Below are 72089 nucleotides of genomic sequence, written 5' to 3' on the forward strand. Positions count from 1 at the left end.
TTTTTCTTAAAAGAATCACCTATTACCAAGTTATTTTAGTGGTTCTGGTTTCTCAACCCACCGTACAATGCCCTAACCCAAAAATGAGGGTTTTGAAGGGTTTATAGGCCTTCTAACCGGTAGTAACTGGTCAAGTTTGTGTATGGGAATCAAATGGTCTTTTCAAGGCTTCTCCTTGCATTAGAAACTTTTTATGAACTTCATGGACCCCTCCCAAAGGTTTGGTTGTGGTTTTATGCTCACCCCTGTACTTTACACTCTAATTTCACCCTGTCTTCTCTAGCTAGGTTGCTCCTGGACTTGCCTAGAACAAGGTGACAGTCATATTAGTCTTCATCACCAGAAATTTTTCCTGCATATTTACACTATACAATTGGTTGCCTTCCATGTCCAATAGGTCATGATGGTAGCATAGAGGGATGTCATGGGGCAACCATTTTACACAAAAAATGCTATGTACAAGCCAAAACTGGCTGTTTGAAAACAAAACTTGGAAAACACCAACACACCCTAACTACAAAGATTAAAATGAATTAAATGACTCTAAAAAACACCAAGGAAACTCAATCCATTATTAGATCAATGGATTCAATCCATTTGTATTCACATTGCAAGCAAAATAAGTCAAAATAGTGACAAACAACCTGAAAATGAGTCGTTTCAGAATGTTGATCATACAAAAACAAAACTCCAAACCTGGTAATCATGAAAGAGGAGTTTTTTTATAGTATTCCCCATATGTGGAGGCATTCTATGGAATAGTGCTAACCCTAACTCCATCGCTAAGCATTTTAGGACAAAAGTTGTCATGACAACTTTCAAAAGTTATCATGACAACTTTTACAATTTTGCACTTTTTGCTTTTCCAACCTATGAAACCTATTCTAAGTCTTTACTCATGAATTTTTAAGCTTTCCTAAGACTATTATAAACCTCACTCATGCTCATACCAATTTTTACCACTTTTGACTATCAAGAAGGTCAATTTCCTACTCAAACCACTACTTATGCACAAAATGCAAACCTAAGAAGAAACTAACTCAATCTAGGCCTACATTTGACTCATCAAACTCACTCTTTGGACCCTCCTAGATTCCTTATTGAGTACCTAACTTGGCTAAGGTTAGTACAAGCCAAATTTGAGAAAATACCATAAGCCTAAGTCTTAGGTGCTCTTGCACTAGATGTATCTTGAAAATGAGATGTGTGATATTGAACTAAATGTAAAATTTACAATTATGTTTAAAATGATATGCAAGAACTAAATGATATGAAACTAATGATCACTTTAATTCTGTCGTTGTCATTCCTATTTAGTCACTTGTTGGTGCTCTATTTTTGTTTGTCATCATTGAGCTTTTGATATGTTGAAAGTTTATACAAGCATAATGGTATAATTGAACCATAACGACCTGAGTATAACTTACATAGATTTTGATATTGCAAGATGGCACAAGAATCAAGATATAATTCAACCAAGATGACCCGAGTGTTGCTTGTGTAAATAGACAAGAGTTAACCATTTGTATGTGCAAAGTGGAACAATATCTTCCATGATATGTTTCCAATCATGTCTCGAGACAATATTTGCACTGTACGAATGATCGCCTCATAGATAGAAACCCAAAAAAATATCAGATTCCTTTGTTTCCTTCTCTAGCCCGATGCATCCTCGAGAAACTTAGGAGATCTAAAGTGCAAAAAATGTTTAAGATACAAAATAGTCAAAACTTTATGCTAGATGAAAATAAATTATAATTCTGAAAATCATCCATCATGTGTGTGTTAAAGTTTTCAGTTGGATAATGGTCTTGTTTTATAGCCTAATGAGTAGTTGTTGACATTGTTTTCTTAGCATGATGTGATCCTTACTGTTTATTGTTGGAATGGTTAAAGTGAGAGGAATTATACCCCTAGCCACAAATATCTATCGATGTGAATACATATGGTGATCACCAACCCATGGTGGATACGAGGTGGGGAACTATTTCTTAGATAATCAAGGACTGTGGCTACGTTAAGTATGTCTGGGATAAGGCTACATGTACAAGTGTTTGGGAAATGGACATTAGCTGAGACATGGATGGACGGAAAATATGTGAGTACTGATAGATTGAGTTGTACATGCCAATTCTTACCCACATCAATTACTATTTTCTTGAGGATTTTTAGGATTGTTTTATTTGATGCCTCTGCTTGACCATTCCCCTGTGGGTATCAAGGTGTAGAGAAGAGATGTTGGATTTTGAATCTTTCATATAGCTCCCATACGTTTTCATTTTTGAAAGGATGCCCATTGTCTTTGATGATGGAACTTGGAATGTCGTATCTGCAAATTAGATAATTAAGAATAAATGAGGCAATCTATTTTTTAGTTATTGTGGTCATCGGGACTGCTTCAATCCACTTTGTGAAATACTTTGTTGCAGTGATAATGAACTTGTGTCCATTTAAAGAGGAAGGATGGATTTTCCCTACTAAATCAAGTCCCCACTGAAAGAAAGGCCTAGATATTGTAAACAGTTGTAGCTCTTGTGTTGGTGCATGGATAAGATTGCCATGAATTTGGCACTTAGGACATTTCTTTGCAAATTGATAAGTCTTTCTCCATTGTGGGCCAGTAATATCCCATTCTCAAAAGTTTCTTGGTGAGAGTAGGACCAATTGAATTTGTTCCACAGATACCCTCGTGAAGCTCATGTAAGGCAGAGTCAGATTCATTATGATCAAGGAAATGAAGAAGAGTACCATCTAGACCTTGACGGTAAAGTGTGTCAACAATTAAGGTGTAACGAGTGGCTTGCTGGATAAAGCTGCATTTTTGGTTACAAGATAGGTCGACTGGTAGGGTATTGTTTTTAAGATATTCATAGATTGTCTCATATAGAGGGGAGTCTGAACTAGTTAAGCCATAAATGACTTGGGATGTGGAATTCTCGTATACTGGGGAAAACAATTGCTCTACCAGGAACTCATAATGATTCTGTTTCTTTCAAATTTGTAGCAGTGAAATGATAGTGGTCATTGCATCGACCACTCTATTGTCCAACCTTGTCATTTTCTCGAAGGTGATGCCTACAAAGTACTGTTTGAAATCATCCACCATTCTATTATAGGGCATTAGTTTATCATCCTTTCTCTGATATTCATCCTTGATTTGATTGATGACTAATTGAGAATCCCCATAAACTCTATATTTTGTGATTCTCCATTCCACAACCATTTTGATTCCTGTGACCAGGGCTTCATATTCAGTGATGTTGTTGGTGCATGGAAATATTAGTCTATAAGATCATAGAATTTTGTGCCCTTTTGGAGTGATGAACAAGATGTCGACACCCAATCCATGTTGGGCATAGGAACCATCAAATTACAAGGTCCATTGCTTGGGTGTGACAGTAAGGACTTCCCAGCCTGGAAATTCCACCTGTATTGGTTGTTTATCTGGTAGTGGTGCTTCAACCAATTGATTTGCAATTACTTTTCCTTTGATAGCCTGATGCTCTGTGTACTGGATATCCAACTCACTGAGAATCATGACCCATTTAGCCAATCATCCTGTAAGAGTTTCTTTGCTGAGTAAATACTTGAGAGGATCAATTTTGCTACTAGCTTGATTGTGTGAGCTAGCATGTAGTGGTAGAACTTTTGAGAGGCAAATACCACAGCTAAGAAAGCCTTCTCAATGAATGTGTAATTTAGCTCATATCCATTTAATTTTTTGCTAATGTAATATATAGCTCGTTCCTTGCCTTCTTGATCTTCTTGTGCTAGAAATCCCCCCAATGATACTTCTATTATTGAGATGTAGAGAATGAGTGGCTTCCATGCTATTGGTGGTAGCAGAACTGGTGGATTCATTAAATATTGCTTAAGTTGGTAGAATGATTCCGCACACTTGGCTTCCCATCTAAAAGGTATGTTCTTATGTAGAAGATGATTAAATGGTAGGCTTTTATCTTCTAGTTGGGATATGAATCATTGGATAAACTAAAACTGTCCTTGTAGAGATCTGAGTTGGCTAATGTTCTTGGGAGGTGGCATCTCCATGATGGCCTGTACCTTCGCTGGATCTACTACAATTCCCTTTGTAGAAACAATGTAGCCTAATAGTTTTCCTGATGTGACCTCGAAGACACACTTCTTAGGGTTGAGTCTGACCTTGAACTATTCCAATCTTTGAAATATTTTATCTAATATTCCCAGATGTTCTTCCTAGGTGTATTATTTAGCCAGTAAATTATCCACATAGTCCTCCATGAAGGTATGTATCATATCATGGAAGATTGTCATCATGGCTCTTTGATAAGTTGCCCCATCATTCTTTAAGCCAAAAGGCATGACGTTCCAACAATACGTTCCCCATGGATAGGTGAACGTAGTTTTATCTTGATACTCTAGGGTAATTTTGATTTGATAATAGCTAGAGAAACCGTCCATTAATGATAACATTGCATGGTCTGTTGTTAGATCCACAATTATGTCGATGCTAGGTAAAGGAAAGTCATCCTTTGGACAAGCTTTATCGACATCTCTAAAATATGTGCATATTCTGATGCTTCCATCAGGTTTTGAAACTGGTACAATGTTTTAAATCCATTTAACATAGTCTATAGGTCGAATGAATCCGACGTCTAATAACTTCTTTAGTTCAGCTTTGACCAACAATGCCACATGCTGGTTCATCTTTCTTAACTTCTGTTTGACAGGCTTAGCTCCTATAATGATGGATAAATGATGCATGATCAGGTTCGGATCTATTCTAGGCATATCTACATAGGACCAAGTAAAATTGATTTTCTTTTCTTTAAAGAATTTGATAAAGTCTGGTTGCTCTTCTTCTATTAGTGATTCTACTAGGTGTATGGCTTTGACTGTTGTTTCTGTACCGATGTTTACTGATTGAGTGGGCTCGATCAATATGGGTGACCAATCTTGGTAGTGTTCAGGAAGAGTTTCAAGTCTCCCATCTTTAGGTTCCTCAAAAAGGTTTTCACCAGCAGATGCGTCCTTTATTTTTACTTTTTTATGATCTAATACTGCCATTGATTGGTTTTTAGTATTAGACCCTTTTGTTTCTTTCTTTTTTGCGACTGAGAGACTTGGCACTCCCCTGATTGTAGATATTGTTATTTTGTTTGCTGGTAGAGCATGTTTCCAGATTGGCTATACATAGATAATTGTCAAGGTCTTCAATGGTATCATCTTCAATGTAGACTTGTTTGTATTGTTGCTCCTTATTCTCTTTAACCTCATAGATATGTCATGATCTGAATTCAAGTGATCGAGACTTTGTGCCTTGTCCCACCTAAGAAAGGAGTGTGGGTGAATGGAAAATACCTACCTCAATATCTTTAGTATTATATGAACAATTACCCCATTCATGTTCATTAGAATCAGTTTTAGAAGTACTGTCCCAGAGTCTGTCACTACTACTAACAGGTACGTTGTAGGGTGAGAAAAGATCTCTGATAATTGATACTAGTCTTCTAGATTTTTTTTATTCAGAGCCAGAGCCTACTTGCACCCTTTGCATTTGTTTGTACACTATTTCTCCTTGGGGAGTAGTGATTTCTTCGAGTGGTGACTCTGCCTTGTTTTGAATAGGTTCTTGCACATGATGCACTTTCTTATAAGATGCTTCTTCCCTTTGAATGGCCAGTTCCTCTTGTTGTTTCTCTTTTTCCTGGTGTTCTCGCTCTTTCCTTGTTGTTTCACCTGCTTGGTGTAGGGCTTCCTACCATGAGTTGTCATTGTATTTCTTATTTGCTTTCCACTAAGGTTTCTGATACTTATTTTGTTTTTGCCTAGGTGGTATGTTGTGTCCATATCCTAGTCTTGTTTTGTCTTGTTTAAATTGTGAAGGAGGTTCTAGCGGTTTTGTAATGCCTTCTTGATTCTTGCCTATAGGTCCTTTGTCGTTGTATCCCATCTGCTGCATGATTCAAAATCCTTTTCCATATTGTTGTGTTGGTATGGCCACCTCCAGAGTAGCAGCTCTGACCTCTTCCTCATCCTTATATATCTAGCTAAGGATGTCTTTCTCTTTTGATTCATTTTCTAGTGTGTCCAATTGGATACATTTTTCATCAAACTTGGTATGGGCTGGGTTACTTGGCATGTTGATGTAGAAGGTTGTCCATGAGATTTTGGTGATGTTGGGAATTTTGATAGACACATGGGTTCGAAAGAGTATTCTCCCATGCCTTGATCTTTGATTTTCATCTTTTGTTTGAAGTCTGTGGATAAGGACTTGAGTTTTTCTTGATGATGATCGAATGATGAGGAAGCTGGAGCTTCCCTGTTGTGTGGAACCAGGCTATCTTTAGTTGCCTCCATAGAATTGCAATGCTGAAAAGGGTTATTATCGGTAGATATAAAAATTTCCTATCCATTATACATGAACTTGACACATTAATGGTATGTTGAAGGCACTGCTTACATTTCATGTATCCAAGGATGACCCAATAGAATATTGTACATTAAGTCTATGTCCAATACTTGGTACATAGTGTCCTTTTGTATTGGTCATAACTGAATAGGTAGTATTATTGTTCCTTTGGATGACCTTTCTTCATCATCACAAGACTTGATGGTGATCTTTTTGTTTGGATCAATAGACTGCTCGGAGAAGCCTAATGCATTGATAAGTTTTAAAGTATAGATATTGGGACCAACTCCTCCATCTATTAACACTCTTTTAACTTGATATTTATAGACTAAGACTTCGATATGGAGTGAAGTGTTATATGGATGATTCAAGGAGACATCATCATGTTCGGAAAAGGTGAGGTTATGAGGCCCTGTCATATGAGCCACCATGGCTTGGAATCTATCAATGTCTAGATCTTTAGGAACATTTGTTTTGACCAATGCTTTCTCTAAGATGTCCTTGTGTTTTGGTGAGAGTTTGAGTAACTCGAGTATGGATATTTGAGTAGGAATTCTCTGTAGTTGATCAACCAAATTATATTAAGTCTTGGGGATAGTGGTGGATGTTGATGTATGCCCTTTTAAGATGTATTTTTTAGCTCTAGTTGTCACATTGATTGATGCATGATCTTGTTTGTCCTTGATTTTTATGACATTTATTTGGTTGTCATCTGCCGATATGTGATTTATATGAGCTCCTTCAATATCATTTGATGATGAAGCTCATCCCTTGTTGTAATTTGGGAGAGGATTTTTAAAGGCATCATCGTCATTGTTTGTTTTGAGACCATCAACTATTAAATCACCTCTATCGATCATGTCCTCAATGACGTTCTTAAGCCTCATGCAATCATTTGTGTGATGTCCTTTGTTTTGATGAAAATCACAAAAATGAGAGTCATTCAACCAAGGTGGTTTGACCTAGGGTTCAAAGTTGTTTATGGCTGGCAATGTGATAATTTTGTTTGCCAGGAGTTCTCGAAATTTTGATTCTAAAGTTTTCCCTAATGGTGTGTAGGTGTGTCTATTTGGGAAAGTGTTGGTGTTACCTTTTGGTTTTTATTATTCCCTCAGTTAGCGTTGTTGCCTTGGTTATTGTTGTTGCCTTGGGTATTGTTGTTGGTGTTTGAAATTGAAGATCCTTGATTGTTATTTTGTGAATAATTGTTAGTACCTTGATTAACACCTTTTTTATTTTTGTTAGATGGTGGGTTACCTGATAAAGGCAAAACTAGTTGTTTGGACTTCACATCATTAGTATCAACTACTCCATCATTAACAATGTTTTTGTTTCTTGTCCAAAATCTGGATTTGTCTAAAGTGTTGTTTTTTTTTTATTGTTAAAGGGGTGAGTGTTTGATGAGTTAGTTCCTTCCTTAATGAACTTCAATGTTCCTTTCTTGATGCAGGCTTCCTCTACATGAATCTGTTTTCTATCAACTTGGCAAAAGATGGTATGCATTGGAGCTTGAGTTGATAACTCATCTCACTATTTAGATTATTGATAAAGATCTCCATCTTTTCCTTTTCAGGCATGTCTCAAGGATATCTTGAAACCATGCATCTCCAACACTAAAGAAACACCATGAATGTTTCATTGTTCTTTTGTTTGGTGTTACACACATCCAACATGGTGATTGCGTGTTGAATATTATAGGAGTATTGTGTGATAAATTTGTTTACCAATTCATCAAATGATCTGATGGGAGGCGCGAGTTTAGATAACCACTCTATTGTTTGCCCTCCCAAACTGCATGGGAATAACCTCATTAAGTAAGTGTCATCATGAGAAAACTCTAGGCTTGTGGTACAAAATTCCTGAACATGATCACGCGGATCACTTTTACCATCGTACTTATCATAATTTGGTATATCTAAATTTGGGGGAAAAGGTACCATGTTCAATCTCCTGTCAAAAGGATAAGGACATATCTCATCCAATGAGTATCACACCGTGGTCCCTTGTTGCATATCCTGCATTTGGCTTTGCAACATTTGGATTTGTTTTGTAAGAGCGACCATGGATGAATTTGTACATTGAGGGAGAGCTTCCTCCCTTTCATTAAGATTATCCCGATTGCAGGCATGGTTATGTTCGGGGGTGTTATTTTGTTCATGTATGATTTTTCGGTCATGTGTTTCTTCTTCTCTTTATTGGTATTGATAGGCATAATTTCTAGACCTTGTTCTAAAAATTCTTTCATCTACATTCCTTAATTTTTCGGTATCAAAATCCTTAGGAAGTCTAACTCCATTTCTATTTAGCATGAGTATATATTTTTCCTTGTCTATTTCAATAAGTCTTTCCATGAGCCTTTGGAATGATGGGTTTTCTTGACACTCTCAGAGAAGTTCCTTGATGATCTTTGTATCTCACATATTAGCATACTCATCAAAAGGGTTGGATAATCTATGACCCATACTTGATTCAGGTTGTGATTCTCTTTGTTTTTTTATCTAAGATCGAGTGACAATGGACATTTAGTAAATTTCCACTATGATGAGTTCTTCATTTTCTATGGGAGTTTTGGGTGGGGTTGGTGGTTCAGGTCGAGCTTCGTTATGTGATATATAACTATGGGAATAAAGCAGGGTTGATCCTTCCTCCATGATTTAGGCATTGGTTGAATGCCACTTTTTGAATATAAGCTCTACTTCTCAAGGGTTCTTTATCAAACTCGTTTGTTTTGCTTTAGATATACAATTGCATGTGACACAAGAATGCGTGATGTGATGCAAAGGATTGGTGATTGATGGAGAGAAACTTATTCCTTTTTGCAAGTGCCTTAGAACTATGTTGTCTCTTCTTCAACTTAGTTTAGTGATGAAGACTTACTATTCTAAAAAATGAGGAGTGGTCATATACAAATGATCAATGGTTGTTGTTGATGTTGGATTTCAATACTTTGTTTGAATACTCAAGCTTACTTTATCAAGTAGAGGTTTAGATTCACCTCCACGATAAAGTATTTCAAATGATATGGATAAAAGTTTCCTGATATGGAAACTTGATTTGATGACTTAAGGATTAAACTAGGTATGTTGTTTTTGATAGAATCTGTTAGATGGTGGAACTTTGATCAATGTTATGATACTGCTTGATTTTGTTGGATGAAGTCTTATCTCGAGGTAGTTTAAGATTTGAAATTTTCAGTTCTAAGGATGCTTGTTTGATATTGGAATTATTTTCTTTCATAATTTGATTCAAATTTTGACCGTTGACTTTGATAAAAGACCAAAAAGGGTACTCATGACTGTTGATGATTTTTTTTCTAAAAGGTCTGAGTAGCTCTCTATTTTTATAGGTTTTTGAATATGCGCTAAGATAGAGACTAGATGCGCTAATGAATGTTCTACATGCGCCAAAGAAAGTTTTGTATGCGCTAAGTTGCTTCTTATACAAATTGACTCAGATTGTTTGAAATTGACCTATTTGGACAAGCCATGCGCTAATATGTCCTGATTATGTGCTACTATATGAGCTAAAAGTGCTAATATATGACTCCTATGCACTAAGATGATGTGTGAATGCACTAAACTAGTGCTGGAAAAGTGCTAGTGAATGTTTTACCAGTAGGATAGTTGTTATGCACTAATGTGACTGCTTAAAGCGCTATGTTTTGGTTGAAATGCACTATAGAATGGTTGATACGTGCTAGGAAGTTGGTCTTATGCACTAAGCGGCCCTGATTTATTTGCTTCCGCTATTTTTGGGTATTTTTAAATTATGTTTTGGATGGATGATTTTCTGAAAAATAAATTGCAAGCACAGCATGAAAGAGATAACAAATTTTACCTATGCTAGACAATTAGTGTATGTTATGTGAGGATGTGTTCAAATCCCCGATATTTTCACTAGATTAGATATCAAGTAATACAAATTAGGCATACTCTCTATTTAAGGGTCATTAACAACATCATAGCCCACTAGTCTCAATACTCCGTCAACTCAAACAACCATGTCACCCCCTAGAGGGCACCCGTTTTGTTGCCTTTTGCTAGAAATTAACTCAAAGTGAATTGCTTCACAATTGAGTAGCTATCTTGGGAGATATATGGTGAGTTATCTTGGGGGAAAATTCTTCTCCACCCTTGCACTATGATGTTGAAAATGTTTGTATACTCACTCGGCTCAAGGATTCTAGTGCTAAGGATTTTAATTAGGCTTCCATTTGGTCTTCAGTGATAAACTCCCTTGGGAGGCTTCCCAAAATTTAGAACAAAGACTTTACATATCTTAACGATATTGGGGGAAGGCTAATCGCTAAGAAAAACCATTGAAGGGGACTTTCGTCAGCCTCCACATTTAATTTTAGTGGGTTGGAACACTTGGTGATAAAGTTGTTTCCCACTTACGTTGTTCCCCTCTCACCAGCCATTAATGGCGCTCTAAGAGCAACTTGGGAGGGCAGACCTGCTAAAGGTTCTAAATGCTTGAAATAAAGAAAATAAAAGAGTGGTTTGGCTTTTTGGTCACCCAGTTAAGGGGACAGCATATACCTTCCACTTTCAAGACAAAGAAAACAAGTTCTTTTTAGCTTTCAAAGCAATTATTTGCTAACTCCTACTTGGAGATTTTGCTCCAAAAAGCATGGTGTTCTTTTTAACTTTGCATAGCAATGATTTTTCTATCTAAAAATGGAAATCCTGGTCAACAAAAGAAATTGTGATATTGGTCAACAAAAGTAAAGTCGATAATTGAAAAAAATCCTTTTGCCTTGCACAAAAATAAAGAGGAGGTTCTTTTATTTCTTGCAAAGAAAAAGCAAAATGAATCCTTTTATGCACCAAAGGAAGGTGAAGTTATTTTTACCTTTGCAAACTGAAAAGTAAATTTGTTTTGTTCTTTTTAAACCCAAATTGAAGTGTTTTCCCAACTTTTAAGAATGAAAAATTTGCTTTGTTATTCTTTTTATCCATGCAATAAAGAAAAAGATTGAGTTTTGTTTTAAACACCAAAAGGAAATCATGAAGTTCATTTTATGCATCCCAAAGAAATCATGAGGTTCATTTTAAGTTGCAAAGAAGCAAGGTGAGTTCCTTTTACTAACTTTTAAACAAAGTAAAGAAAACTAAACTAACTCCTTATGTTCCTATATAAAAACATTAGCACTTGCACACAGTCAGTTAGCAAGAAAAATTAAAATCATGATGGTGGGCTTTACAAGCCTAAATTCTGATCATGGTTACAATTTTGTCTTTTTCTTTGTCAGAGCTATGCGCTAGCCCACTACAGAGATGCGCTACACTATTGTTCCAATGCACAAAATAAAACCAAAATTTTATGCGCTATCTTAGAGTCTATATATGCTAGGGAATGGGTCTAATGTGCTAAATAGTGCACCAAAAGTGCTAGAGAAAGGTTCAAATGCGCTAATGAAAGGTTTCAATGCACTAAAATAGTTTTTCCACATTCCAGCAATCTTGCTCCTAAATAAAAAATGATGTGATTAATCGGGTTGGGCCCCATGGTGAGTGCCAGAAATGTGTGCGGGAAATGTGGGTGACAAGAATGTAAAAGTCTGATTTCAAAGTTTCTGTTATCACTATTTTGATTATTGGGTGATTTTTGTTCTTTAATCCGCTAAAATCTACAAAATAGTGCTTAGTTTCTTCATTCTTCCTTTGAGGGTTATTGGTCTAAGGGTTTAGGGTTTTTGCATTTTGCCTTTTTCCATCTTGAAATCCCTACTTTCTATTTTCTTGTTACTTTTTCCACTTAGGTGGAAGGGTTGGTCTGTCGTGAGAAGAGGTCCCCCCTTTAAGTTTTGCCTAAGGCAGGTCATTAATAATGTTTTTAATTTTTTGCCTTCTCCTAAGTTTTCATTTCTTTGTCAGGCTTCTTAAAGATTGTGCAAATTCTAGTTGATCCAATGGTTGTCGTTGTCTCTCAAAGGGAAGATGCATGAGGTTTATGCTTCACAAAATAGCGAAAAGGTGGTGGGCCTGAGCAAGGCAGTCACAGGGAAGGCTAAAGGCCGAATATCTTCTGGTTGATCCAATGGTTCGCGTTGTTTCGCGATGAAAAGACGAGAAAAGTTTATCCTTTGCGAAGCAGCGAAAGGATGGCAGGCCCCAAAGGTAAGCGGATCCCTTGGTTAAAGACCAAATTTTTTTGACAAGATCTAGCAGTCAGCGCCATTTTGCATGGTAAAGATGCACAAAGTTTACCTTTCACGAAGCAGCGAAAAGGCAGTGGGCCCAGTGAAAGGGTGTCTTACAAGATAAAGAAAGTGCATCTTTTAGGATCCAATGGTGCACGTTGTTTCACAGCCCAAAGTAACACGAAATTTACTCTTCACGAAGCAGCAAAAATGAGTTGGCAGTTACATGGTGGATGAGGTGGCAATACAACTGGATGTCTGGTTGAGGCAAAAGGTGCTCTGTCAGTAGGACACGTGGCTCTGAATGGATCGTGAGTGGACCGTTTGATTAAGTGGTAATATTGATGAAATACACGGCTAAACAAAACATGTGGCGGTTCAGATGTGGAGTTTAAAATAGTTCTTGAGCGAATGAATGGCCAACATGTGGGGGATATTTGCCAGAAATTAGTAGGACAAGTGGATTCCGCATAGAGGGCCCACTTTGAAGGTGAAAGGAGTTAATGGTTGTGCATCTCAAAATTGATCCAACGATGCACGTTGTTTCACAACGCGAAGCTACATAGTGATTAACGTTCGTGAAACAACAAAAAACCACTAGTGGTGGCGATCACGGTTAGTTGAATAGACAAGTGGTCGCTGTGAAGAATAATGGTCGAGTGGATAGTGGATGATCTAATGCTTAGCGTTGTTTCACATGGAAAAGATGGAAGATTTTTATCCTTCATGAAGCAACGAAAGGAAGGCGGGGCCCATTTCTAAGCAGGATGACTCAGGTAAGATAAAGAACGTGCACATCTTTCAGGATCTGACGGATGGCATTGTTTCACAATGAAAAGATGTGAGGTTTTTATCCTTCGTGAAGTAGCGAAAAGGCAAGACACTTAGAAAATTATTTGTATTATGTTGGAGCCATTTTTTGAATTCAATTACAAATTGATTGTTGAAGCATGTGGCTTAATGTTTCTATTCAATTCTCAGTTGCCCTAATAAACTTCACATCAGCTGAAACTTTGGCATCATTTCGAAGAGTCTTGTAGAGGAACCGATACACAAAGTGAATTTCTTCAAGCAACAAGTAAGTTTCTACATATTGCTTGATAGTTACAGTTGAATTGGTATCATTGGGTGCTTGATTTCTCATAAGTCTGTCTAAGTTTTAATTGAAATAACTGTAATTCCAAGATGGCACCACAAAGAGATTTCACAAGGAAGGTAAATTATCAAGAGAGAGCCATTTGTGATGACTTTTTAGACCAGTTAACTATGTCTACTAATGCAACAACTAAGATGAAAGAATTGGTGCCCAAAGCTCCCCGCCAGAGAATTGGTGATGGTTTGTATGACAAAGGGAATTGGTTAAGGGATTCTCAGATAGGAATATCAATTTTGGGACTTTTCCAAGTGGAATTTGGCCAGAGAAATTCCCCTTCTCCAATGAATAGTATATGGGAGTTAGATGTTGGAAATCTCATAGCCCTTGGGGTTTTCATGGATGTGGACTTGTTAACCCAGATTGCAAATAACTATGACCCTGTTACCAGATGTGTGAGAAATGTAAATGGGGGGTCACTAATTGAAATAAATGATGATGAGTTTAGGAGATTTTTCGGGCTTAGTGAAGTATCAAATTACTTACAGCCCATCAATTTTGAAACATTAGCAAAGGTGTATGAGGCTCAGAGAGATCACCTCAGAAGTGGCCCTCTGAAAGAATTTTTTGTCAAAATAGGAGGACTGACTATTGTAGGCACTAGCACCATAGAACCCTTCTCTCTAAATCTATTTAGTTTGAGGGCTAAATGGACTTATTGGTCCCTATGTCAGATTCTTAAGGAAGATGCTGAAACAACTATGCCAACCCACTATATGCTCATGATAGCACAGATTTTGAATCCATCTCTGGTAGTAACTTTTGATTTTGCACCTTATCTCACTGATGCCATTCATGAGGGATTGATGGAGATAAAAAATGCTAAGTTAGACAAACCTTTTGGGTGGTATTCTCTCCTTATGCACATGTTTCTATTTAAAGGTGCTGAATATTTTGCTAATATAATGGACCTGATCAAGGAAAAGGATGGTGAGGAGATGCCAGTTCGTTTGTGGAGCACAATTTTGTCTTGGGACAGAGAAGATGCAATTTACCTAAAGTTTAATAGATGTTTTTCATCTAGGCTTAGAATCCTTTTGTGCCCACAGAACCCTAGGATTCCTAAAGATCTCTTTGAATTCCTTAGGCCTAAGGAATTCGCTCAAGATATTAAAATTGTGCATAATTGGGGTGACATATATTTGTACCCTGTCTCCACTATGTTTAGAGTGTTCGGTTTCAGAGGAAATCCATATTTGCTCCCCTATCAAGTCCCATTGAAGATAGGAATTGCAGAGGTCCTAACGAAAATTGGAGGTTTGCAAGAAGCAGAATTGACAAATAGGGGGAAGGGAACAATTTTCCCAACTATCACCCTAGCACATCAATTTGTAATCACCAAGGGTGGTTGGACACATTTGTATGATTTCTTTCAACCCTACAGGTTGTCTATTGCAGTGGCTAGATTTGTTGATCTAGAGAATTTTTGTAATGGCATCTTCAAGAAGAGAGCCATATGTAAAGGTAGAGCACACCAGTTCCATTTTCCTGAGGATTTGATCATAAATGAATTCAATCTAGATGAACAGGAATTGAGAAAGGAAAAATGAATAGCATATAAAAGGGCTTTGGATTTTATCCACCAATTTGATAGTGGTTATGATCCTTTGTCTAGTTTTACTCCCTTTGAGGAAAAGGCTAAATTCTTGATACTTTATTTTGAAGATTTAATGCAAACCTTAAATGAGAAGAGGGAAGCTATATTGCAAAATGACCTTGAAAAGGCTAAGTTGGTTCTAGATAAGCCTGCCTTTGCCAAGGCTATCCCTCAAGGTGAATATGTGATGCACAAGAGGCCAAAATACAATGTGCTAGTGTCAGTGAGGGGTGAGCCTTCTACTTCAAAAGGGAAAAGAGCAATAGAAGATGTAGTTGAAATCCAAGATTCCCCTAAAAGGGAAAGGGTGGGAAAAGAGGTACAAATAGGTGAGCCTTTATATTCTCCATCCCAATCCCCAATCCATGTGGGAGATGAACATTCAGTGGCTAAGCAATTGTTGCAGCTAGGAAGTCTTGGGGAGATTGCCTATACTTATGAATAAGTACAAGAAGGAATGCAAGATAAAGAAAGTGCATCTTTTAGGATCCAATAGTGCACATTGTTTCATAGCCCATAGTAACACAAAATTTACTTTTCATGAAGCAATGAAAAGGAGTTGGTGGTTACATGGCAGATGAGGTGGCAATATAGCTGGATGTCTAGCTTAGGCAAAAGATGATCTGTCAGTAGGACACGTGGCTCCGAATGGCCTGTTTGATTAAGCGGTAATATTGATGAAATCCATAGATAAACAAAACACATGGCGGTTCAAATGTGGAGTCTAATAGAGCTCTTGAGTGAATGAATGGCCAACATGTGGGGGATATTTGCTGGAAATTAGTATGACAAGTGGATTCTGCATACAGGGCCCACTTTGAAGGTTAAAGGAGTTAAAGGTTGTGCATCTTGAAATTGATCCAACGATGTGCGTTGTTTTGCAATGCGAAGCTACATGGTGATTAACCTTTGTGAAACAACAAAAAACCACTAGCGGTGGTGGTCATGGTTAGTTGAATAGACAAGCAATCACTGTGAAGAATAATGGTCAAGCGGGTAGTGGATGATCCAATGGTTAGCATTATTTTGCATGGAAAAGATGCAAGATTTTTATCCTTCGTGAAGTAGTGAAAGGAAGGTAGGGCCCATTTCTAAGAAAGATGACTCAGGTAAGATAAATAATGTGCACATCTTTCAGGATCCGATGGATGGCGCTATTTCACAATAAAAAGATGCGAGGTTTTTATCCTTCACAAAGCAGCAAAAAGGAAAGACACTTAGAAAATTATTTGTGGTCTGTTTGAGCCATTTTTCGAATTCAATTACGAATTGATTGCTGAAGCATGTGGCTTAGTTTTCTATTCAATGCTCAGTTGCCATAATAAGCTTCACATCAGCTAAAAAATTAGCGTCATTTCGAAGAGTCTTGCAGAGGAACCGGTGCATAGAGTGAATTTCTTCAGGCAACAAGTAAGTTTCTACATATTGCTTGACAGTTACAGTTGAATTGGTATCACTGGGTGCTTGATTTCTCAGAAGTCATTCTAAGTTTTAATTGAAATAACTGTAATTCCAAGATGGCACCACGAAGAGATTTCACAAGGAAGGTAAATTATCAGGAGAGAGCCATTTGTGATGACTTTTTAGAGCAGTTAACTATGTCTACTAATGTAGAAGCTAAGATGAAAGAATTGGTGCCCAAAGCTCCCTGCCTGAGAATTGGTGATAGTTTGTATGAAAAAGCGAATTGGTTAAGGGATTCTTAGATAGGAATATCAAGTTTGGGACTTTTCAGAGTGGGGTTTGGCCAGAGAAATTCCCCTGCTCCAATGAATAGTATATGGGAGTTAGATATTAAGATTGTGCATAATTGGGGTGCCATATATTTGTACCCTGTCTCCACTATGTTCAGAGTTTTTGGTTTTAGAGGAAATCCATATTTGCTCCCCTATCAAGTCCCATTGAAGATAGGAATTGCAGAGGTCCTAAGGAAAATTGGAGGTTTGCAAGAAGCATAATTGACAAATAGGGGGAAGGGAACAATTTTCCCAACTGTCACCATAGCACATCAATTTGTAATCACCAAGGGTGGTTGGACACATTTTGATGATTTCTTTCAAACCTATAGGTTGTCTACTACAGTGGCCAGATTTAATGATCTGGAGGATTTCTTTAATGGCATGTTCAAGAAGAGAGCAGTATGTTAAGGTAGAGCACACCAGTTCTATTTTCTTGAGGATTTGATCAGAAATGAATTCAATCTAGATGAACAGGAATTGAGAAAGGAAAAATGGATAGCATATAAAAGGGCTTTGGATTTTATCCACCACTTTGATAGTGGTTATGATCCTTTGTCTAGTTTTACTCCCTTTGAGAAAAAGGCTAAATTATTGATACTTTATTATGAAGATTTAATGCAAACCTTAAAGGAGAAGAGGGAAGCTATATTGAAAAATGACCCTGAAAAGGCTAAGTTGGCTCTAGCTAAGTCTTCCTTTACCAAGGCCATCCATCCAAGCAAATATGTTATGCACAAGATGCCGAAATAAAGTGTGCTAGTGCCAGTTGGGGGTAAGCCTTGTGGGCCTTCTACTTCAAAAGGGAAAAGAGCAATAGAAGATGTAGTTGAAATCCAAGATTCCCCTAAAAGGGAAAGGATGGGAAAAGAGGTACAAATAGGTGAGCCTTTATATTCTCCATCTCAATCCCCAATCCATGTGGGAGATGAACAGGCAGTGGCTAAGCAATTGTTGCAGCTAGGAAGTCTTGGGGAGATTGCCTATACTTATGAATAAGTACAAGAAGGAATGCTTGAAGAACCACCAAATGCTGAAATGGACTTGACTGCAAAGTGTTAGCATTTGGCATTATAACAAACAATGGGAGATTGTTGGCATTTCAATAAGGATACTGAGAAGGTTGTTGATGATTATGGATATAACTGATTACAGATGTTTATTGTCTTAATATTATTATTTTGTCATTGATGTCAAGAAATTGATTTTCTAATTCAATATGATGTTGCCATATCTTGAGAAGTATGATTTGAAGAGTATAAAGATGTCGGTAAAAGATATAGAAATATTATGATGAATAAGAGGATGAATAAGGTATTCAAAGGGAAACTATTACCGAGTCAGACAACGATGAGATCATGATGTTTAGATTATTTTGACATCATACATATGTTGTAAATTGTAAGGTTAACACTATACTATATTACCAAGAAAAGAACCTAGTCGGTAAACCCTAAGGTTATCACTATTGGTTAATGAAGGTAGAATGTCTACCGAGTGAAGTTTAGTATTTACCGAGTTGTAACTGAGTTGTAACCAAGCTGTAACAGAATGCATTAAATGTTTACATTCGTTATTTAATGAAGAAAGCTGATGAGCTGGAACTGATTAAATGATTGGTATGCCGTAAATAAAGTTTGTTAAGAATCTATGGCAATGGAAGATCGATAGGAAGATCTACAGTTTAGATTGAACCGCAATACCCTAGCACAAGTTCCAAGAAATATATGCAAGTTCCAAGGCAAGGTAAAACATTTTTTAGATCGAAAGATGCATTGAACCTGGTCAAGCATGAAGATCTGATGGCTATGAATGATCATGGGAAATATGATCAAGGAGATTAAGCGGTTAGCTAATTATTTATAAATAGGGAACTGTTGATAAACAATGTATGCGGGCAAGTGTATACACAAGGATGCTACATAGTGATCACCAAGCACATAAGCTTGAAGACCTGTTTGAATAATAGAGTATAGAAGCCTAGCAGATGGACAAGATTAGTTCTATGTCTAGATTGTATTGAGCAAATAAGAATCTGCTTTAGCATTTTAGATGTGAAGTTGTAGATAGATTTTTATTACTGTTATTTTGTGAAAGTGACAGCAAATCTCTTAATCGAGTGGACTTAACAGTCTTATTTGTAAAACCCTCTAGCAAGGTGACACTCTGATTAAGTGTTTGAAATCCTTTAACAAGGTCACTTCTAACAAGGTGAAGACCCTAACAGATCTGAGGGAAATCCCTTAACCGGGTCACATCTAGCAATGTGTTTGTAATCTTTAACAGGATTTTCTTTTAACGAGCATACTCTAGAAGAGTATATTTCTTAGTGGGTCCGAAATCCCACAATGGTTTTTCCCTATTTGGGTTTCCACGTTAAATCTAGTGTTATGAGGTTTATGATGTTTATATGCTTTTGAGTTTGTATGTTTAGCAGTTCTGGTTATATTACTGAAGTATATGTTACTAAGGTTGAATCTGATGTTTTTATGGAAAATTAAGTTTGTATGATTCACCCCCCCCCCCCGCTCTCATCTTGTTGGCTATTGGATCTGTACTTACATTAAGTATCATAACTATCAATTGGTATCAGAGATTTGGAGTCCAAAAGAAAATTTTAAAGGCACTTGAGTTAAAGATCCAAAGATGTATAAGAGGGATGCACCGAAGCTGAACAAGTCAAGTTTCTCTAAATGGTAGAAAAGGATGAAGCTGCATCTATCAGGAGTTGGAGAATATGTTGTATACTATCTGGAGAATGATTTTGTTACACCGAGCACCTATCCATTGACAATGGAAGAGATAAAGGCAAAGCAAGAACATATCCAAGCAATGACTGAAATAACATCTGCATTGACTGACTCAGAGTTTAATGACATAGAAGGCTGCAATGATGCAAAGGCACTATGGGATAAGCTCATATCTGTGTATGGAGGAGATGAACATGTTCAAAGAGAAAAAGTAGATAGTCTAAGAGGACAACTTGAATCCATGAGGATGAGTGAAGGTGAGAACATAACTCAGTACAATACAAGACTAAAGGAGATTGTCAATCAAATCAAAGGATATAACAAGTAAGTTGTTAAGAACCCTTCTATCGGCTTATGCAATCCGAGTCTCTGCAATCAATGAATTGAGGTCTGTACCTAATATGCCAGTTTGTTTAGATGCTACTATTGGTAAGCTACATGCATTTGAGTTAAGTAACTTTGATAACAGTGGATCTTTGGTAAATAAAGTTGAATCTGTGTTTAGTTCTTTTCATCTTGATGAATCTAATGATTACAATGAAAGAAAGTGTAAGTACTCTGAAGGAGATCACAGTGGAGCAAGTGAAAGATTTCGTAAGAACATGGAAGAAGTACACAAACTGTATGAGGAAATCAGAAAGAAAGAAGAGTTTGAAGCACTATTAGCCAGAACATTACCGAGACCCAAAGGTAAGTATAAAGGAAAACTACCTTTGAAATGTTTCAATTGTGATAAAATAGGACATATAGCTTCTAACTGTCCTGACAAAGATTCTACTGAAAAGAGAGATTACTGAGATGACAAACAAAAAGATAATCATTATAGAGGACACTGAGATTTCAGAAGAAGAGATAGAAAGACATGCTTAATAGCTGATGAGGAATCCAACGATGATAAATCAAATGAAACTGATGCAGAGGAAGTAGTTTATGTGGCTATCAAAGATGGATTAGATGAAGAAAAGTATGAAGAAAAAGCCCTAATATATCACATAAACTATAATGATTCTTGGATCATAGATAGTGGATGCTCACATCATATGATAGGAGATAAATACAAGTTTGTTATATTAGAAGATTATGATGGAGGCTATGTAAGATTTGGTAATGTTGCACCATGTCCAGTAAAAGGTAAAGGATCTATAACACTTCTTGACAATGCAAGATGCAATGATGTTTATTGGGTTGAAGGTTTGAAATATAATTTGTTGAGTGTAGCACAACTAAACAACACAGGTTACCGAATAGAATTTTAGAAAGGAATTATCAAAGTTCATGACAAGAATGGAAAGTTAGCTGCTATCAGGACACAAACAAAAGGTAACACATTTAACCTTGACTCAACTCGGAATAAATGTCTATATGCAAAGATAGATGATACCGGGTTATGGCATAAAAGGTTTTGTCATGTAAATTTTGATAATCTGATCAAAATAAGTAAGAAGCATCGAGTAAGAGGTCTACTGAGTCTCAAAAAACCTGAGAATGCTATGTGCCGAGGATGCGAGATGGGTAAGATGACAAGATCAAGCTTTACAAGTAAGTCTTACACTTCTAAGGGAATTTTAGATCTTGTGCACACCGATCTTTGTGGTCCTATGAAAGTTCAAAGTTATTATGGTGATAAATATTTCATATTATTTGTGGATGACTATTCAAGGATGATGTCAGTAATGTTTTTAAAAGATAAATCAGAAGCTTTTCAAATGTTTAAATGGTACAAGGAAAGAGTTGAAAATGAAACAAGAAGACAACTGAAATGTCTTAGATCAGATAGAGGAGGAGAGTTCACATCTGATGAATTCAACTTATTCTGCAATGATCATGGTATTAAAAGACAAGTCTCTGCACTGAGAACTCCACAATAGAATCGAATAGCTGAGAGAAGAAATGGATTTATTATGAATTATGCTAGAACACTGATGATTGAAAAGAAAGTGCCACAAACATTTTGGAGAGAAGCAATAAGCACAACAGTTTACACCCTGAATCGAGTACAATTGAAGAAAGGTACTTTGAAGACACCATATGAAATCTGGTATGATAAGAAACCTAATGTAAGTTATTTTAAAATCTTTGGAAGTAGATGCTATGTTCACAAAGATGATAGAAATGGCAAGTTTGATCAGAAGAGTGAAGAAGGAACATTTCTAGGTTATTCTTCTAGAAGCAAAGCATTTAAATGTCTGATCAAATCGTCTAACAAAATAGTAGAAAGTGCAAATGTGAAAATTGATGAATTTACAAAAAGAAATGATGAAGGAAATTCCAAGGAACCAGAAGACTATGATGAATTTGTCTATGTTCAATCGACAAGTCTTACCGAGAAGACTATTGAAGAAAATGAAGAGAATATCCAGTTACCGAGTGATGAAGAAGATCATATAGAGCCTACCGAACCTGTATTAGCCAAGTATGTCAGAAGACATCATGCACCAAGTCAGATTATAGGAGATAAGGATGATCCAATGATGACAAGGAACAAACTGAGATAGAACACATGTCTGATATCTGAATTTGAACTAAGAATAGTGAAAGAGGCATTTAACAGTGAAGATTGGATAAATGCTATCACAGAAGAGATTGACCAAATCAAGAAGAATGACACTTGGACACTAATCCCAAGACCGAAGGACAAAAATGTAATTGGTACAAAGTGGATTTTCAGAAACAAGCTAAATGAAAAAGGAGAGATCATTCAAAACAAAGCAAGACTAGTTTGCAAAGGTTATGCTCAAGAAGAAGGAATTGATTATGGTGAAACTTTTGCACCTGTTGCTAGACTTGAAGGAGTAAGAACATTGTTGGCATATGCTGCTTTCAAAAACTTCAAAGTATATCAAATGGATGTCAAATCTGCATTTCTGAATGGAATATTAGAAGAAGAAGTTTTTATTGAACAACCTGAAGGATTTGTTGAAGACAAGAATAAAGATCAGGTATGTAAATTGAACAAAGCTTTATATGGTTTGAAACAAGCACCTAGAGCATGGTATGAAAGATTGCACTCTTATTTGATTAAGATTGGTTTTATAAGGACAAGTGAGAACAACAATATGTACATGAAGAATGATGAAAATGGAATACTGATCTCAACCATATTTGTTGATGATATTATATTTTGTGGAAATGACTCTCTATGTAAGAACTGTGGAAATGAAATGAGTAAAGAATTTGAGATGTCATTAATCGGTGAGATAAAGTATTTTATAGGTTTATAGATACTGCAAATGAAAAATGAGATTTTCATTACTCAATCCAAGTACATAAAAGAAATCTTGAAGAAATTTGGAATGGAGGATTCAAAACCAGTAAGTACTCCTATGACTACCAACTATAAATTATCAAAGAATGATGAATCTACATCTGTTGATGAGACACTTTACCAATCCATGATTGGAAAGCTACAATATGTTGTTCACAGTAGACCAGACATAGCACATGCAGTAGGTATAGTTGCAAGATTCTCTGCAGATCCTAAGGAAATACACATGACAACAATCAAAAGAATTTTTAGATACTTGAAAGGCACTAAAGATTATGGCTTAGTATATCAGAAAGGAAATGATTTTGATTTAAAAGTTTATACTAATGCTGATTGGGCAAGTAACATTGATGATAGAAAAAGCACAAGTGGAGGAGCTTTCTTTTTAGGAGAAAGACTAGTGAGTTGGCTTAGCAAGAAACAAGGATGTGTTTCATAGTCAACAGAAGTTGAATACATTGCTGCAGCATTAAATTGTACCAACATAGCATGGATCAAACAACTGTTGGAAGGTATAAATGAGAAAGTTACCGAGCCAGTAACTATATCCTATGACAATACTAGTGCCATTAACATTTCAAAAAATCCTATTATGCACTCTATGACAAAGCACATCTCTATCAAATATCATTATCTTAGAGAAGAAGCTCAAGAGAAGAAAGTGGTGATGGAGTATGTTAGCACAAAGGAACAAATAGAAGATATCTTCACAAGGCCACTAAGAAGGGACACTTTTAAATATCTCAGAAGTAAGTTAGGGGTCCTACCCCTATCTTCTACTCACTAACCAAGTTTGGTGAAAGCATCAATTTGATGACTCTATCGAATATCTTTTAGGAGTTGAAGCTGACTTACACACTTTAGGATGTTTTCTAAAGGTGTACAGGAAATATTACAGGGAATAATATAGGAAACCATACAGGGAACATGATATGAAGACAAAATGCTCTGATCGAGACTGAATTGACACATTACAGCAGGAATTCACTTCATATAGGAAGAAATTATGTTTTAGTTCTTTACTTTTTGGCATTGTTGTCAAAGGGGGAAAAAACTGAGAAAGGGGAGAAGACTGAAGACTGAAGATTGGAAAGAAGACTGAAGAAAGAGGAGAAGTCTAATGTATGGGGGAGAAGTCTGATGACAGCAAGAGAGCATTTCAGCATTTCAGAATCACAACAATCCAAATCTTTTAAGGTCAAATCAATTGGTTTTGCCATCAATGCCAAAGGGGGAGATTGTTAGAATTTGGCATAACAGACAATGGGATATTGTTGGCATTTCAATAAGGATACTGAGAAGGTTGTTGATGATTATGGATATAACTGATTAAGGATGTTTACTGTCTTAATATTATTATTTTGTCATTGATGTCAAGAAATTGATTTTCTAATTCAGTATGATGTTGCCATATCTTGAGAAGTATGATTTGAAGAGTATAAAGATGTTGGTAAAAGACACAGAAAGATTATGATGAATAAGAGGATGAATAAGGTATTCAAAGGGAAACTATTACCGAGTCGGACAATGATGAGATCATGATGTTTAGATTGTTTTGACATCATACATATGTTGTAAATTGTAAGGTTAATACTATACTATGTTACCAAGAAAAGAACCTAGTTGGTAAACCCTAAGGTTATCGCTATCGGTTAATGAAGGAAGAATGTCTATCGAGTTGTAACCGAGTTGTAACCAAGTTGTAACAGAATGCATTAAATGTTTACATCCATTATTTAATGAAGGAAGCTGATGAGTTGGAACTGATTAAATGATTAGTATGCCAAAAATAAAGTTTGTTAAGAATCTATGGCAATGGAAGATTAGCAGGAAGATCTACAGTTCAGATTGAATTGCAATACCCTAGCACAAGTTCCAAGAAATATATGCAAGTTCCAAGGCAAGATAAAACATTTTTCAGTTTGAAAGATGCATTGAACCTGGTCAAGCATGAAGATCTGATGGCTATGATTGATCATGGGAAATATGATCAAGGAGATTAAGTGGTTAGCTAATTATTTATAAATAGGGAACTGTTGATAAACAATGTATGCGGGCAAGTGTATGCACAGGGATGCTACATAGTGATCACCGAGCACAAAAGCTTGAAGACCTATTTGAATAATAGAGTATAGAAGCCCAACAGATGGACAAGATTAGTTCTATGTCTAGATTGTATTGAGCAAATAAGAATCTGCTTTAGCATTTTAGATGTGAAGTTGCAGATAGATTTTTATTACTGTTTTGTGAAAGTGATAGCAAATCTCTTAACCGAGTGGACTTAACAGTCTTATTTGTAAAACCCTCTAGCAAGGTGACATTCTGATTGAGTGTTTGAAATCCTTTAACAAGGTCACTTCTAACAAGGTGAAGATCCTAACAGATCTGAGGGAAATCCCTTAACCGGGTCACATCTAGCAATGTGTTTGTAATCTTTAATAGAATTTGCTTTTAACCGAGCATATTCGAGAAGAGTATATTTCTTAGTGGGTCCGAAATCCCATAGTGGTTTTTCCCTATTTGGGTTTCCATGTTAAATCTGGTGTTATGAGGTTTATGATGTTTATATGCTTTTAAGTTTGTATGTTTAGCAGTTTTGGTTATATTACTGAAGTATATGTTACCAAGGTTGAATCTGATGTTTTTATGGAAAATTAAGTTTGTATGATTCACCCCCCCCCCTCTCATCTTGTTGGCTATTGGATCTATACTTACATTAAGTATCAAAACTATCACAAAGGAGTTTAAAGGAAAAGAGTTAGACCCTTTCATCAAACAGGCCAGTGAGGAATTTCTGGCTGATAACAATTTTGTTACAATAGGATCTTTCATGCAATTTGTTTGGAGGCAAAATATAGAGAAATTTGAAGAAAAATGTGAGAAGAAGAAAAGTGAACATCCCCACAAAGATACATCTGTGGTGGAAGAAGAAGTAAAATGAGAAATGATGACTGAATTCAAAGCCATTACTCCTTAGCAGGGGAGAGAAATGCTAGCAAAAGCTGGTGTATTAATTCTTCCTGAGTGGGATATAGTAGATGTATTAGTGCTTGAAGCAGTAAGGAAAGAAACAAAACCCTTGGAAGGAGTGACATTTAGCAAGGTTCATGTTGCTTTGGTCATGTAGTCTCTAAGGAGGGATGAGAGTAGAAAGAGGAAGGACACCTCAGAGGCCAACTATCTTGGAGGTATGATTGTGAAGAGAGTGCAGGACACAGGGGTAGTAGAGGCTGCTAGCATAGTTTTGGAATCAACAAAATTCAATGTGGCAGTAGTCGAGAAGGAAGCCAAGGAAAAAGTTGATCTCGAGGTAAAACTGGAGATGATTCTAAAAGGTTATAATGAGGCAAAAGTGGAGATAGACCATAGGGATAGTATCATTGCCAAAATGAAAAATCAATTAGTAGGGCAATACTAGAGAGGTGAATCTTCTACTTTAATGATTGCCTCTTCTCCAGCAAAACCTCCATCCACTAGTCCAATCATTGAATTTCCCCCTTCTCCTATGACTTCTGGTTTTCAATCAACTGAGACCATACAAGATTAAGTGGAAAAGTTGAAGCAAGCTCAGGCCCTGTTTGCAAGTAAGTACAAGGAAAAGGTCAGAGGCACAATTTTGAAGTTTGCTGACACAATAGGGGATTCTATTGTACATATATATATGCAGAGAATTTTGAACATGTTGACATGTTTAAAGGAGGATAAGGCTGTTCTAGAGCCAATTTTTAATAAGTGGATACCTAGGGAGGTGGAATTGGAATTCATGTGTTCATCCCATGAAGAAGAAAATGCTGATGCCACTATTAAATTCACTTGTGAGTTAGTGAAAGGCATGACCAAGTTGGTAGAAGGAAGAGCTGGTCTAGAAAGAAAGGCAAATATGTATAGAAAGGAATATGCTGACCAAAAATTTGAAATATTTCATGGAGGTTTTGTTAGCACAAGTGAGTTAAAAGATGAAAAAGTATGGCTAGATGAGCTAGGAAATAGATTGTCTCAATGGATAAATGAAGTCATCAATTTGGATGACACATCTTTATTTATCTGGACAATTGAAGAAATTGAGAAGATGATGTCGCATTATGGTTTTTTGGAGACAAAGGTTAAGCAATTAAGAAACACATAGAAAAATTGAATAAGTTGAAAAAGAAAATTGGTAACTTCTCCTGGCCTGGTGATGACGTGTTCCAAGAGTGGAAAAACAAATATGCGATGCAAGAAGTAGAGGTGCAAGAACGGTTAGCGAATGTTGTAGCAGTATAACAAACTTCAAAGTCGTTAGGAATGAAAACAATTGTAACAAATTTGTCCTAGGGAAGTCCGAAGCTTGTTTGCATCCATATCATTATAAATGGATACCAGGACTTTAGGAAAGAACATCACAAGAACTTGTAAAGAAACTTTGCGAAAATTAATATACGGTCTTCTGGTTTTTTCAGAAAGATCTCGAGTTATGTATGATTTTTGAAAATGGATATTAATATACAGATCAGATCATTTTGAGCTCATATTTATGTTGTCTTCTTGCATGCATTTGTTGATTTACTATGTTCTTTTAAATAATCAAGGGTTATTTGATTGGATGGGGATTGCAAGGCAAGCTCATAGACGTGTTTTAGGTTTTATCTCAAGGGGAGGAATTAAATATACGTAAAACCCCTATGTTAGTGAATCAATAGTGTTTTATTCTTGAATTTGATGAACAGGTTTAGCATAAAGGAAAAACTTACATATATGTCAGGCATATATTAATTTGATGGTGTTGAAGTGATAGGATGTATGTGAATGTCCAAATTCAGAACTCTTGTTTAATTTGGGTGATTCTGTAGCCCGAAAAAGGCAATGGCATCATTTGTGGAGTGATTTCTATCTTTCTTGGGGTCAAGACTGAAAATAAACACATGTTTTCTTTTAATGTTTCAATATTGTTGAGGTGATGAGGTTCATGGGTTTTTAACACTGGTTTACTATGGATCTTATATTAAAATTGTGAAAGTATTCACAAGAGGTATACCCACCTAGCTTAGGATAAGCTTAAAGTGTAGAAGGTTTTTTAGAAACCTTGTTATATGTTATCCTGGAGTTCTATTTTCTTGTTTTCCTCTCCATATGCAATAGAGGCTTTCAATTTTCTTATAGAGGGGATTAGGGAAATCTGAATTTGAGAACAACAAAAGTGGCAACTCTACTGGGGAGAGTCATAGTGTGAATCTATATTGCAAATCTAGTGCTTATATTGCCTGAAAATTTGTTCAAATTTGTGTGTGTTTGGTCCTTGTAGTAGACCGTTTTATCCCTGATCTTTGTCATTTCTCTCTCTGAAGATCTTCTTGTTCTATAGTCTCCTACAAGTGATTTGTCAAGCTTGTTTTCTTATTTTCCCATAATTTTGGGTGGTGACTCTGACATAAAATAACCAGTGCTCTTGAATAAGCATAATTCATTTTAAGGAAAACAAGTAAAATGCAGAGAGGAAAGAACACCAGATCATTCATGAGGAGAAATCCTCAAGAGATGTTGCAAGAGGGATTACCTGAGCAGGTACGAAGAGGCCAGAAAAGATCAATTGCACATGAGCCATCTAGTGCTGCCTGGATACAAAAAAGCATTCATACAGGTAAGTCATCTGAAAGACCCATATATATAAATTGAAATTCTTCTTCCCATGAATCTGAGCAAGACATTTTGGGTTTTCATTCTGGTTTGTTTGGTAATAATGAGGATGCCCAAGTTTTGAATCAGAGGATTTCTCATGCTAGTTTATCTGGGAAGGATGGAAATAGTTCTAATGTTAAGATGGACTCTGCACCAAGAACTATAGATGGGAATATTAGTCTGATTGATATCAATCAAGTCAATGTGTGAAATTCTGAAGAGATGTTCCCTGATGAAGATAAAGTGTCCCAAGAAATTGAGGCTCTTAATAGAAGAGTTCATCAATTGATCTCCCTAAATACACAAAAGAAATAAATAAGGAGAAGGAAGTTAAGGCTAAATTGATTGAGAGAGATAGGCTTTTAAGGCAGATTGCTGATCTTTAATTGTTCACCCCAGAGAAAACTAAGAGTGAGGAGGAAGGTCTAGACATCAGAGAAAATCTGACTACCAAGATCAACCTTGCACACAAATTTGTTGTACAACCTAGTAGAGGGGTTCTTAGTGACCCACAACCTGCTAGAAATAATGTTGACAAAGGAAAAAAAAAGTGCATGGAAAATAGGTCTAGGTCTAAGACTAAAACAAAAATCTCTCATCGGTTGTCTACACATGAGAGAGAGATAGACAGGATGAGAAAAGAGAAGGAAGATCTGCAAAGGGAATTGGAGAAAGTTGAATTAGAAGTATCCAATCAAGAGGTTAAAAGAAAAATGAATTATCTAAAGGCTCCTTCCATAATTTTTCCTTCAACAGACCCAAATAAGATTTTACCTCAGCATGCGTCATTTCCTCCAATCAAAATTCAGTCAACCCTGCCCATGAGTATTGTTCCAGTTAATCAAGTCCCTATTCCCAATCAAAGTAACCAAGTCCCTCCAACTCATGGTCTTAATGTGAGAATGAACATGGGTAATAACCCTACTGGGAACCAATTCTAGATAAGACCCATTAATCTGGAGTTGTACAGATAGCTTTTCTTTGAGGGAATCCCAGGGTACCCTAACCATGTTCCTACTAAATTGAGGGACATGCTTCACAAGTTTGCTAGAAATAATGCTATAAATGCAAAAGAGCACCTAAAATATTTTGGTGACCTGGTAAATGATTATGAGATTGTAGATGAAGATGTCATCATGAAATTATTTGTACAGTCCTTGGTGGATGATGCAAGGGATTGGTACAGAGGTCTACCCATAAATAGAATTTGTTTCTTATGAGGACTTTAAGAATTATTTCCAAGAGCAATATGGTGATAAAATGAATGTGAGCTTTATGCTCAATGAGTTCAATAACATTAGGAAGTTTGATAATGAAATTGTCATAGATTTCAATGCAAGGTTTCAGAAAGAAATGCATAGGATTTACCAAGTGATGAGACTAGATGATAATATGTGTCTGAACACTTACTATAATGCTTTTGATTCTAAAATGGCTTACATTCTGAGGGATAAAAACCCGCATAGTCTAAGAGATGCTTTTACAATCACCATCAATGTAGAAAGTAATAGGAAAGCATCTGGAAAGGTGGGAAGGAGGACCGATGGTAGACTATAGTAAGAATCAGAACAACAGCCTAATAAGATTGCCAAGGAACAAGACAAAAGAGAAAAGTTAATGACTGCTATGAAAGATCTTACTGCTAAGGTAAGTAAGAATGAAAAACCTCATTATAATTGGCAAGATAGGACCCCCAGATTATACGATATGCCATACAACACTACTTGGAAGGATGGAAAACCTCAGAATGATAAGTTAAAGAACACACAAAATCAGGACACCCCAGATCCTTTAAAGGGAGGAAATGTATATAACATGGAAAATACTCCTTGGTGCATGGCCTATGATGGGCCACATTCTCCTCATCAGTGTGTTGTAGCTCAAGCTCTTGAAGAATCCATGAGAAAGGAGGGTGATCCTGATATCAACATGTTTGACACTATTGTTGAAAGTGATAATGAGTCTTCACAAAGTGAATCTAGTGGGTGTGATGCACTAAGTTATAATGAATGTTATCAAGGCAAACTGAAAATTGATTAGCATCCCACTTTAAATGTGGTAACCATTGAAGATGAGGAAGTTCATCTCAGAACACCTAGTGATGAAGAGGTAAAAAATCTTACCAAGGCTACCATAGCCAAAGCCAAGCATAACTACAATCTGAGAAGTAGTAAAAGGGATGGAGATCAGGGTGAACCTGGCTCCTTGTTTATGAAAGAAGTATCTAAGAAAAAGATAGCAAGCAATAATGCTCTACCTCAAGACAGTCATACAAAAGGTGACCAATCCAAAGATGTAGCCAAAAGTGCAGATAATAATACTACTGGTGATTTACAAGGGACTGCTAAAGCTAAAAAAGGTAGGTTAGCCTAAAGCAGAAAAGACCAAAATTAATACTAAGACAATTAAAAGTTTCGCTTTTGATATGACTCAAGCTCTGACCCAAATGAAGGTTACAGTCCCATTGGTAGAACTGTTGAAAATAAAAGAACACAGAGAAGCTGCTCTCTCTTTATTTTCTAATATATCAGATAATAGTGCAACTTTGCCTACAAACACCATGAAGGATGAAAAGGATCATGAGCTGCAAACTCCAGAAGTATATGTTGGAACAACAATTACTCAGGGACCTTCCCAAGTGGATCCATTTTATGTGACCTTATTAGTCAATAATAGGCTAATTAAGAATTGTATGATAGACTCTGGTGTTGCTGCAAATGTGATTCCATATGGTGTCATGAAGGAGTTGGGATTATTAGTAAGTACCATTTATGGGAAGTGCTATTCTATGGATAGTAGAGAAGTATCTATGTTAGGTACAATGAAAGATGTGGAGGTAAAGATAGCAGCATTTCTTGAAGCAACATATAAGATGGATGTCATAGTAACTGATACAAAACCTCATTATGGCATGCTATTATCCAGACAATGGGCTGTAGCAATGGGGGGAAATGTTCAGTTAGATATTTCATATGCTACAATCCTAGTAAATGGAAGCCAGGTTAAGTTGTATAGAGAACCACGTGCTCCTAGGGTAATTGAGAATATAGACCCTAATATGTTGAATTGTATGATTGATGTTGATCTTGATAACTTCAGAGTACAACCAATTCTACCTTAGTTAAAAAATACTGATCCTCTTGTTAATGAATTGGAATCTCAGCAACAAGGTTTATGGCATATGTACTTTGATGGAGCTTTCTCTAAGGAAGGATCTGGAGCAAGAGTTATTTTTGTGTCCCCATCAGGTATGACTTTCAAATACTCTTTTCTATTAGCTTTCCAATGTACAAATAACACAGGTGAATACAAAGATTTGTTATTGGGGCTTGAAGTTGCTAAGAAGCATGGAATTCAGTTGTTAAGAGTATTTGGGGATTCAAAGTTGGTGGTTTCTCAGATAAGGTCTAAATATGCATCCAAAAATGATCATTTGAAAAGATATAAACATGCTGTTTGGGATGTGATTGAGCATTTTTGTGTATTTTCTATTAACTGGATAGAAAGATCAAAGAACATCATGGCTGATTTCTTAGCTAATGTTGCATTAAAGAATTATGATGTAACATTAACCAGTATGTCTACAGTTGAGATAAAATCTAGGCTTGCTATTCTTGATAATGTATATAACTGGCAAGTGTTTGCGGATGATGAAGATATTCTTAGAACAATACATTGATGATTATGATGGACAAAAAATCGATTACAATGCATTAGTAGAAGTAGTGGAAGATAGGGAAACAGTGTTTGGAAATGACATGGTCCAGTTGGAAACCAATAAAATCCCTAGAGGATTAGTAGAATTGGAAGGTATGTTCAGTCATAGTGATAGCCATTTGCATCAATAGTCAACCATCAAATTAGAAGAATTGGAGGAAGTGAATTTAGGGACATAATCATCCCCTAAGTTGGTGTATATTGGGAAGAACTTGTCTCCTCACATTAAGGCCAACCTCATTAAATTATTGAGAAAGTATAAACTTGTTTTTGCTTGGTCTTATGAAGACCTAAAGGCATATAGACAAGATCTATTTCAACATGAAGTCCCTTTGCATCCAGATGCTAAGCCTTTTTGACAAAAGAAAAGACCTATTAACCCCCTTTTGGAAACCAAAATGCAACAAGAGTTAACCAAGTTGAGGGAAGGGGGGATCATTAAACCTATAAGAAATTCATCATGGGTGTCTAATTTAGTCCCAGTTAGAAAGAAGAATGGGGACATAAGGCTTTGTGTTGATTTCAAGAATTTGAATTTTGCTTCTTTGAAAGACAACTATTCTTCCCCCAATATGGAGGTAATGTTGCTAAGAGTAACTGGGTGTGATTTGTTGTCCATGATGGATGGGTTCTCAGGATATAATCAAGTATTGGTGAAAGAGTCCGAGTAGTTCAAGACTTCTTTTACCACCCCTTGGAGTGTTAGGATTCCCAAAGATACTAAGAGAGGGGGTGAATCAGTATCTAACTAGTTTTCTAATTTTCTTGAATTAAAACATGTAAAGCATATCAATACAGTGTACCGGTAAATCAAAAGTAATGCAATAAACAAGAAAAACAATAACCACATGAAGAGCACACCATAACACAATAGTTTAACGAGGAAACCCAGTGTGGGAAAAACCTCGGTGGGATTTGTGACCCACAATATTCACTTATTGGCCAATAAGGGAATATTACTGCTACAATAGGGGCCTGCACATGTAGGAAGACCAAGTGGCTAGAGCTCACTGCTCAATTACAAAAGGAAGTCACACTGACTTCCAAAAATGGATTATAATAATCCAATGTCTTGTACTGCTTCAAAATAGCATCTGCTATGCCAGATCCAGTACCGATTTTAGCTTTGCTGCATACATAAACCCTTAACCTAAAATTCGCATATTAGGTCTGAATTATTTCACCTATATCCTTTATTAAAAAATGTTCTACAATGATCTCATACATATATGAGTCATATTACAACTCGCCATGTCAGCTTACAATGATTTTACAATTAATTACAAAATATATTATCAACAAAATTCCTGTCGGCCTGGATGCCGACATCCTTCCTTTCACTGTCGGTGTTCTGTGTGCTGGTGTAGAGTTTGTTGTTGCCGGTGCCGGTATAATTGTCTTGCCAGTATCATATGATTGCAAGGTTGCCATCAATGACCAATCCTTCAATCACCTACAATTTCTCATTGGAGTGTGCATTTGCCAACAATCTCCCCCTTTGGCATTGATGGCAACACTCATGAGAAAAATCCAAAAAGTGTCATCCAAAAAGAATCTGCCAAAATTGTCTTACCAAAAACTATCTTACCAAAAACTGTATGCCAAATCATATGTGCTTCCCCTAAGCTGATGGTGTCTTCTACTAATCATTTTTCTCATTACCACTACTCCCCCTTTGGTATCAATGACAAAGGTTGTCAAAGTTTCAACTGAGTGTGGTTTCCAGCTTCATCCCTATAACCTGTTGGTTACAATCTGAAAAAGGTCTACCAATACCAGATTCAGGCTCTCAGTGAACCATTCACTATCCTTTAATGCAACCTCTATGCTCTGAATTGTACTGGTGAGGTGTTGCATTTGTTGTTCTGGTGTCTTCTGTCCTTGAACCAATGCCTCAAATATCTCTTTTCTTAAGGAGGCGAGGTAGTCCAATTTTGGACTAAGTCTCCATTTCAAATCTTTTTCCTTTCCTTTTATTCGTTCCTTCTCTTTTTCAAATTTCTAAAGTTCCTCCTCAAAACCTGTTATTTTCTGCTAAAAAACTGATAATGGTTCAGATGAATTAATGAAATTGTCAGCTAATTTATTTATTTCTTCCTGTACCATACTGATCTTCTTGTTTATATCTACTATCAAAAAGTTTGTTTTACATGTATCTCTGTACAACTTTTTAAATTCTTCTAGTGTTTTACATAGTCCCGGTAAAAGAGTGTCAAATTGTCTCATGCACTTCTTTATTTCCTCTTCAAAGAATTTATGTTTTTCTTTCTCAATTTTCTCTTTGAATGCTTCCTCATTTATTTGTTCAATTGTCACAATGTTGTCAGTAATATACCTGGACAATGTGTCAAGTTGATTTAAAGAATATTTATTATCCACATTATAATTGGGTGCTATCATTTTCAAAATTGGGATTGTATCATCAATAGCTTTGTATGCTTGTGCACTGCACTCTGTTATTTTCTTGATTGAATCCAATAGAACTTATGTCACATTTGTTGGTCTGAATTTTGCCATGGAAGAACCAATAATCTGTATTCCACTGGTGTGAGTAACTTCTTTGCCTGTAGTGACCTCTGGTAGGTCAGTTTGTGTTTGCATTTCTCTAAGCAAAGGTTTGGATTTCTCAGCTATTGCCGGTGGCACTATCTCTGCATGAGCCTGTTGCTCTGCCTATTTCTCAGTGTTGTCCACTATTGGTTTTTCTTCTGTACTTCATGTTACTGGTGGCTCAGTAGATGAATAATTATGTACATTTGTGGTCTTTGGCTTTCCAGTGTCGAGGGTCACTGTAATATTTTCTGTTGGTGGCTCTATTGCCACATCTGATTTTCTAGTTGATTCTTTATCCACCACAATATTGACTTTTTGAGTGTCAATGTTCATTGTATATAACACCTCAGAATTAGGATTTGTATCCTCATGTGGTGTGTCCATATTCTCAGTAGCTGGTTGATTGTCAGTAGTAACTACCGGTGGAGTATCTAAAGGCGGTGGGGATAAGTTGTCTATTATTTTTATACTGGGTGGTCCACCAACCTTACCTTTTCCCTTATCCTTTTGATATACCTTGATGGGTTTAGGGCTTTAATACTCTTCCTATTTCTTCTTCTCTATAAGGAATATATTCCATGTATCAACTATTTCTTCTATTACCTCATTCACTCTACCTACCATTAGTGCTACATGCCGGTGAGAAGTTGAAAATATTGACTGGTTAGCCTCAGAGATCAATTTATCTATCTCATTAGGTGAGTTGACAGGATGTACAACAAGTAGTTTTTCAATCTTTATTTTCTTATCAAGTTCAACAATAGCTATCCTTCTAGCTTCTAGTCTATTATACAGATCTGTCGGTATTTCATTAACAACTTGCATAAAATTTTTCTTGTAAATATCTAAGTGTAAGATTACACTATTCTCTACTTTCTCCTTGTCATCAGCCGATAGTGTATCATATAATTTGTTAATGTTTTTTAGCTTTCCATACTCTGTTATTTCATTGAGAAGTTTATCAATGGGAGCAATAGTTTTTTGAGTCTTCTTCTTCGGAGTCATCTTCTTTTTCTTTACAAAATCTCATAGTCATATCTTGCATCTCATTCTGTGTTGTACTGATCTCTTGTCTTAGCTTGTTTATCAGATCATTAAGAGTTTCCTTTTCATCATTCTCATTATACATTTTTTCACAAAGTTCTCTTCTCTTATTTCTTGCAATGGTAAGATTTTCTTGAAGTTCTTGAATGATTCCTGAGCAACGTTTAGATCATCTTCAAGTTTGATATTCTTCACCTTTTCTATATCATAGTCTGAAAGAGCTATCTTCAATTGTTCTCTCAAGTTTTCCATCTCTACCAGTGTCAAGATATTCCTCAAGCTGTTAGACTTCTGAAAATAGAGGACCACGCTATGATACCAATTGTTATGATTCCCAAAGATACTGAGAGGGGGGAGGTGAATCAGTATCTAACCAGTTTTCTAATTTTCTTGAATTAAAACATGTAAAGCATATCAATACAATGTACCGGTAAATCAAAAGTAATGCAGTAAACAAGAAAAACAATAACCATATGAAGAGAACACCATAACACATTATTTTAACAAGGAAACCTAGTGTGGAAAAAACCTCTGTGGGATTTGTGACCCACAATATTCACTTACTGGCCAATAAGGGAATATTACTGCTACAATAGGGGCCTGCACATGCAGGAAGGCCAAGTGCCTAGAGCTCACTGCTCAATTACAAAAGGAAGTCACACTTACTTACAAAAATGGATTATAATAATCCAATGTCTTGTACTACTTCAAAATAGCATCTGCTATGCCAGATCTAGTACTAGTTTTAGCTCTGCTGCATGCATAAACCCTTAACCTAAAATTTGCATATTATGTCTCCATTATTTTACCTATATCCTTTATTACAAAATGTTATACAATGATCTCATACATATATGAGTCATATTACAACTTACCATGTCAGCTTACAATGATTTTATAATTAATTATAAAATATATTATCAACAAAATTCTTGTCGGCCTGGGTGTCAGTATCCTTCCTTTCATTGTCGGTGTTCTGTGTGTCGAAGTAGAGTTTATCATTGTTGGTGCTGGTATCATATGATTGCAAGGTTGCCATCAATGACAAAACCTTCAATCACCTACAATTTCTCATTGGAGTGTGCATTTGCCAACAATCTCCCCCTTTGGCATTGATGGCAACACTCATGAGAAAAATACAAAAAGTGTCATCCAAAAAGAATCTACCAAAATTGTCTTACCAAAAATTGTCCTACCAAAAACTGTGTGCCAAATCATATGTGCTCCCCCTGAGCTAATGGTGTCTTCTGCTAATCATTTTTCTCATTACCACTACTCCCCCTTTGGCATCAATGACAAAGGTTGTCAAAGTGTCAACTGAGTGTGGTTTCTAGCTTCATCCCTGTAACCGGTTGGTTAAAATCTGAAAAAGATCTGCCAATACCAGTTTGAAGCTCTTAATGAATCGTTCACTATCCTTTAATGCGGCCTCTTTCCTCTGAATTATACCGGTGAGGTGTTGCATTTGCTATTCCGGTGTCTTCTATCCTTGAACTTATGCCTCAGATATCTCTTTTCTTAAGGAGGTGAGGTAGTCCAATTTTGGACTGTCTCCATTTCAGATCTTTTGCCTTTCCTTTTATTCATTCCTTCTCTTTTTCAAATTTCTAAAGTTCCTCCTCAAAACCTGTTATTTTCTGCTAAAAAACTGATAATGGTTCAGATGAATTAATGAAATTGTTAGCTAATTTATTTATCTCTACCTGTACCATACTGATCTTCTTGTCTATATCTACTGTCAAAAAGTTTGTTTTACATGTATCTCTGTGCAACTTTTTAAATTCTTTTAGTGTTTTACATAGTGCCGGTAAAAGAGTGTCAAATTGTCTCATGCTCTTCTTTATTTCCTCTTCAAAGAATTTATGTTTTTCTTTCTCAATTTTCTCTTTGAATGCTTCCTCATTTATTTGTTCAACTGTCACAGTGTTGTCAGTAATATACTTGGACAATGTGTCAAGTTGATTTAAAGAATCTTTATTATCCATATTACACTTGGGTGCTATCATTTTCAAAATTGGGAATGTATCATCAATAGATTTGTATGCTTGTGCACTGCACTCTGTTATTTTCTTGATTTAATCCAATAGAACTTGTCACATTTGTTGGTCTGAATTCTGCCATGGAAGAACCAACAATCTATATTTCATCAGTGTGAGTAACTTCTTTGCTTGTAGTGACATCTAGTAGGTCAGTTTGTGTTTGCATTTCTCTAAGCAAAGGTTTGGATTTCTTAGCTGTTGCTGGTGGCACTATCTCTACATGAACCTGTTCCTATGAGGGAGCCTGTTTATTTGCCTGTTTCTCAGTTTTGTCCACTACCAATTTTTCTTATGTACTACCTATTACTGGTAGCTCAGTAGATGAATCATTATGTACATCTGTGGTCTTTGCCTTTGCAGTGTCTGGGGTCACTGTAATGTTTTCTGTCGGTGGCTCTGTTGCCACATCTGATTTTCTAGTTGATTCTTTATCCACCACAATATTGAATTTCTGAGTGTCAATGTTCATTGTATATAACATCTCAGAATTAGGATTTGCATCCTCATGTGTTGTGTCCATACTCTCAGTAGCCGGTTGATTTTCAGTAGTAACTACCAGTGGAGTATCTAAAGATGGTGGGGATACGTTGTCTGTTATTTTTATACTGGGTGGTCCACCAACCTTACCTTTTCCCTTATCCTTTTGATATACCTTTATGGGTTTAGGGATTTGATACTCTTCCTATTTCTCCTTCTCTACAAGGAATATATCTCATGCATCAGTTGTTTCTTCTATTACCTCATTCACTCTACCTACCATTAGTGCTACATGTCAGTGAGCAGTTGAAAATAATGTCCGGTTAGCCTCAGAGATCAATTGATCTATCTCATCAAGTGAGTTGACATGATGTACATCAAGTAGTTTTTTAATCTTTATCTTCTTATCAAGTTCAACAATAGCTATCCTTCTAGCTTCTAGTCTATTATACAGATCTGTCAATATTTCATCAACAACTTGCATCAAAAATTTCTTGTAAATATCTAAGTGTAAGATTACACTATTTTCTACTTTCTCCTTGTCATCAATTGATAGTGTGTCATATATTCTCCTTTCTACTTTCTCTACAATTAATTACAAAATGTATTATCAACAAAATTCATGTCGGCCTGGGTGCCAGTATCCTTCCTTTCACTGTTGGTGTTCTGTGTGTTGGTGTAGAGTTTGTCGTTGTCGGTGCTGATATGATATGATTGCAAGTTTGCCATCAATGAAAAAACCTTCAATCACCTACAATTTCTCATTGGAGTGTGCATTTGCCAACATGGGGGACATATGTATATGCGAGGATGCCATTTGGTTTAAAAAATGCTGGAGCTACTTTTCAAAGAGCAAAGGATGTAGCTTTCAAGGAATTTATCAACATCATCATGGTTGTGTACTAGGACCATTTAACATGTTTCTCTAAAATGGCAGATGAGCACTGTGGGTACTTGGAAAAGGTTTTCAAGAAAGCTCTAGAATTCGGTGTTTCCTTAAATCCAAAAAAGTATCATTTTGCAGTTACTAAAGGGAAGTTGCTTGGGCATATTGTCTCCAAGGAAGGGGTTAGAATAGACCCTGAAAGGATTGAAGCCTTAAACAATGTACCTGAGCCAAAGAATGTCAAAGGTATTCAATTTTTCTTGGGCAAGTTGAATTTTGTTAGACGATTCATTGCTAACTTTGCTGAAATAGTCAAACCTATTGCTAAGTTGCTTAAGAAAGATGCAAAGTTTTATTGGGATGAAGAAGCTGCAAAGGATTTTGGTAAAATTAAAAAGGCTATTCAGGAGGCACCAGTGTTGAAGTCCCCTGAATATAGTAAGCCCTTTTCATTGTTCTCTTTTGCTTCTTATCATACAATGGCTGCAGTCCTTCTTTTAAAGGATGCTGAGGGATATGAACACCCTATTGCTTTTTATAGCAAATCTCTACAAGCTGCAGAGTTGAAATATGAAATCATGGAGAAGAAATCATATGCTTTTGTTAAAGCTATAAAATCATTTAGGCCATATCTTTTTAATGCACAAATAGTTGCTTACGTCCCACATGCGGTTGTCAAGGACATCTTATCTTAGTCTGAGGTCACTGGCAAGAGGTGTAGGTGGATAACTCTGATTCAAGAGTTTGATCTCGAAATCAAGATTACTAAATTGGTAAGAGGGTTGGATCTTGCTAAGTTGATGGCTGAATCAAATCTCCTTGATGTTGAAGTTAACAATGTTGAAATTGAGAATATCATGGTCACAAGTATTGAAACACAACCTTGGTATTCAGAAACAATACATTTTTTGAGGGATGCAGCATACTCGGAGGGAATGACTCCTACCCAGAGAATGACATTGAAACTGAAGTCTCAAAAGTATGTCCTTATTCAGGGTGATCTATATTGGCAAAATAGAGATGGGGCACTGTTAATGTTCTTAGATAAATCCCAAGCTAGAAGGATGCTAACGAAAATGCATAATGGAGTATGTGGAGACCACTACTCCGCCAAGACCACAACTAGCAAGATAGTTTGGGCTGGATACTATTGGCCTACTTTGTTCAAAGATTCCCATGAGCATGTCCGAAGGTGTGACCCATGCCAAAAAATTTCTTCCAAGTTAAAGTACGAAGGAGCTTTGCCCCTTAACCCAGTTATAGTGGAAGCCGCTTTTGTCCAGTGGGGCATTGATTTTATTGGGGAAATAGTTGAGAAGTTAGGAAAAGGTCATAGATGGATCATAGTGGCCACTGATTACTTCACTAAGTGGATTGAGGCTATACCTGCTAAAAGAGCCACTAGTAGAGTTTTCATTGAATTTCTGATGGATAATGTGATGAATACTAAGAGGGGGGGGTGAATTAGTATGCCAAAAATCTTTGCACTTAAACACTTTGCAAGACTAAGAGTAAACCGGTAAAATAGTTTAGTAGACAAACCGATTAGCACACATGCAAACCAAATAGCCTTCTACACATTCACCCACAAAAGCACAAACACCATAACACATGAGATTTTGATGTGGAAACCCAAATGGGAAAAGCCAAGGTGAGATGGAACTCACAAGTAACTATCTGCAGAATAGGAACTAGACCGGTTAAGGTCTTACAATGTTCTTTATGAGAACAAATCCTATTAGGAGTCTCAATCTCTGTTAGGAGATAAGTCTGATTAAAGACTACCTTGCTAGAGGATTTTAAATCCATACATGTGAACCACCTTGTTAGAGGATTTACAAAAGGCTTTTGGGCCTACCTAGTTAAGGGCTACAGACTTGTCAAAGATATGAGTAATCAACAAGTGAGTGATCTAGCAAATAGCACATATTGCTTGATTAGATCCTTGATAGCTCTTTCCTAATGCATTCCAGCATTACTTTAGCCTTCTACACATTCATACTCTCTCTGACTCCTCAACCATCTTAAACCCTAGCAATAATATCAACTTCACCAATAGCAACAACCTAAAACCCTAGACATGATGTCCTTATAAAGGAATGTGATTTCATGTCAATCCAATAGGATTACAATACAATTTCCGAGGTTCAATGCATCTAGACATATTTGGTAACACGACACAAAAAGCACCATTAAAGTGTCGACACAGTCAAACAATCGGTGGATGGTAACTCATCACAAAATGTTGGTTGGTAACTCATCATAGAGTATTATTGGTTTATACAAAATACCAGTTCAAGCAAAATGTCGGTTGCCGGTTTGACAAAATGAAGACTAGGAAATATGTGTTCTGCCGCTTTGATCCTTCGTACTGCTTGAGATCCTCGAACCGCTTGGGGTTAACATACCGCTTCAGATTGGTAAACACTTTCTGCAAAACACCAATAGTCTAAGGACTGTAATGCTTCATACCAGTTGGAACATGTACTGGTTGAGCTTTAACAAATACATACAAAAGCGATCTCAATGCAAGTGTGTGTCCATCAAATGACAATCACATCATAAAAATCAAAAATGCCAACAATCTCCCCCTTTGGCATTGATGGCAACACTTACGAAAATAAATTTTTGACATCTAAGTGTTTTACAACAAAATAATGCCATTAGCAAAATTGCTCCCCCTAAGCATATACACTATCCCTTTAACAATACAATGTATGACTATTTTGCACATAGAGATATCAGAGCATACATCAAAATTTTAAATACCAGATACTTATCCTCCTTAGAATACTTCTCCCCCTTTGCCAACAATTACAAAGTACAACTAAACAACCCCTATTTTTATGTGGTATTAAAATAATAAAAGGTTATGACAATAAGGAATAAAACTTGTCAAAAACAGATTTAAAGTCCTGCAAGAATTGTTTCATAGATAAAGACCAAGACTCAAGTAGGGAGGTGGCTATTTCTTTCTCTGTCTGCATTTGGGAGACCTGCTCTTCCATGACGTCAATTGTGATCATCTCCTGTGTCACTGTTAAGGCATCCAGATTTAGATAGCACTTCTGAAGAATTTGTAGACGTGGGAGTAGAACTAGTTGTAGCTCATGCAAATCTCAAGACTGAATGCTGATCTCATGCTCCATTTTTGTTGTCTGGATGTGAAACCGGTGAATGGTTTGCCCATAGGCTGTAAAGGAGTCATAAGGAGGCTTGAATGTACTCATGTAGGTGTTAGGGTTCCCACAGATACTGAGAGGGGGGGGGTGAATCAGTATCTGACCGATTTTGAGATTTTCTTAAAACTGAATATGCAGAATATAAAGTAACAGTATACCGGTATGAAAGAATTAATGTAAATAACAAAATCAAAAGCATCCACATGAAAAGAACACCATAACACAAGATGTTTAACGAGGAAACCCGGTGTGGGAAAAACCTTGGTGGGATTTGTGACCCACAATATTCACTTACTGGCCAATAAGAGAATATTACTTACAATAGGGGCCTGTACATGCAGGAAGGCCAACTGCCTAGAGCTCACTACTCAACAAGAAGTCACACTGACTTACAAAGAGGATTTACATAAATCCAATATTCTGTACTTCTTTACAATAGCATCTTCAATGCCAGATTCAGTACCGGTTCTTGCTCTGTTCTTTACATATACCCTTGACCTACAATTTGCACATTAGGTCTGCCTTATATTTTTTTCATTCTCTCTCTGTCCTACAAATGCCTACAATGATCTCTTTTATATACAAGAGTCATTTTACAATTTGCCAAGTCGGCTTACAATGATAAACAAAATATTACATATCAAAAATCCTGTCGGCCTCTGTGCCGGTATACATATTTCCTTCTGTGGTGGTGTACATCTTCTGTGTCGGTGCTGGTGTACATTGATTTTGTTGATGCCAGTGCATTGTTCTATTTGAGTAATGCTTTGCCGGTATAATGTCTTTGTCGGTGCCATAGGATTGCAAGGTTGCTTGTGTAATGCTTTGTTGGTATAATGTCTTTGCCGGTGCCATAGGATTGCAAGGTTGCCATCAATGACAAAACCTTCAATCACACACAATGTCTCATTGGAGTGTCCATATGCCAACAGTAGGACTGCAAGTCAGATTGAAGCTTTTGCTTCTGTGCAAGCACATTGTCATAGAATAGATGGGGTTGGAAAATCTTGCTAAGTAGAAGATTCCCCTCATCTAGAGCGTCCCTTATATTCTTTTGTGCTTTTTGGAGTTCAGTCTGGAGCTCATTTAACTTCTTCACTAGAGCAATATTTAGAGCCTTTTGATGCTCTTTCTTAGTATTTGCCTCTACTACCTCTTCTAAGCTCTACACTTGATCATCTACCACTGTGCATAGGAGCTTTAGTTGTGCCAATGATGAGTCAGTACTGGGGAGGTTTGTACCGGGTAACAAACCGGTAAGAGTGTCCACCGCAGCTTGGATCACATCTTCCTCCTTCTTTCTCCTTAACACATCAAGGCATTCTTGAGCAACCTTGATGCTCTACAGTAGCTCCATTTTACTTGCAGACTAGAGGTCAATGGGACTAGTGAGGTCAGCCGGTTTGGCTTGACTACCGATTGCCTTACATGTCTCCATCTATGTGCTCTTTGCTGCTTCTCCTGCCTTGTCCTCCTCTATTTTCTTCCTTTTCGCTTGTCTTCTCTTTTCCTCTTCCTTCTCTTCCTCTTCCTTCTTCCTTATCTCTATTTCCTTCCGCTTCTCCTCTTCCTTCTTCTTTTCTGCTTCCTTTCGCTTCTCCTCTTCCTCATTCTTCTTCCTTGCATCTTCTTGTTTCTTTTTCTCTTCTTCCTCTTCTTTTCTTTTCTTTTCTTCTTCTTTTCTCTTTTCTTCCTATTTCTGTTTCTCCTTATCTTCTTCCTTTTTCTTCTTCTCTGCTTCATCTTTCTTCTTCTTCTCCTCTTCATCTTTCTTCTCTTCCACTTTCTTCTTTGCTTCCTCCTTTTTGTCCTTTGTTTCCTTTAGCTTTACTTCCTTTTCTACCTACTTCTCCTATCCTATAACTTTTGATGGTGTACCCTGAGTAGCATCTTCTCCATCCAAAGCATCGACATCAATAGTGTCAATAGGTTCGACGATTGGGTTTCCTTCATCATCAAACACTTCATCCAGTTTTGTTATTGCTGGTTCTTGTTCAGCCTTCATGTTGGCTTCAGCCACTCTATGCATCTTCAGAGCTTCTAGAGCAAGGGTGTGTGTATTCTTGAGCACTTCTTTTCCCTTCCCTTCAAGTAACAGGAGTCTTCTTCTTCTCATGAAGAAGAGGCCTTTGTATTTGTTCATTACTCTGAACAATTTCGAATTTGATACATTAGGAAAATGTTCAGCAAAAACTTTTTCTCTCATTTCCTGTTCCTGGTCTATGGCAATGTGCCATTTATTGTCTAAGGACTTATACAAAGAATCCGGTATCTCAGATCTAATTTCTGAAGGCAACCAGTCATTAACACATAAATACTGAATTATTTCTTTTTCAACCGCTTCCTTTTAATCATCATTAAAATCATCAAAACAATCAATCAAATCATTCAACACTTTTCTCCTAATGTTTTTGATAGTTCTTTGACAATGTGTCAAAGGTTTGTAGGAGGAGATGTCACTATTTACCAGTGCCGATGATGCCGGTTCATTCTTTGTCTTTTTCTTTGCTTGACGTGTATTCTTTGGTTTTTCCTCAGACATAGTTTCTTCTGAGTCTAGAGAGGTATTCCTTGTCTTCCTCTTTCTCTCGAACACTTTAGCAAGTGCCGCTTCAGGTTTCTTTTTAGTCGATGACCACTTGGTCACTATAGGACTAGCTATAGCAGCTAGTGTCGATGCTAAAGGCACTATTTTTTCCTTCTTCACTGAAGGTTCTTTTCCTTTCTTTGTTGAGGGTTCCTCAACTGGTGTTATCCTTTGTAGGTAGGTGTCGGTTCTTTTTGCCTTTGGATCAAGCAGTGAGGCAATAAGGGTAGAGGCATATCCTTCCAGCATATCATTCATTACCTTATAGCCCATAGGCTCCACTTCCTCCTATTTGGGTTCAAGAGCCTCCATTATGCATTGATCCACTTTAATGGTGAAACAAATATCATCTTCATATTTCTTGACAATATCACCTGATATTCTCACCCTCTGACTCATTTTGTGTCTGAACTCATCAAAGTACTTGTTTAGAACTTCAGGGTAACCGGTTCCAACTACTTGAATGCTTTCCTTGATTTGCTTGGTTACTGGTTGGTCAGTAGACCACTGGACATCACCTACTCCTAGAAAGTAGCCTTGGAAGTAAAAGAACAACCCAACCAGTAGTTGTCCAAACTTGAATCTTAATGCATTATACTGTTTGATTGATTTAAGATTCAATAGGAGTTGCCTTTGCATATCGGTACATAGGTCAAATGATGCATCCTCCTTGATCATCTGGTAAATGACATTTACCACTGCAGTAGATATAGAGTTAATTCTGCTGGCTGAGAACATCCAGTAGCCAATCACCATACATGCATATTTCACCAGATATCCTTGATAGAATTGATGGTCATACCTCGTGAGTTGCTCACTGAACCGGTGAGCTTGGACATTTCAGTTTTTCTTACTGTCCTTAGGGCTGACACTTCCCTTGTATTGCAGAAATTGGTGATGACATGAATTGCTTGTGGTGTTATATCATGCGTTCTTTCCAGGTACATCTTGTCACCATGAACTCTGCTCAGAATGATCCTAATGTGATCATCTATGAAATCCTCTAGGAAATAAACAACATTGTGGAGCTTCTTCTTCTCCAAGATACTATACTCCGGTTTGATCTTTTTATCTTGTCCACAAAATAAACCTAGCTGCGAGTGAATTGCTAGAGACCCTAGGTCTTCGATTTTACAATCTATGTAATCTGAGATTCCCTCTTCTCCTATCACACTAGCTGGAACTTGTGATAGGGCATTATATCTAGACTTGCATTGAATAAAGCTTGCTAAATCTACAAATGTACTAGAGCTAGTATGGGATGCAGAAGCCATGATAGAAACTGAAAACTTGAAAAACACCTTTCAAAAATCATGAATTTTGGGCTTTCAGATTCTTCTCCACCTCACACTTCATTGGTTGCAGAATCACCACTTTGCTTTCTTCACTTGACCATTTCCAATTTGAATTTGAATCTGCTTCAAGGTTCCTTAAATTCTCAAAATCGCAGCACAAATCGCTTTGTCGTCGCTCTACACTTGAAAACCTCCTTCGCTTCATAACTGATAGTGAGAAATGATTTGAAAAATCCTTTTAAACATATTCCTCACCTGCCATAATTAATGGTCCACCATTAGGGCATAAACCCTAATTTGCCTTTTACCATTTTCAGTCTTCCGCCTATTGATAGGTATCGCATATTGGTTAAGGTCTTTTACCAGTGAAAACCTGGGGTTTGAAACATTTTGCCGTTTGCTCCCCCTAAGCTTTTCTGAAGCTTAGTTTGTCAATTCCGTGATTTCCAGACTAGGTGCAGAAACTGGTTCCTCTTGCAACATCGCTGGTTTCTTCTTCCAGGATTTGTTCATATCTGCTTGAATAGTTTCAACATCAATGTTTCCTTTCAGAGTGATTGATATATCATCTGATATACTCTTTCTACTTCTGCAGAATCTGGCAATGTTTCCCGATTTGTTGCAGTGATAGCAGACCAATCCAGGTGCTCTCCAGGGTCCGTTGTTTGTGTTTCCATTCTTTCTTCTGCATGTTGCAATAGTGTGACCATGGCCATGACAAATCCAACTATTTGCTCTCCATCCAGTTGCCGCTTGATAGCCACCGCTTCTTGGCTGATGATTGAAGGCACTAAACCGGTTGTGATTCTGGTTCATAAATGGTTTAGGACCAACTCCTTGGGTCCTCTGAGGATATCTTCTAGTGTTATTCATAACAAACTTGCATTTAGATGCTCTGTGCCCAGACTTGTTGCATGCATAACAATTACCATTGAATTTATAAGATCTAGGCTTATCATTTAGAAAATAGGGAAAATTATTGTAAGCCTTACTTCTACACACATTGGCATTATGTCCTTCTTTAAGACAGTTAAAGAAAATAGGTTTAAACTTTTGCTTACCTTTGTCCTTTGATGTCAGTTGACTCTTTGATGTACCAGCATTTTTACCAGAGGTCTCACCTTCCTCATGACCGGAATAACCAAGTCCATTGGTATTCTTTTCCGGTTTGGCAGATTCAAGCATTTTCTCTAGCTTGACAGTACTCTTGTTGAACTTAGCAAGTATTTCCTTTGACTCAGAGAGTTCTTTGGAAATAGCAGCATTTGTTTCCATCAGGTTTTCATTCTCAGAGATGGCAATGTTTAGTTCTCCTTGCATGTCTTCCTTTTCCGCTTTGCTCGCATCGAGTTGAGCAGTTAGGGCACTGATCTCTTGCTTCAACTTGGAGTTTTCATGATCTTTATCTTTGACCAGATCTTCATCTTTCCTTCGGTTCTCAAGCTCTTAACACATTCAATTGGTTAGTCCTTCCAATTCTTTTCTTAGGTTGGAATTGGATTCATTCATCTTTTCTACTTCTTGAATTAGGGCTTCCATGTTCACTTCATTAGAGGAACTATTTTTAGATAGCTCCATCAGCTTTTCTTCATGTTCTCTTCTTTTTGCTTGAGATGCCTTGTATTTGACCATAAGATCATCATAGGATTGCTTAGACTGAGTGAGCTGATGAGTAAGTTCCCTCAATGTGTATTCCCCCATATCTCTTTCCAAGTGGTTAAACTTATAGAAAGGTAGGCTCTGATACTAATTGATGAATACTAAGATGGGGGGTGAATTAATATGCCAAAAATCTTTGCACTTAAACACTTTGCAAGACTAAGAGTAAACCGGTTAGCACACATGCAAACCAAATAGCAAATAATGCATTCACCCAAAAAAGAACAAACACCATAACACGTGAGATTTTGACATGGAAACCCCAATGGGAAAAATCACGATGAGATGGAACTCACAAGTAACCATCTGGAGAATAGGAACCAGACTAATTAAGGTCTTACAATGTTCTTTACCAGAATAGATCTTGTTAGGAATCTCAATCTCTGTTAGGAGATAAGTCTGATTAAAGACTACCTTGCTAGAGGATTTTAGATCCACAGATGTGAACCACCTTGTTAGAGGATTTACAAAAGGCTTTTGGGCCTACCCGGTTAAGGGCTACAGACTTGTCAAAGATGTGAGTAATCAACAAGTGAGTGATCTAGCAAATAGCATAGATTACTTGATTAGATCCTTGATAGCTCTTTCCTACTCTCTCTAACTCCTCAACCACCTTAAAACCTAGCAACAATATCAACTTCACCAACAGTAACAACCTAAAACCCTAGACATGATGTCCTTATAAAGGAATGTGATTTCATGTCAATCCAATAGGATTACAATACAATTTCCTAGGTTCAATGCATCTAGACATATTTGGGAACACGACACAAAAAGCACCGTTAAACAATCGGTGGATGGTAACTCATCACAAAATGTTCGTTGGTAACTCATCACAGAATATTACCGGTTTATACAAAATACTAGTTGAAGCAAAATGTCAGTTGCCGATTTGACAAAATGAAGACTGGGAAATATGTGTTCTATCACTTTGATCATTCGTATCGCTTGAGATCCTCGAACCGCTTGGGGTTAACATACCACTTCAGATCGATAAACACTTTCTACAAAACACCAATAGTCTAAGGACTATAATGCTTCATACCAGTTGGAACATGTATCATTTGAGCTTTAACAAATACATACAAAAGTGATCTCAATGCAAGTGTGTGTCCATCAATGACAATCACATCATAAACATCAAAAATGCCAACATTATAACAAGATTTGGTGTTCCTATGAAGCTGATAATGGACAATGCCATGAGCTTTAGATCAGAGGAATTCATTGAATTTTGTGCCAGCCATGGAATAATCATGTCTTATTCTTCACCATACCATCCACAAGGTAATAGACAAGCATAATCCAACAATAAAAGCCTTTTGAATATTATTAAGAAAATCCTTGAGGAGAACAAAGGGTCTTGGGATTAGAAATTAAAATTGGCCTTATGGGCATACATGATTACTATTAAGAAAGCAATTGGTGTATCACCATTTGAATTGGTTTATGGCACACAAAATAGGGTGCTAGTTAATAACCTTCTCCCTATATATAAGTTCCTACAAGTTGAGGAGTTGGAGTTGTTAGAACACATGGAAGACAGAATGGTTCAAATGGTGGAAGTGGAAGAAATCAGGATTCTAGCTCATAAAAGAAATTTGAAGATTCAGTTGCAGTCCAAGTATCTTTTTGACAAAAGAACCAGATTGAGGAAGTTTCAAATCAGTGACTTGGTTCTTCAATGCAAACTTCAGAAGAGCTCAGAATACTTGTGGGTATTCATACCCACCATGATTTTTCCCATTTGGGTTTCCATGTGAAAAATCATTGTGTCAAGTGGTGAATGATTTTGTTGATATGTTTTGATATGGTTGATATGATTAACTGGTAAAGCCACTTAGATATGTTTAGATGACTGGAAGTGATCTCAAATTAGCCAATACTAATGTTAGTAAAATGATTTAATGTTTTGGTTAAATGGTATTTGAGTTTTAGATCTGTTACATTGTATCATTGATGTTTTGGTCAACCGATAAAGTTTGATAGTGCAATTGCAGTTTTTGTTATAGTGACTAAATCAGTTAGTTTAGCAAGTTGTTTATGAGTTGGGTTTAAGTTTGGTGAAATTTTAGTATATTTTCTATCTACTAATTTACTCCCCCTCTCAGTAGTTGAATGAATCCTTATTGTTTCATCATATTATCAATTGGTATCAGAGCATTTCAGGTCCTCTTGTGTTTAAGCCTAATAGCTTGAGGAAAAGATCTAGGAGAACATGATGAAGATAGAAGGTTCAAAATTCAATAGGGAAAACTATAGAATCTGGAGTGATAGAATGAAGATCTATATCAAGAGCTTATTTAGTCAATATTGAGAACATGTTGTTACTAAATATAACTTGCCTAGTGGGATTTTGTCAGATGATCAAAAGAAGGAGCAACAAGAGAACAATCAAGCATTGGAGGCCATTATCAATTCCTTGTCCGATTTAGAATATGTTGATGTTCATGGATTTGAGACTGATTATGAAGTGTGGAAGAAACCAGAAGATATTTATAGTGATGATGAGCATGTTAAGATTGCCAAAGAAGAGAGTCTAAGAGGTAAATATGATGATATGCAGATGGCTAAAGGAGAAAATATTCAATAGTATGGTCAAAGGATCAAGGAGATAGTTAGAGAGATCAAAAGTGTTGGAGGTGCACTTGAGGATACCACAGTGGTTAGCAAGGTGTTGAGAACCCTTCTACCGGTCTACGCTATCCGAGTTGCAGTCATTCAGGAACTCAAGTCTATTGATAAAACAAAGGTAACTCTTGACTCCGTCATTAGTAAATTAACTGCATTTGAATTGAATGGTTTTGATGGAAGTGTTCAGAGATTGGAATCTGCATTTAGAGATTCAGTTTCAACCCCATCGGTAAGGAAAAGCAGAGAAGCTATCTACAGTCATGAGTCTACATCCAGCAGAGAGGTAGATGATGAAGATAGTTTGATTGAGCTTGAAGCATTATTGGCCAATCGGTTACCCAGAGGTATTGGTAAGTACAAAGGTAAATTACCATTCAAGTGTTTTGCATGTAACCGGATTGGACATATTGTAGCTAACTGTCCTAATGGAGATAATGAACAAAAATGAGAGAAGTATAAAGGAAAAGGTAAAAGAGATTATCTCATTATAGTGGATGGAGGAATTACAGATGAGGAATCTAAAGAAGATGCAAATGAGGACATTGTCTTTGTTTCTATTAAAGAAGAGACATCGTATCAGAAGGCATTAGTCTCTCGCATGGATAGTTCTGATGACTAGATTATAGATAGTGGTTGTTCACACCACATGATCGGTGATTAGAGTAAGTTTCTTACTTTGAGAGAGTTTAATGGAGGTATTGTGAGATTTGGAAATAACTCACCGTGCATGGTGAAAGGAAAGGGATCCATCTCTTTGAATGGTAAAAGAAGTGCAGATGATGTCTACTGGGTTGAAGGACTGAAACACAATCTTTTGAGTGTTTCTCAACTCAATGATAAATTTTACCCATTGGAATTCAACAATTGAGTCTGCAAGATTTATGGAAGCAAAGGTGAACTGATTGCAACCGACAAACAAACCAGAGGTAACTTGTTTCATTTAAGTTCTAAAGTCAACAGTTGTTTAATTGCAAAAGTAGAAGGTAGTTGGTTTTGGCATCAAAGATTTTGTCATGTAAATTTTGATAATATTGTAAAAGTCAATATGTCTAAATTAGTAAGAGGTTTGTTAAAGATGGGCAAACTGGTGAATGCTTTGTGCAAGGAATGTCAGTTAGGGAAGCTAAAATCCTCAACTTTCAAGAGAAAGTCTTTCTCAGTAGAAAATTTGCTAGATTTGGTTCATACTAACCTTTGTGGACTAATGAAGATTAGGAGTATTCAAGGTGATCGGTACTTCATGATTTTTATCGATGATTGCTCAAGGATGACGTGGGTCACATTCTTGAAAGACAAGACAAAAGCATTTAGCAAGTTTAAGGCATTCAGAGCCTTAGTTGAAAATGAAAGTGGAAAGAAGATAAAGTGCTTAAGAAGTGATCAAGGTGGTGAATTTACTTCAGAGGAATTCACTAGTTACTGTGAAGACAAGGGAATTAAGAGGTAACTTTTTGCACCTAAGACACCACAACAAAATGGTATTGTAGAAAGGAACAACCAATTAGTTGTTGAAGCTGCTAGGACTATTATAATACAAGGAAGTGTAGCTAAAACATTCTGGAGAGAAGCTGTTAGCACAGTTGTTTACATAATGAATAGGATACTGGTTAAAAGATGTAAGGATAAAACTCCTTATGAGTACCGATATGGTAGATCACCTAATGTCAGTTACTTTAATATTTTTGGTAGTAGATGTTTTATCAAGAGAGGTGATTATGTTGGTAAGTCTGATACCAAGAGTGATGAAGGCATATTTCTTGGTTACTCCATCAAGAGAAACACTTACAAGTGTTACAACAACCGGACCAAGAAGATCATTGAAAGTGTTAATGTCTGAGTTGATGAATTTCCTGAGAAATCAGGGGAAACTAGTAAAGAGAAGGAAGAAAAAGAACCTTACACATTATTTTTGGAACCAGAGCCGGTGAAGCCAGAACTTGGTGAACAAAACACAAAAGCCCCAGTTCAACCATAACAAGGAGGTCCAAGAGAAGAAGAAGAAAGTGAAGAAGAAGAACCTGGAAAACAAGATCATGTCATTCCAAGGTATGTTAGACTCAATCATAGCCTCGATCAGGTTATTGGAGACATGAATGTAGGTGTACTAACAAGAAAAAGGCTTAGAGAGAACTCTTGTTTGATTTCCACCATTGAGCCTACAACTACAAAAGAAGCATTTGCAGATGAAGACTTGATCAAGGCAATGGAAGAAGAACTTGACCAGATAGAGAGGACAATACATGGTCACTAGTTCCCAGACCAAAGAACAAGAATGTAATAGGTACAAAACGGGTATTCAGGAATAAATTGAATGAAGATGGAGTAGTGATCAGAAATAAAGCTAGACTAGTATGCAAAGGATGTGCACAAGAAGAAGGTAAAGACTATGGTGAGACATTTGCACCAGTTGCAAGATTGGAAAGAGTAAGGACTCTACTTACATTTGTAACATACAGAGGATTGAAAGTATATCAGATGGATGTTAAGTCAGCATTCCTAAATGGAATATTGGAAGAGGAAGTTTACATTGAACAACAAAATGGTTATGCTTTAACTGTAGAAAAGGACATGGTGCGCAAATTACATAATGCATTATATGGATTGAAGCAAGCACCTAGAGCACGGTATGAAATATTGCACTCTCACTTGGTGAAGATAGATTTTTCAGAGAACTAGTGAAGACAATAATATATTGTTACTATTTACTAAGTTGTCATTAGTTTTATGTTCAAAGTCATCCTATATACCCTAGTCGGTTAATACTACAGAAAGATTCAGTCGGTAAGCAATAAGGGTGTCGGTTACAGAAGAAATGCTAGTCAGCGAGATGATATATACCGAGCTATCTACTGAGTAAATTTCCTATGTCCACTGAGTAGCAAAGAAGGTACACCGAGTTAATCTAAATCGAGTGGAAACATGTTACTAGATTCAATGAACCTAGACACATATGTGGAAACATGTTACAAGATTCAAGAACAGGAAACCGTTATTTCATAGGGAATTGCACTTATAGATTTTGTATGATTTTGAGGAAGTTTATCTAATGAAATAATTTCTATGTTTAGTCATTCGATAAAACATGTTTGTATAATCGATGCATGAACAAGATCACCACCTTAGAGATCTATATAAAGAGTTGTTTGAGTATCTAAGAAAAGAGAGAAGAAAAAAAGATGGTGAGTTGAAGATAAAATCTTATGAAAAGATAAGATGTGATGATTAAACAGAGGTATTCAGAGGTCACCGAGAAGATTTTCAGAAAAGAGTTTAAGGGACAGAGAATACATAAGAGGTCACTGAGGTATGCTATGAGCATGGTAATTTCATATTGAGCACATAGAGTCTGCTATAACATTTCAGATGTAAAGTTGCAGATATTTTGTAAAAGATTTTGATTGAACTATTTTGAGTTGTGTTAGAAACCTTTAACAGGGTAAAAGACTCTAACAAGGTCTATAAATTGTAAAGCCTTTAACCAGGTACAACATTTTGTAAAAGTGTTTGTAAAAATCCTTTAGCAAGGTAGATCTAAAGATCTTGATACTCCTAACAGGGTAAGCTATCAAAAATAGCTAAACATGTAGCTCTAACCAAGCAACCTTTATTATTGCAATAGTGAAGTTGTGGGTGCCATCCCCACCGTAGTTTTTCTCTCTAACCAAGAGTTTCTGCGTAACCAAGATCTTTGTGTTATGGAGTGAAATGTGTATGGATGTAATTTCTATAATTGTGTTTTGGCTTTATATATTATGAGATCAACTCTATACATTTTATGTTTATCAGTAAGATTATTTTTAAAGAAAAGTTTTGAAGTACTGATTCACCCCTCCCCTCTCAGGACATTAGCTTTCATTGTTGGACCTAACAATTGGTATCAGAGCTATACTCTTGGAAAAGTGTTTTATGGCTTAAAGAGAAAGATCCCATCAATGGAAGGCTATAAACAATCATGCAGAATTGTGAATCTCCAAGAAGAATTGGATCATGCTAATCAAGTGATTGCAGACATGCAGAGACAAATGCAAAAACCCCTGAAATTAAGAAGAAGATTGTCTGATGATTTACAGGACTCACAAGAGTTGGTAGAACAAATTGAGACATCATCTGAGAACAACATATCAGAAGAGTCTGAAGAAATGATTATAGAATTGAAAGAAAAGAACAAAGCACTGAATGATCAGCTTAAAGCAATGAGAAGGGAACATGAGTATTTTAGCACATAGATGATTGAAAATCTTGATGCATTGAGAACAACTGAAGATAACATAAAAGGTATAGAAAGAGAAAAACAACATCTAGAAGCATTGGTATCTGAAAAGAATGATGAAATCACAAGGATGACTGGAATTCAACATAATCTATCTGATCAATTGGGTCATGCACATCATGAAGCAACTCTAAAAGAAAATGAGAACCAAGCATTGAAACTTGAATTATCAAGATTGATCGATGAGCTTGAAGTAGAAAAGAAGTCAAAAGAAACACTAAAGAAAATTTATGAAGCATCAAGAATGTTGGATGAGCAACTAAACACAAGATCACCCAAAAAATCTGTCGGACTCGGTTACAAAAGAAACAACTCTACTGACAAAGGAATCAACACAACCGAGAAAGGAGAATCATCAAGGAAGGCTAGAAACAAAGATAAGTTGAAATATAACAAGCCTATTTGCAACTACTGTGGAAAACAAGGACATACTGCCAACATGTGCCGAATCAGAAAAGGTAAGCTACCAAATGTCACTAGGTCTGATAGTTATTGTTACAATTACAATAAGTATGGTCACACATCTAAACAATGTAGGACAAAGTCTGTCAGCAATTATCAGATGGAAAAATTCAAGGGATTTTGCAAAAACTGCAATCGATATGGACACAATACCGAGAAGTGTTGGTTTAAGAAGAAAAACTACATGTGGTCTCCACACTGAGCAAATGATAGAAGCTACCAAACTCACACAGATCTCAATCGACAATACACTGCAGTACCATGGGATTACAATAGAAGAATATGGTGTGAATGTTGTGGAAGGTATGGACATATAAGGGCAAATTGTATGATAAGGTTTGGAATGAACAATCAAAGATCATGGAGAAATCCTAGAATGGCATGCTTTCATTGTCATAAAATTGGACACTTGGCTAAAGATTGCAGAGATCAACCCAGAGGAGATACTTAAGAGATAAGAGTCAAATTACAAAAAATCTGGAAAAAGAAGGAAAATGGATCAAATAATGAAGAAAGCACCTTACCTGTCGAGTTAGGTGCATCTACTTCCAATTAATCAATAAATGTATGAAGGGACTACGTCTTCACAAGGTTAGATCTTAACAGTTCCTATTTTGATTATGGAAATAACTCCAAAATCTGCATAGCTAAGATGTATTAACATTTATGAAATTGTATCTAGTCTTACGACTTACCAGTGAAGTCGGTAAATATAGTAAACCTGTCTAGTCGGTAAAAGCATTTAAGAAAGTTAGTTGGTAAAGAGTAATCAAATGCATTTAATGCTTATCTTACCTAACTGCACGAAGCTCAATAAGGTAAAGGGTGTATTAAAGTTCTTTGTGCTGTCATTTTACACTTACCAGTTTTCAAATAGCAGAGCTAAGCGAATCAAAGGCGATCAAACATTTCAGAGTGAATTCAAGGTATTTTCACACAATCTTAAATGCATTTTCAGGCAAGTTAACCAATCAATATCAGTTGTGAATATTTGCATTATATTTACTAAGTCGAAAGTGTTTTCTAGTTAGTTGAAACCCTAAGCTATTTCATTAGTAGAAATCAAAAGTTTGAAATGGCTCCCAAGATGCAAAAACCAGTTGTAGTTGAGACTATTGAGAAGCCCTCACTAAAGTATTCCTTACCTCCCAAAGTGGAATCTGAACCCGATGAGAAAACTACATTTTCTCTTATTCCAAATAGGGTTCTATTGGTCGAAGATATCAGATTTTAAACTAAGTGCTGTGTAGAAGAGCTAGGTCATACCAAAATTAAGGACATGTATGATGAACTTTGCACCGATGGAATCTTGGATAGTAAGTATGAGCATATCAAGGTTAAGGGATTGACTGAAGCCCTAACCTATCCTCGAGTTTTCAAACCCCAATGGGTCAGATTTGTTTTGAGTAGAGTGCATGATGACTTTATGTGGTTAGAAGACCAACCGTTCAAGGTCACCAAGGAGATTATTCACATAATCACTAGATACCCTATATACAACCATTCTTGAGCATAGAAGATGATTTCATAGAAGGAACTGATAACCTTAACCAGAGTTGAGTCTAATTGCAAAGGTCTTAAGTTGAATAATGTAATAGATGCATAACTAAAGTTTGCAATTAGAGTCATTGATTATTGTTTCTTTCAATCGGCGAGAGAGAACAGTGTACCACGTGCAGCTATGGATTTGGCCTGCAAAATTGTGAAAAAGGGTATGAAAATTGATCTATGTGAAGTATTGTTGAAGAATATTTTTGAGAATCTCAACATAATAAGGAAACCTAAGAAGAATAACTCTGCTAACACACTAAAGTTTGGGTCACTCTTAGTGTGCATGTTCTTCTATTTTTGAAAGTTCTTTCCCTCAATCAGTAACATTGTTTGGGAACTACATTGACTGATCACCCATTAGATAAATGACTTTATCAATTAGCTAGGTGATAACTTCAATGAGATAATGGATGACTACTTTAATAAATTTTAGGAAAAGATGCATAATAGGTACAGGATCCCACCTCAGCTAGTGGAGAAATATAAAGATTCTATATGTTTTGAAGTGGACACCGACTACTGTTATGTCAATGCAGTAGAACCCAGAACTCAATCTTTACCGCCTATGGGTTATGAGATTGATTTTGAGATCACTCAACAATAGATAGATGCCTTTATGACACTTCCAAGGTACTCGACCAAGATCAGATATGGTACCTATGAAGAGGTAAAAGAGAAGGTAAAAATGAGCATAGTTGTATCAAAGGCTACCAGAAAAGCCACTAAAATGATAAAAGACTTAACTGAGAAATTTGGAGAAGGTTCTACCTCCACACCTACTAAGCCAGCAGGTAGAAAAGATGATCAACTTTCAATTGAGGAAGAATCTGAAGCTCAGGAAGCAGCCATCACTCTGAGCACCGAGTTGCCAAAGGGAAAAATATTGAAAAGGAAGAAATAAGATACACCTAAGTATCACCAACTCCACCAATGAAACGACCTAACACTAGATCATCTGTAGTGTCACCCGATAAGAGGCAGAAAAATGTTGAATTGCCTAAAGTTACAAAGACTTATAGAAAGTTGACCAGGAGACTCATTTTGAATAAGGAGTCAAGTGACACAGAATCTGAAGAAAAAAAAAAATTAGATTGTTAAAAGCACAAAGGAAGATGTACACAGTGTTGACAACTTTTGTGCCAAATTGAAACAATATGGAGGATTCGGGTCATTTAGGTATGTTAAATATGACTCCCGGATAGAAGAAGAAAAGAGACAAATAGAAGAGTCGGTTGTATGTACACTTCTCAAATTTTGAGTAGTTCCATTGGAAGTAAGTAGCTTTCTTCCAAATGCATTATACTCTCACATTGACAACAGATGGAAGTATACTATGGACTCGGAGAAGCAGATAAGAGAAAGAGTTTTAGTATATCTCTTTCCAGACATGTCAGTAGATGATATTAGAAATTATTTGAAAAACTATCAGACAAATTTTCAAGTGAAGCATAGAGCCTTGAAAATGATGAATGGACTTTACCTTGAAGTCAAAAAGGAAACCAAAGAAAAATGGCAAGAAATCTTCAGAATTTAGACTGAAGAACCTCAAGGTGAAGTAGAAATAGTTGACATTACCGAGCAAGTTCCTTCTTCAACTATTCAACAAGATGAGGATGTCATGGACACTGAGGTATAGGAAGAAGAAATGATAGAAGGAAATGCCTATGCCAAACTAGTAACCAGTGAATCAGTCTTGGAACAGGTTAAGTCCTATCCTCTGGTAACTCAACAAGTGACAACCGAGATACCTTAGGACACAGAACAAGGCAAAGAGGATCACAAGACTACACAAGGTGAATCTACCCCTTAGGCCACAGGCGAGAAAACTTCTCAAGCTCTTGCAAGCACTAAAAATGTTGCCACTGAGACCCCAAGCAAGGAATCACCAAAGCCTACAACAGAGGCTATAGAAATGCACAAAAGTGTTGCTCCCACTGAGCAACATACCAAGGAAGATCAAGCCTCCAAAGCCATTGTACTCATTCAACTAGTAAAGGCATCATCATCAAAGGAGAAGAAAGAAAAGAAGCACAGTTTCAAGATAGGTCTGTCAAAGCCTATTGTGCTACTGAACGTTGACATTTCCAAACTCAAAGGGCAAGAACTTATTGAATTTGGTGAGTTGTGCAAAGCCAAATCAAAACAAGAAAAACAAATAGCCATTCAAAAGAAGAACCGAGTACTTCAGAAGGTTAAAGAATTATTGACAGACATGCTACCTAAAGCTATCGTAAGTAAAGATGTAGCCATCCATATGCAATTGGATGAACTACTCACTCAATTGGAAACATCAGTAGTAGAGGCATCAGAATACCTTAGCAAATTAAAAGATAAAGAGCTAACAACCAAAATGATTGAAGAAGTGTAGAAAGCCATTGCTATAGGTAAAATCAAGCTTGTTGGATTCATTCCTGAGTTGTCCCCTCAACTCAAGAACATTATTTATTTATTCCAAAAATTATGTACATTTTCATTCTTTATTAAAGATATCAAGCAGAAGATCGAAGCCATTGAAAAAGAATTACCGATCTCTCAAATAAACTGACTACCAAGCCAAATTCTACTCAGAATTTTTATACCAAGCTACAAACATTTATGGCTCAGCAGTTAGAACTCAGGAATGAAGAGAACAAAATAAGGATGGATATTGTGACTCTTCAGACATTGTTTATTCCCCATCTGTCATCAATACAAGAGTAGATCAACCGAGCTACCCAACTGTCCACACAAGTAGAGGGAAGCACTCTAGATGGTTCAATTTTATTGTTAGCTGATATTAATCCTCAAAATTATTTAATGGAAAGTGTCAAGGGTGCACTTACCAACACTCTCAAAGATGCTTGTACTAAGTATAAATCTATTTTTGATCAATTGCCCCCACCGAATGGTAACTAGTTTTGATGTTTGTCAAAAAGGGGGAGTGTACCAAGTATATACAGAGTATCTGAGTGTATAGCTGAAATTTTTAGGGGGAGCATGGAACATCAGGGGCATGCAAATCAAGTTTTGTTCAACATATTGATAAGGGGAGTATGTATTTGAACGAATGTATATACTGTCATTTCAGTCACATTTTGTAAGTATATAGCTTTTGTGTTATGACTTTGAAAGGAGTTTTGTCAAACATACCAAACTAATGTCAAAAAGGGAGATTGTTACTATTTACTAAGTTGTCATTAGTTTTATGTTCAAAGTCATCCTATATACCCTAGTCGGTTAATACTACAGAAAGATTCAGTCGGTAAGCACTAAGGGTGTCGGTTACAGAAGAAAGGCTAGTCACCGAGATGATATATATCGAGTTGTCTACCGAGTAAATTTCCTATGTCCACCAAGTAGCAAAGAAGGTCCACCGAGTTAATCTGAACCGAGAGGAAACGTGTTACCAGATTCAATGAACCTAGACACATATGTGGAAACGTGTTACAAGATTTGAGAACAGGGAACCGTTATTTCATAGGGAATTGCACTTATAGATTTTGTATGATTTTGAGGAAGTTTATTAAAATGAAATAATTTCTATGTTTATTCATTCGATAAAACATGTTTGTATAATTGATGCATGAACAAGATCACCGCCTTAGAGATCTATATAAAGAGTGGTTTGAGTATCTAAGAAAAGAGAGAAGAAAAAAAGAGGGTGAGTTGAAGATAAAATATTATGAAAAAATAAGATGTGATGATTGAACAGAGGTATTCAGAGGTCATCAAGAAAATTTTTCATAAAATAGTTTAAGGGACAGAGAATATAGAAGAGGTCACCGAGGTATGCTATGAGCATGGTAATTTCATATTGAGCACATAGAGTCTGCTATAACATTTCAGATGTAAAGTTGCAGATATTTTGTAAAAGATTTTGATTGAATTATTTTGAGTTGTGTTAGAAACCTTTAACAGGGTAAAAGACTCTAACAAGGTCTATAAATTGTAAAGCCTTTAACCAAGTACAACATTTTGTAAAAGTGTTTGTAAAATTCCTTTAGCAAGGTAGATCTAAAGATCTTGATACTCCTAACAGGGTAAGCTATCAGAAATAGATAAACATGTAGCTCTAACTGAGCAACCTTTATTATTGTAATAGTGAAGTTGTGGGTGCCATCCCCACCACAGTTTTTCTCTCTAACAAAGAGTTTCTACGTAACCAAAATATTTGTGTTATGGAGTGAAATGTGTATGGATGTAATTTCTATAATTGTGTTTTGGCTTTATATATTATGAGATCAACTATATACAGTTTATGTTTATCAGTAAGATTATTTTTAAAGAAAAGTTTTGAAGTACTAATTCACCCCTCCCCTCTCAGTGCATTAGCTTTCATTGTTGGACCTAACAATTGGTATCAGTGCTATACTCTTGGAAAAGGGTTTTACAACCTAAAGAGAAAGATCCCATCAATGGAAGGCTATAAACAATCATGCAGAATTGTGAATCTCCAAGAAGAATTGGATCATGCTAATCAAGTGATTGCAAACATGCAGAGACAAATGCAAAAACCACTGAAAGTAAGAAGAAGATTGTCTGAAGATTGTCAAATGATTTACAAGTGTTACAACAAACAGACCAAGAAGATCATTGAAAGTGTTAATGTCTGAGTTGATGAATTTCCTGAGAAATCAGGGGAAACTAGTAAAGAGAAGGAAGAAAAAGAACCTTACACATTATTTTTGGAACCAGAGCCGGTGAAGCCAGAACTTGGTGAACAAAACACAAAAGCCCCAGTTCAACCATAACAAGGAGGTCCAAGAGAAGAAGAAGAAAGTGAAGAAGAAGAACCTAGAAAACAAGATCATGTCATTCCAAGTTATGTTAGACTCAATCATAGCCTCGATCAGGTTATTGGAGACATGAATGCAGGTGTACTAACAATAAAAAGGCTTAGAGAGAACTCTTGTTTGATTTCCACCATTGATCCTAGAACTACAAAAGAAGCATTTGCAGATGAAGACTTGATCAAGGCAATGGAAGAAGAACTTGACCAGATAGAGAGGACAATACTTGGTCACTAGTACCTAGACTAGAGAACAAGAATGTAATAGGTACAAAATGGATATTCAGGAATAAATTGAATGAAGATGGAGTATTGATCAGAAATAAAGCCAGACTGGTAAGCAAAGGATGTGCACAAGAAGAAGGTAAAGACTATGGTGAGACATTTGCACCAGTTGCAAGATTGGAAAGAGTAAGGACTCTACTTACATTTGTAACATACAGAGGATTGAAAGTATATTAGATGGATGTTAAGTCAGCATTCCTAAATGGAATATTGGAAGAGGAAGTTTACACTGAACAACCGAATGGTTATGGTTTAACTGTAGAAAAGGACATGGTGCACAAATTACATAATGCATTATATGGATTGAAGCAAGCACTTAGAGCATGGTATGAAATATTGCACTCTCACTTGGTGAAGATAGATTTTTCAGAGAACCAGTGAAGACAATAATATATTGTTACTATTTACTAAGTTGTCATTAGTTTTATGTTCAAAGTCATCCTATATACCCTAGTCAGTTAATACTATAGAAAGATTTAGTCGGTAAGCACTAAGGGTGTGGATTACAGAAGAAATGCTAGTCACCGAGATGATATATACCGAGTTGTCTACTGAGTAAATTTCCTATGTCCACCAAGTAGCAAAGAAGGTACACCGAGTTAATCTAAACCAAATGGAAACATGTTACTAGATTCAATGAAACTGGACACATATGTGGAAACGTGTTACAAGATTCGAGAACAAGAATCCGTTATTTCATAGGGAATTGCACTTATAGATTTTCTATGATTTTGAGGAAGTTTATCCAATGCAATAATTTCTATGTTTATTCATTCGATAAAACATGTTTGTATAATCGATGCATGAACAAGATCACCACCTTAGAGATCTATATAAAGAGTTGTTTGAGTATCTAACAAAAGAGAGAAGAAAAAAAGATGGTGAGTTGAAGATAAAATCTTAGGAAAAGATAAGATGTGATGATTGAACAAAGGTATTCAGAGGTCACCGAGAAGATTTTCAGAAAAGAGTTTAAGGGATAGAGAATACAGAAGAGGTCACCGAGTTGATCTATCATTTACCAAGGTATGCTATGAGCATGGTAATTTCATATTGAGCACACAGAGTCTGCTATAACATTTCAGATGCAAAGTTGCAGATATTTTGAAAAAGATTTTGATTGAACTATTTTGAGTTGTGTTAGAAACCTTTAACAGGGTAAAAGACTCTAACAAGGTCTATAAATTGTAAAGCCTTTAACCACATACAACATTTTGTAAAAGTGTTTGTAAAAATCCTTTAGCAAGGTAGATCTAAAGATCTTGATACTCCTAATAGGGTAAGCTATCAGAAATAGATAAACATGTAGCTCTAACCAAGCAACCTTTATTATTACAATAGTGAAGTTGTGGGTGCCATCCCCACCACACTTTTTCTCTCTAACCAAGAGTTTCTGCGTAACCAAAATCTTTGTGTTATGGAGTGAAATGTGTATGGATGTAATTTCTATAATTGTGTTTTGGCTTTATATATTATGAGATCAACTATATACAGTTTATGTTTATCAGTAAGATTATTTTTAAAGAAAAGTTTTGAGGTACTGATTCACCCCTCCCCTCTGAGTACATTAGCTTTCATTGTTGGACCTAACATATATATCTCAAGTCAAAAGGAGATAAGAAACTGGTAAGTGAGGTATAACCTTCTAACAAGGCTTGGCTCCTAACAGGGCAAACTTCAAAAGAGTTCAAAATACTTGTGGGTATTCATCCCCACCCTGGTTTTTCCCATTTGGGTTTCCACGTGAAAAATTATTGTGTCAAGTGGTGAATGATTTTGTTGATATGTTTTGATATGGTTGATATGATTAACTGGTAAGTCCACTTAGATTTGTTTAGGTGATCGAAAGTGATCTCAAATGAGCTATTACTAATGTTAGTAAAGTGATTTAATGTTTTGGTTAAAAGGTATTTGAGTTTTAGATCTATTACATTGTATGATCGATGTTTTGGTCAACCAGTAAAGTTTGACAGCATAGTTGCAGTTTTTGTTACAGTGACTAAACTAGTTAGTTTAGAAAGTTGTTTATGAGTTGGGTTTAAGTTTGGTGAAAGTTTAGTATATTTTCTATCTACTAATTCAACCCCCCCAATGAGTAGTTGACCGGATCCTTATTGTTTTATCGTATTATTAATTGGTACCAGAGCAATTCAGGTCCTCTTATTTTTAAGTCTAATAGCTTGAGGAAAAGATCTAGTAGAACATGATGAAGAAAGAAGGTCTGAAATTCAATAGGGAAAACTATAGAATCTGGAGTGATAGAATGAAGATCTATATCAAGAGTTTAGGAAGTCAATATTGGGAACATGTTGTTACTAAATATAACTTGCCTAGTCGGACTTTATCAGATGATCAAAAGAAGGAGCAACAAGAGAATAGTCAAGCATTGAAGGCCATTATTAGTTCCTTGTTCAATTTAGAATATGTTGATGTTCATGGATTGGAGACTGCTTATGAAGTATGGAAGAAACTAGAAGATATTTATAGCAGTGATGAGCATGTTAAGATTTCCAAAGAAGAGAGTCTGAGAGGTAAAGTTGATGATATGCAGATGGTTGAAGGAGAAAATATTCAACAGTATGGTCAGAAGATCAAGGAGATAGTCAGAGAGATCAGATTTGCTAGAGGTACAGTAGAAAAGGACATGGTGTGCAAATTACATAAGGCATTATATGGACTGAAGCAATCACCTAGAGCATGGTATGAAAGATTGCACTCTCACTTGATGAAAGGTTTTCAGAGAACTAGTGAAGACAATAATATATATCTCAAGTCAGAAGGAGATAAGATACTAGTAAGTGAGGTATTTGTGGATGATATCATTTTTAGAGGAAATGATGATATGTGTCATAACGTTGCTAATGAAAATGAAGACTGAGTTTGAGATGTCACTGGTAGTTGAATAGAAAAATTTATAGGTCTACAAATTCAACAGATGAAGGAAGGTATTTTCATCACACGGTCCAAATATGTGAAAGAAGTATTGAAGACTTTTGGAATGGGAGACTGTAAACTAGTTTGAACACCAATGGTTACAGGTTGTAAATTGTTTAAGGAGGATGATTCTGCATCAATGGATGAAAAGGAGTACAGGTCAATGATAGGTAAACTACATTATTTTATCCATAGAAGACCGGACATTGCTCATGCAGTAGGATTGGTTGCTAGATTTCAGAAAAAGCCCGAAGGAGACACACATGGTAGCGACCAAAACAATTTTCAGATATTTGAAAGTCACAATTGATTATGGATTATGGTATCCATATGCAAGAGACCTTTTTTTAAAAGTCTATACAGATGTAGACTGGGCAGGAAATGTTGATGATAGGAAGAGTATAATTGGAGGAGCATTCTTTCTTGGAGGAAGACTAGTGTCTTGGATCAACAAGATACATAGTTGTATCTCTCAATCTATAGCAGAAGTTGAATATATTGCAGCTTATATGAAATGTACCCAAGCAATCTGGATGAAACACATTTTGGAAGGTTTCAAGTTCAAGCTATCAGAAGTGGTAGGTAATTTTTGTCATAACGCCAGTGCAATAAACATTTCTAAGAACCCAGTGTTGCATGCTAGGACAAAGAATATTGAGCTTAAGTATCATTTCTTGAGAGAGAAAGTGCAAAGTAAAGATGTGTCATTGGATCATGTATCTACTAAGGAACAACTAGCTGATATCTTTACTAAACCTCTACCTAAGGCTACTTTTGAGTATCTTAGAGGTAACTTAGGGGTTGTACCCCTACTTGAGGTCAATTAAGCAGATGTGGAAGACATTAGTCTCGAAGCTTATTGAAAATCTTGAAGCGGGATTGGTGTAGAGTGTAGCTACTCCATAGGGGGAGCAACAAGTTGCATATCGTAGTTGTAGATCGATGAAGCATGGAATGGTTAACCTTCACTATGGCATTGCAGTCAAAGGGGGAGAAGAACTGTATGATTGATATCCAGTTACCAGATGAAGACATGAAGATACAGTTGAAGGAGAGTATGTGATTGGAAAATTTAAACCAGGATTCCTATACCTGTGTATATGTTTTACTTTCAATCATCACAATCAAAGGGTATTGGTATTTGTATTGCCATCAATGCCAAAGGGGGGGATTGTTGGCATTGCATGAGGATTGCATTAATGAATTATATTATTTTCATTGATGTCAATAGTAATTGGTAATGGAGTTGTATTTCAACCGATAATGATAAAATAGTGCAACTGGTAGTAAAGAAGTGAATGAAACCGGTATTGGTATTTCAAGCAGAGCGATCAACCGGTAACCCTAACTAGTTTATAGGAAGAATCCTAACTGATGGAGCTTGGTGAATCAGTTGTGTTGATCTACGATCAAATGGTGTTCAAAGATGAAGATGCCACACATACATGATGCACATGATGAGTTTCAAAGTGGTTTAAGAGTGTGAAGATAGTTGTTTATCTTGGGAATGAGAAAATGCATAGCATGAAGTGATAACCACGTGATGAGTTACAAGATTCAATGTTCAGTGATCCAAAAGTGGTTGATGTTGTCTAGAACAATGTGTAAATGATTTTTATGTAATCCAATGGTTATACCAATGTGTAGTTGATTGGTCCTCCTAGAGAAACAAAGGTTGATACCGCATTTAAGGCATCTACATCATCAACTGGAAAGCAAGATTGGAAAGTGTTGTATGCAAAGGAATTGGAAGAGATTAGAAAAGAAGATGAAAAACCTGAGAAACTTGAAGCCCTATTTGATAGAAGGATACCTAGAGGTCCATCAGGAAGTAAGTATGAAGGAAAATATCCTTTCAAATTTTTTGCATGTAATAAGATAGGTCATTTTGCATCTAAATGTCCTGAAAGGAATTCAAAATTGGAAGAAAGAGAAAGAAGTTCTTTCAAGACTAACCCTGAATATTAGATCAAGTGTAAGTACAGGAAATAAAAAAAAAATCATTCTACTATGCCGATGAGGAAGGTGTAACTGATGACTCAGAAGAAGAACTGGTAGGAGATTCAGCTATCCGGCAATAGAAAAGACTAGGTATTTTATGCTATGAAAGAAGATGATCTGGAACTAGTTATCAAGAATGAGGAAAAGGTCCTTGCAACAAAAGTTGAGGGCACAGATGAATGGGTAATAGACAGTTAATTTTCTCATCCTATGACACGTGACAAGGGAAAGTTTCTAACCCTACAAGAATTCAATGGTGGTCAAGTCAAATTTGGTAATAACAAGGCATGCATGATCAAAAAAAGAGGAACCATTTCATTGGATGGTAAGCATAACACTGATAATATCTATTATGTTGAAAGTGATAACTCAATGATGAATAAATAGTACCAAACTGGTACTGAGAGGGGGGGTGACTCAGTATAGACAAAATACAGACCTAAACTGGTTCAGCAACAATCACTCTAAATGATTGGCAAATAGTGACACTGGTTTGAAACAGAGTGCAACCGGTAAAACTCAGAACAACTAAAACAATCATAAACCGATTACTCACTGAGCTTTCCACTCAACTCAGAACTACAATACCATTTCACCCTTATGTATGAATAGGTAATCTATCATCATATCTTCACAACAACTAGATCAACATGTTTTATTCACAGCCATAAAACACATAACCATCATATGCTTAACAGGTAATAACAAAGCATCACACATGACACACATATTTTTCATGTGGAAACCCAATTGGGAAAAACCACGGTGGGGATGAATACCCACAAGCTTTTTGTTGAACTCTTTGTAAGTCTGCTATGTTAGAAGCCTTGTCCAGTTAAAGACATTACAAAAGGTTCTGCTAGGAACTGAACCTGTTAGAGTTCACCCGATTAAGGGATGGCTACAATACCCGATTAAGGGTTAAACCCTGTTAAGGGTACCTTGTTAGAGGATTTCAAGAACTCAATAGCTAAAGGATTTCCAAAGGTCTCTAGCTTTCTAGATCTCAATAACTTTGAGTTAGTCTATTAAGGGATTTACAGCAAGCCGGTTAAGGCTACCCTGTTAGGAGATTTTCCAACTATTGAGGTGGTTAGAGATCAACAGGTATTACAATGATCTGGTAACAACACTCAATGCCAATGCAAATCCACTTAAGCTCCTCTTCACCTTCTGTGCTTACACTCTGCAGGTATCACTTCTCTCCTCTAGTCTGGCAAGGATCTCATATCCCTTCTCTTGGATACTCACACACAGCTTTTGCCAACAACCTCTAAAAGAATCACAACATCGACCTTATAGGACAATAGATAGGTCAGTAGCATAAACCCTAAACCCTAGACCTATTAGGTTAAGGAATTCAAACAATTCAATCCTGATTGTTGATCATAGTGTATTAAATGCAGTAGATCTTGAATAAATCTCAAGACATTCTCCACCATTCATTATCCATCGATTTCATGGCGGTTGATAATCCATCACGCGTTTTCACCATTTACAAACTTTGCACATTCCCGAGGTAGATAAGGATAGTTTTTTCATGCAAGATCCTTCATGCGCACAAGGAAGACATGGCAACACGATCTGTTCTTTGTTATACTGCTTACTCATTACACAAAGATCACCGGTTGAGCCATATAGGCTTGAAGCACTTCAACCAGAAACCCTGAAGTTGAGACTACCAACCGGTAGTTATACAACACTTCCATGTGCCAGTTCCCATAACCATATGTTGGTTCATCTTGAACAAGCACACTACTTCACTTTGGCACAAATGTCAGTTCACAGTGTTATACCGGTTCTCAGATATGCCAGTTCATACCTCTTCAATCATATTGACATCAATGAAAACATACAATGTCATTATGTCCACATACCGATTCACATAATGCCAACAATCTCCCCCTTTGGCATTGATGGAAATATACAAAGATATCTCTCTACTTCACATTTTCTCCCCCAATTTCTATAGATATCTTCTTGGCTTGACATCTTCTCCCCCTTTGACAACAATGCCAAAGTGGAGGCACAAGCTTCTCGGTTCCATTATGCTGCTCCCCTTGAGGAGTAGCATCCTTCAACACATCAATCCTAATGAAATATTTGACTAAGCAATACATGACTGATGTGGAGAATATACCTTTAGTTCACCTCTTGAAGGGGCAGTACCCCTAATTCACCTCTTAAGTGTGTAAATGTAGTCTTTGGAAGAGGCTTGGTGAATATGTCTGCTAACTGCTCCTTACTGGACACATGCTCTAGTGCAGTCTCTTCCTTCTAAACCTTTTCCCTTAAGAAATGATACTTAAGCTCAAAGTGCTTGGTTCTAGAATGTAAAACTGGATTCTTTGAAATATTGATAGCACTCGTGTTATCACAAAATAATACTTACCAGTTCATGTATAGGGATTTTGAAGACTTGCAGTACATGCTTCATCCAAATTGTCTGAGTGCAATTCATGAAAGCTGCAACATACTCCACTACCATTGTAGACTGAGAGATACAACTTTTCTTTTTACTCATCCATGAGACTATTCTACCACCAAGGAAGAATGCACCACTGGTTGTGCTCTTCCGGTCCTCTACATTACCAGCCCAATGAGCATCTATGAATAGTTTCAAGTTGAAGTCCTTGCTATATGGATACCACAATCCATAGTCAATAGTTCACTTCAGATACCTAAGAATCTACTTGACTGCAACCAAGTGGGATTATCTTGGACTTTTCTGGAACCTTGCAGTAATGGAAACTACATGTGGAATATCTTGTCTGCTATGTATTACATAATGCAACTTACCAATCATTGATTGGTATTCCTTCTTCCATGCCAAAGGTCTTCAACACCTCATTGACATATTTGGACTAAGTGATAAAGATTTCATCCTTCATTTGTTGAATCTGTAGTCCAATGAAAAACTTAATCTCCCCTATGAGTGACATCTCAAACTCTTCCTTCATCTCATCAGCAAACTCATGACTCATCTTGTCATCACCACCAAAGATAATGTCATCAACAAATACCTCACAGATCAGGATCTGATGTCCTTCAGACTTCAAGTAGATATTGCTATCTTCACTTGTTCTCTCAAATCCAATCTTGACAAGATGGCAATGTAGGTGCTCATACCATGCCCTAGATGCTTGCTTTAGACCATATAAGGCTTTATGTAGCATACATACCATGTCACTTTCTTCAGATAGGGAAAACCCATCTGGTTGCTCAATATACATCTCCTCTTCAAGTACACCATTTAGGAATACATATTATACATCCATTTGATATACTTTGAAGCCTTTAAAAGCTGCATATGCAAGAAGCATACAAACTCCTTCCAATTTGTCTACAGGAGCAAAGGTTTCTCCATAGTCTTCTCCTTCTTCTTGAGCATATCTTTTGCACACCAATCTAGCTTTATTCCTAATCATTTTGCCATCCTCATTCAGCTTGTTTCTGAACACTCATTTGGTGCCAATGACATTTTTATGCTCTGGTCTGGGTACCAAGGACCATGTACCATCTTTCTCTATCTGGTTAAGTTCCTCTTCCATTGCCTTGATCCAGTCTTCATCTTTATGAGCCTCTTTGAATGATTTAGGCTCAAATTCAAAGATCATACATGAGTTTTCTCTGATCTTTCTTGTTGTAAGGATTCCTACATCCTTATCTCCTATGATCTTCTTAGGATCATGAATCAGCTTGACATACCAAGGAATGGTCTTGATTGGTTCTTCTTGCTTTTCCTCTTCATGCTCATCTTCATCAGTATCAGCTTTCATCGGTTGAGGAATACTGTTACTGGTACTTGGTTGACTGACAACCGGTTCCCAGAAGGTTGCAACCAGTTCATTTACAGCTTGCTCATTATCGGTTTCCTCAGTTTTTCCAAAGGATTCATCAACTCTTACATTGATACTTTCCATAATTCTCTGAGTCCTATTGTTGTAACACTTGAGAGCTTTACTCTTGGTGGAATATCCTAGGAATATTCCCTCATTGCATTTAGCTTCAAATTTGCCCTGATGTTCACTCCTCCAAATGTAAAAATTGCTACCAAATACCCTAAAGTAGCTAACCACAGGTGTCTTACCGGTCCAATACTCATAAGGAGTTTTGTCCTTACCTTTCTTAATGAGTACCCGGTTTATTGTGTAGACTGCAGTGCTCACCGCTTCTCTCCAAAAGGTGTGAGCTACCTTTCCTTGAATCAACATGGTTCTAGCTGCTTCAACCACAGTCCGATTATTCCTCTCTGCTAGGCCATTCTGCTGTGGAGTCCAGGGGTTAGACATTTGCCTCTTGATTCCAAATTCCTCACAATACTTGTTGAATTCACCGGAAGTGAATTCCCCTCGATCAGTTTTGAGACACTTGATCCTTTTACCACTTTCCTTCTCCACTAATGCTCTGAAAGCTTTGAAATTCACAAAGGCTTCAAACTTGTCTTTCAAGAATGTGACCCACATCATTCTTGAGTAGTCATCAGTGAGAATCATGAAGTACCTATCACCCTACACACTTCTAGTTTTCATAGGACCACACAAATGAGTATGCACAAGATCAAGCAAGTTGTCAGCAGTGAAAGATTTACCTTTAAAGGTTGAGGAAGACATTTTCCCCAATTGACGCTCTCTGCACAAGGTATTATCTAGTTTTCTTAGCACCAACAACCCTCTAACTGCCTTGATCTTACTAGCCTTCACAATGTTATCAAAGTTTACATGGTAGAGTCTCCTATGCCATATCCAGCTATCATCAAACTTAGCCATAAGACATGTACTTATATTTGCATTCAGATGAAATAGGTTACCTTTGGTCTACATGCCGGTGGCCACCAATTCACCATCTTTTCCTTTGATTCTGCAAACTCCATTCTTGAATTCCAGAGTGAGGCCACTATCATTCAGCTGGGCAACACTCAGAAGGTTGTGTCTGAGACCATCAACCCAGTACACATTGTCAGCACTGCTCTTTCCATTTAGAGAGATGGACCGTTTTCCTTTGACCATGCATTGTGCATCATTGCCAAAGCGAACCACACCTCCCTCATACT

The sequence above is a fragment of the Cryptomeria japonica genome, chromosome 4 (genome assembly GCF_030272615.1).
Source record: "Cryptomeria japonica chromosome 4, Sugi_1.0, whole genome shotgun sequence".
In the NCBI taxonomy this organism is placed as follows: Eukaryota; Viridiplantae; Streptophyta; class Pinopsida; order Cupressales; family Cupressaceae; genus Cryptomeria; species Cryptomeria japonica.